Below are 72,089 nucleotides of genomic sequence, written 5' to 3'. Positions count from 1 at the left end.
TATTATAATAACCTAGTATCTCTTATTACATTTTGTAAAATATATTTATCACACCTTATTTTCCGGTTTATGTAGATAGATCTTTAGATCTATTTAGGCTTTAGCCTAAACAAGATCCCACCTATATATTTTTACATATTACCTTTTCATCTCACTCGTTTAGTAGAATTAAACAAACAAAACTTTATTCAATGAAGTGAAGTACACAATGAACTGATAACGTCATTGACAATGAAGCAGAAAGTTGTTTCTGATCACAAAAACTAAACAATTGCGAGGCAGTCTATCTTCTCAGACAGCATGGAGCAAACACGTGACAATGACTCCGGTCATCCAGAGAAATTATTAATTGGACCCTACGAAGACTACAAAGAAGCGGAAATATAAAACTTCTGCGACGCACCCCTGCCGTGAGGTGCTTTACCTGACTCTTGCCCTGCCTTTGTACCTTTATTGAATAGAAACTATTTACTTACGTCCCTGTGGGAATTGCGCAACGATGGCGATTATTTTGCATTTAAGGTCTATCAACCATTAAAATATACTACACCATCTTCGATTAATTTTTCTTACAAAATCACCGTCTCAACTAGAGGTTAAAGTAAACATGTTTTACAGTGAACGAGAATCTCAAAACGGTTAAAACGGATAAGGTAATGGAACCCTATTTTAACTAATAAGATAAGGAAACAAAAGATAATAAAAAGCTGCTTAATAATAATACTAGAAAATTGTTAAAAAGATACTAAGCAAACAATTCATGTCATTAGTGTAACAACAGAATAATTTTAAAATTTCACGATGTTTCTTAAAGCTTAAAATAACGTTACATAAAGAGAACAGTAAAATTCACCTGATCGTAAACAACAAATTTAAAATCACACATTTCTTATAACTATGAATTTATAAACCAAGTGGACATCCGAAATCGTCGAAATGGTCCATTGGCGTCTGACCGCTCTATATCTCACAGATGGGTGTCAAACAAATCCATGGATGTTTCCTAGAAGGGACAGCGCGGCGCTTTAGAGACCCTTACCTTTTTTGTACCTTTAAAGATAATAAATGATGCACTTAAAAAAAAAGAGAATCGACCTGTTCAGTAGATAACGATCGGGGATGATTTTTATGGAAATGCGCGCCGGAATTATAACGATCAGGAATCCTTTGGGATGACATGAAGCGGGCGAGCAGACAATACGTCGGCGAAAATCGAAACTCAAAAAGAGTACCCATCCAATCCCGCACTTATGATGTAAAGGTATCGAAAAAATATTAATCGATAAGAAACATTAGATTTAATTTTTAAGTACAGTTTTCGTTAAGTTATTTTATTTATGATTCGATGATTTATGTGGTTACGATAATCTTGGACTATTATAACTATAAACGATTGCTAAAGATCTGTTTAAAATTTATTATGAGTATTTTTTTCGATTGTTCTGTTTTTGTATTAAATATTATTAATTCGTTCGAATGTCTTTTTGGCTGTCATTGTGACAAGACGCATTGAGTGTATCATATAAATTAAATATCAGTAAACATTTAAAAAATTCTATGCTCCTGCGTACAAGTATGCTTAAAGTACTTACCGGAATTAATTTTCAAATGCGCATTCCAGTCTTGCATTCATCGAATCAGATAATAAAAGTAACGCCGGCGTCTACAGGAACAATGTCCTTCCTAAAGCGCCCTCTCGTCTTAAGGTCCCATTTTGTTTGCAATCCTTTATATTCCAAATTCCAACAAATAATGGATCACATAAAGCACTTGAGACTATTTTTTCTTACCCTTTGTTATCTTCCTTAAAATAGAAATGCTAATATCTTGTTGGGGTATTATTCTCTATAATATCGGTTAAAATGAAGGGATTTGTGGTTTGTCCGTTACTGTGTCTAATCTTTGCGAATTGTTAAAAAGATTTAGCTACTACTAGATAAGCAGCGCATAATAAATAAATCTTACATCAATTCTTAAAATGGAGTACAGATTAAGGACTGGCGTTGTCTTACCAACATTATTTCCTTCCGCAAATTGGTAGTCACTTATTTATCGTATCGAATTTTCTTCATATTATCAAAAATACGGTATTTTTATATATATCAAAGTAAGTGTATTTCCGTTACATAGCAGCTTTTTCTTTATTTAAGAAAAATATTTTTAGATATTAACATGACTTGTATTTATTATGATAAATGCGAGTCGACAAAAATTTTAAATTAATGACAGGTTTTAAATTAATGACAAAAATAAATTGAAATACTAAAAGAAGTCGTTAAATTATAAATATGTTATTATTATTATATGTGTCCTGGGATATAATATACCAAATTATCTGATTATTCAAATAATTTCGTGCTTCAACTTTATGCCGATACCTACCATTAATTTTTAATATAAAGACTAGTGGTGGACCAAAAATAGTCTAACGATACTTTCGTAGCGATACTATGTACCTTTTTTTTGTTCACGAGGGGGAAACCTTCAAAAGGTACCCGATGCTGTGGGAGCGACACAGGGTTATGTGGGACTCTTACCGCACTAAAATCCCCCCGGTGGACGTCCTCGGCGCTGCGTAGAGGACTCCGGGATCTCCAAAGGAACACAACCGGAGTCCTCTTAGGGATACTATGTGCCTACGTATCGTATATTTTAAATATGAACATCATCGATGTAATAATCTAAAAAATATTTACTTTTTTCTAGTACATTCGTGTATAAAGGTATCTTTATTCTATTCCTGTAATACTTCCCAACCCTTATAATTTATTGATCGAGTTTCAAGTCATGTTATTTCTAGTGAAGCTCTACATTTGATCTTTGTCAGTACCTCACACGCGTACCGCTTTCGTTGTCAGAACCTCAAAAAATAATCGCGAGATAATGCGAAAAAGCATTTTCCATTCTTTTGTGTACATTTTTAATTAATTAGGGACATTAAATTGACATTATTGAACACTCGATTTTACAAAGAGTTTAATGTTATGATCTCTACCAATGAAAAAGAAACGAATATATAAATACAGACATGTACAAATATACAACCTCCATACATATACTCGTAAGTTGCAATTTATAATTTAATTTCAAAAATGGTTGATGAATCTCGTATCCCGAATACCACAGAACAGTTACGACTTAAAAGAGACCCAGCCCGTCTGGCGAGAACAAAGCACAATGGCCAACTCGCTCCGAGTTGAATCTGCAAAGGAACCACTGTTTACCACTTCGTTTCCATTCAATCTATTGTTCGGAAGTGAAGAAGTGCTTCATACTGGAAATATAATGTTTCCCTTTGTACCAAGTTAATATTTTAGCCCGAACGAAATTCACTTCTATTGTATCCCGCAAACGTTACCTGCCATTCAAAAGCGTGCGGATTGCACGCATATTATACGAAAAACTTTATAAATAGTTCAGTATCTTTGAACGGATCATAGTATGCTTATGCGAAGTGTGCATTACCGAGTTTATAAGTGGGCTGGCCGTTGTAATTGATCGACGCAAAAAAGGTTTACGTATTCCAAACTTAGTGTAACAAAAGGATGTTCCTAGGAATCGATCCATCACAGTATTCCTTAGAGAAGACCAATACAAAAGCGCATTAGTAAAGATTAATTGAAATTCTTCCGACTTTAGAACATAGTTCGGTAGCCTCATTATAAGTGATATTAGCAAATTAATTATTAGGTTATCAAATCCTAGATGACAAGAAATAGTCATTATTGATTTATTATTAGAGCCATCCTTGGTATTCATATTTTAATAAAAACTGTCATGAATTAATCTTAACTAAACTTGAAATTTTTCACAATCATTACGGATTACTTAATTCAAATTGTTATTTTCGGATAACAGAGATCGATTTAGTCAAATTCATGTGATGAGAGATATGATTATTAAATCTATTAGAGATATGCCTATAATAACATGGTACCTTTGCTTAATTTTATAAAGATCGCTAGATTCATTGAACCATAAAATCTAAAAATAAAGTAGAGTCGCATTTACTCTATTAATACAGATATTTACAATGATCGGTAAAGAGGCGCTCGATGAATATCTATCGACATGTAAAGTGTATAGTGTAGTGGTAGTCAGTAGTGACTGTGTTGTGTACCTATTGGATGGACGGAGCTCGTCGCTCGACCTTGAATGACGCTAAAGCGTTTTCCTACTTAACTTCCTGCTCGATTCCATCTTGGTTTGTGTCGACTTAAGTCCACTGCCGGCTCTTTGGCTTTGTTTCAACTACATGCACCACACATACCTACCGTGTACACATACCGTACCTTATACAGCGCACACACTTCCTATCTCTGTACACACATGTTTAATTTAATCTTTAAATACTTTTGACGATGATACTTAACTGCTTTTGGAGTGACAGAAATGTCGATGCCAATCGATGATCTTATTTCTGCAAAACATATGCAAATATCAGAAAAAAACAACAAAATATTCAGTAATGTGAGCGAGATCCAGTCTAAGATATGGCAGAAATATTAATACCTACGTATTTCTCATAGGTAATTAAACCACATCAATACAGATATTATTATTTATCTATAACTTACATTTTATTTCATGGTGATCTGAAATATAATTGAGAATTACAATGTAGTATCCTTCTTCCCACTCGTCGGCATCGCGATTGTTTAGCCTTTAAAAACAAAAAAAGTTTAAAGACCACTGACACTGCGTATGACAGTGACAGCTCCGGATTCCTCACTTCTTTTTCGCGCTTCCAAGGCATCGTGATACTATTTTTTCAAAGTTTTGTTAAACGTGTATAGTGAAGCAAAGCTAGTGAAAAAATGAAGAAAATGGAAACTAGGAATGAAGAATCACGTCTGCGTAGTTGTAGTCGCAGTAGCAGGAATTTACGAAGCAATTCTTCGGATTGGATCACCGGTTCAGAGGTTATGTACAAATTACTTACCAGGTATGTAAGAAAATAATGCATTATTCACCTTTTACAGTATGTGTGCACGACTATAAAAATGCCTAAATATAAATAACTAACATATTCTCAGAAAGAAACTATATTGTTCGAAAAACTTTCTCGTATCTACAACTTCAAAACTATTCATGCACGCCAATCTCGCTGTTGCACATTACAGACACCAAACGGTGCTCATATTCGCCATTAACCGTAAGATGCTTGCATTTTTATGCATATAATTTAGCAATTAATGGTCCAAATATAAAATGCACCCGAGCCATTGAGTACGAGATACTCGTTGCGTCGCTTTGTCGATACTAAATGTTTCCCATGTTCACCATTAAGCACGAGATGCTGGCCCTAACATTTATATGTGGCAAATATTCGAATATTCAAAGAGTCCCAACCGTCGAGTACGAGATACTCCTAGTGTAACTTTGTTGATACTAAACGGTTCACTCATTCGCCATTGAGTACGAGATACTCGCGCTAACATTTATATGTGGCAAATGTTCAAATATTCAAAGAGTCACAACCGTCGAGTACGAGATACTCCTAGTGTAACTTTGTTGACACTAAACGGTTCACTCATTCGCCATTGAGTACGAGATACTCGCGCTAACATTTCTATGTGGCAAGTGGTCGAATATACAAAGCATCAGAACCGTCGAGTACGAGATACTCCAAGTGTTACTTTGTTGACACTAAACATTTCACTCATTCGCCATTGAGTACGAGATACCTGCGCTAATACTTATATGTGGCAAATGGCTTGAATGCTTCCATCACTAGCTATTGCACTAACAATACACAGTATAAAGCATGAATGATTTATAAGCACCAAGCTAGAGCTGCTACAACACAAGGCTATGCCAACCCTGTTATACCAACTCTGACAAAATAATTATATCAGAACCAGCTATAATTTCAGGAATCATTCATGGAGTTATTGCAAATAGCAAAACATATTTGTAACTTTATGACAAAACAGTGTCCTAACAGAAATGGAAAATATTATGTCAACATACTGGGACAACGAGTGAATACAATAATATCATCAGAGTTCTCTAAATTGGGAGACCTCTGGATTTGGATAATTGGGAGGTATGTGTGAAGCAACTGGATGAATAACATATTCCAATGAGAACTGAGGAAATCAACCTGGTACATTTTGATGCTCTTCTCAGAATAACACTTTAACTAGTGCTACCTATAAAGGTCATAATAGGTAATTTATGCTCCACCACAATACATACGATAAAAATATGTGCAATACATGGTGGAGAATAGAAAATAGGAATCATCACATTGCTGGTGCGCTAACCCATAACAAATATAACCCCGTGCATATAAGAATCTTATCAGGATTCACCGCACAGCATGATGCTTATGAGCTCATGTAACGGAATCATACTGAAGACATTGAAACTCACTTAGCTGCATTACAAATGATAGAAGACTAACTATCTTATCAGGAAACAATGTCTAAAATAGACATTTGTGACATAAATGTTTTATGCAGCACCCCGTTGCCAATTTGAAATTGGTTGAGATTGGTCGTTCCACACAAATCAATTGTGTTATATGATATTAAAATTTAATATATGGCATCAAGATAAAAATCTTACAACATTGATGACAAAATTATCTTTGTATACTAGTTAATCCAATGCTCAATCTCAAATGGTAATAGATGTGCTCCTCACATTATCACATACACACTTGTGTACATACATGACAACTGTTTCATGTTAACCTGAAATAGAACAGAAGGCATGCTCTTTCAAAAGAACCACCTCAGGAGGACAATGATTAAGCAAACAAGACTCCGGCTTGTTGATACTGACACATATCTGTCCAATATATTTTTAGTCACATGAAGAAAGAATACTATAAGTATCTCATATATTGGAACCAGCGTCTGAAGTCCTAGCTTTGATAGTAGCATTCTGTGTTAATACCTCAACACAATTGAGCAGAGTTCATTGATTTGTTATGGATACTCTATAGTTCCTACTCAATTTCAGCTGTTTTATAAGCAAATAACAGGTACCTATACATGGCTCAAAGTAAACTATATTACATGGGTTATATTGTAGTACCTCTTACTCACATATATACAAATTATGTATAATAAAATTTAATCAGTTACCAGCTACATAAAGCTGTTTGATTTGATATCTTGTGGGCTAGGTATATGAATATCCTAACATCCAGATTAGGCGTATTTCAAGATATTGCGGATTTCAGGAAATACTCGTATTATTAAGGTATAACTCTAAGGAGATTTGTATCAAGGAGTACAATCAGAACTATAATGTACCACTTAACTACTGGTACAGAGTACCTACTTAAAGTCATTGAGCTTACATAACATATATAACTCTATTATATATAGATGTAACTTGAATTGAAGTTTTTAAATTATCTATTTAATACACTGGTTTACAGTGATAATCAATCCAGAAGTCTGGAGTTGTCTTTGGACACAAATACCTTTATGATTTATTCTAAGGCCAGGTACTATAACAATACCTGCAATACTATAACAATACAAATGTGCTAAATAATAAATGTCCATACTTGTAAATAATTCAAAAACCTTGTTTAGTATTACTTATTTATATGGCATATGTGACATAAATGCAAATATGTGAATGTCAAGAGTGAACTTTATGTACAAATGTGAGAATTTATACAAAATTAACATTTTGGATTTCGTTACAGTTATGTTTCAGTGACTCAATAGGAATAAATACAGTAATAATTAAAGGTTTGGAAGTTCAGTCCACAAACATATGGGTAATTATTAAATATCTGCACATATTTTTCACTTTTACATGTACAGTAAAACTGCTTAAAATATGAGGCTGATCATCATGAAAAAATTGACTAAAGATTATTGGTGCCTATGTAATGCTCTACAACAGAAGCCTGGTACTCCCAACATTACAAAAAGCAATCAAATATTAATATACTACTTATATTGTTGCTTAAACATTTCCTTTAGCAACACCAGGTTTATATAGAAACATGCATCATACATTTATACACCAGTCATCAGGTCAAAAAATAACACAGCAGTCCATTAATCCTGGAATAAAGACAAGCATAATATGAGAATTGCTATTGCACTTAAGTCTTCATAATGTCTATGTTAGTTACACTAAAACTGAAATTGTTTTCATTTCATAATGAAGCTTAGGCTAAGGGTAAATAATGTCCACCATGGTAATATGTGACACATTAATGATATAAAAGTAATAACAATATTATTATATCATGTGAATGGCCAGCCATTAATATGATATCTTCTTTGGGTCTTTTGTGCCTAGTGTGTATACCTAGATGCTCTTATAAAATGTAAAACAAAGAAAGTAAGCTGCATGTCCAATCAATTTTCAAATGTAAATCTAGCATCCCTAGAATTAATAGGAATTCCTTAGGGGTACGTGTCATGAACGTTACTATATAGGACACACATGGCAGACATCTGGCCTGGAACAAAGAAAACTATATTATATATACAAATTATTATTATAATTATTATATATAGAAGATTTATCTGCTTTCCTTTTCTTAAAGAATTAAGATGGAGAAAAATGTGGGTGATAACTTTATAATTTATCACTGTCAGAGCTGTAACTAGAACCAGTTGTGTTAGTAATCATTACAGGCTAAGTAAGCCAGAACCCCATTGAAGTTATAAAATATTTGACTTATTAAAACTGAATTAATCCTGGGAATGCTCAGCATAAATACTTTTGAGGCAAGATAAGCTTTTCTGGTCTAGTCATGAATGGGGTTTGAAATAATCATATACATATATACTGCTATAAAAACTGATATCAACTTTTACATACACATAACTGATAGTTACACACATTTTTAGGAAGAGATGTTAGATGGAAAGTCAGATTGGATTTCAAAAGGAAACACATCATAAGCTTTCCAACCAACCATATAGATATGTAACTTTACAGAGGGCATGCATAAGCATGGTACAGCAAAAAGTATAAGTAACTTTTGCAAATCTGATATATACCTACAAAAACAGGAAGTCATATAAAACTAAAATGTTTCATTGATCTAAGAATGATCATGTCCCTCCTGAACATGCACACTAATATAAAGAAACAAAGTAGGTATAACACCCAATATTATACCGGGTATACCTACAACATAAAATATAAATTTATCTCACATGGGACATATATCGTCCAAAGATCAAATCAAATACCCAATCATAATTTGTCAATAAATAATGGTATTAATTCCTTAATATTCAACATGGGATGGCTTCCTATTTTAATAATATTGGAATACATACAATGTACCTACTGGTACATTTAAGTATAGTATTATATAAAAGTACATTATTATAATGCACATCACACATGAAACATATTTATACATATATTGCTATATAGCAAAGGAAATAGTATTATTTGTGTCAATAAAATTGACCAAGTAATTCATTCTACACATAATTATGACATACTATGGAAGATAGAAAACATAATTTCGACCCTGTATGTATTTAATTTTTGCAAGGTGCAAAAGCTTGAATTGAATAATTATTAATACTGACTAAATTACAATATTACTATTATTATTATTGGCCAATTTTAGTAATAATATATTTAGAGAAAAATATTGCATTATTATTGCACTGAATATTATTTCATCTAAGTCAGAGGGAATCTCACTTAGTACTATGTGTTTCAGAACATTTCATCCATATTATACAGTAAGAGTAAATATTCAGTTAGCAATCCTAATAATTATGTATATTTTATAATTATACCTAATTAAGAGAAAAATTTCTTATTAATATGATATTTTATTAATATCATATTGTATTTTTATATATATATATATATTATTATTGAGAATAAATCTCACTAAGCACTATCTATGGATTTCACAACATCTCATCCATATGATGCAGAACAAATAAATATTCAGCAATGTAATTAAATCCATATAATAATATATATGTATGGTAATAAATCTTTAATTTAATTACATGTCCCATTGTTGCAGTTGTCTCTAAACATCTACATTGTAATTCTCAATTATATTTCAGATCACCATGAAATAAAATTGAAAATTAGACGAGCTTACCTGTAAGCGAAGTCTGATTATAATTTTATGAATGGTGATCTGAAATATAATTACCCACCCTCCCAAAATCAAAACCCATACTGCAACAATAAGAACAAAAGAGTCTCCTAGATATAGACAGCATGCATATTATCAAGGAGACTAAGTTGGAAATGATAGACTCTAAATTAAGTGAGGAATCCGGAGCTGTCACTGTCATACGCAGTGTCAGTGGTCTTTAAACTTTTTTTGTTTTTAAAGGCTAAACAATCGCGATGCCGACGAGTGGGAAGAAGGATACTACATTGTAATTCTCAATTATATTTCAGATCACCATTCATAAAATTATAATCAGACTTCGCTTACAGGTAAGCTCGTCTAATTTTCAATTTTATGTAAAACAAGTCCAAAGTCATAAATTTGATTAGAAATAATAAACACAAACATCACACGTTTTTTTACACCGTATCACAGTGTTACGTAACGTCAGCCACAAAAACCACGGAACCGACAATTTTGTCACTGTTATTCTGGGTTTCATTCGAAATACTAGACTCGAACACAATTGTCGTAAACTAAACTCGTTCATTGTTTGGATAGTAATTGGAGTTTTATTTTTAAAAATTAATAAATAAGCAGTAGCGAAGCGGAACGATCTATGTGGGAATTTAATTCAAGCTCAGTCAAATTACAAATAGATAGATACTTTATTATTTACTTTGTTATTTTTAAGACGATCTATTTTGGCAGGGTTTCTACTGGTGCCGGCAAAACATCTTACACTTAGTAGAATGTCTTAGTAGTTACCTACACCTTTACAAACTAATTATTTCCTATAGGAAAACATTAATTCCATTTCGAGGTCATCAATTTATTAAAACGTTACGTCTATAACTCTTTACAAAATGTCAGTTAAATAAACATCTTGTACATTGAGCTGGGATTAAAAGCCGTCTCCTCACTTTTGAATGACTAAAATGTGTGGTTACTTTAAATGGCGTGAATTACGAACCGCCATGTGAGACAATCCCAGTAATGGCGTCGCGTGTCACGTCGCGACCGTTGTTTAACCCGAATGTATTTGCTTTGCGGGTCGGAGCTTCTTTTTACTTAGAAAAATATATACTTCCTGAACATAAGCAGTGACATAATGCCTAGTGGCAAGGCAACAGTGCTGGTGGAACAATGCGGCAACACGGCGACGCGGCCATAGACAATGTATCGCCTCGTGTCGCGCCCTCGCAATCTTCCTAATGAGTGAACCCTTTCACACTTCGGACAAAGCTGGGGTTTCACGGGTGATGTGACATGTATTCACAACCTCGCCTTTTGTTAATCCCGGCTAAAATGAGTTTCAACGTTCTGAAAGCGTAGAAAGAGGAGTAACAAATTTCAGGTGATTACCATTACTTAAGTGCATTTAGGTTTCACGTAATGGCAATGTGTCTGTATCTTTTATGATACCATCATCGACTTAGTACTACCCCACTGTTGGGCATGGATCTCTTCATGGAATGAGATTTTTTAATCTCTTAATGACCTGTTTGTATGAACTCACGTGGAGAGCGCACGTTACACAGATTTCCATGAAATTTTATTTTAGTTCATGGCCAAATAAGTTTTAAATTTAACTTCCATAAACATTGTAATGATTAGACAATAACAGGTTAATAATGTATTAATATCAATAGATTATTATAAAGAAAACTTACAGTGTCATGATGAACGAATCGACAAATATTAGGTATCTAACCTAATATCCAACCTCACTTAATAGCGCTATCTGTACGGTAATAATATAATAAATATTTACTGCTATTTCCTTCTACCTGTATATTGGCTTCCTTATGAATTCCAAATACGGACGGTTAAGTAGTTGGCGTATGACGTATGATTAAGCATTTTATAAATGGGTAGGTATAATGCATACCTCTATGGTGGCCTGTTGGTGGAAAATTCACCAAAGGGTCCTAGTGGAGTTTATTTTAACTGTTTGATGGCCATGGCCTTAGTGTTATGGCCAAATTTATTCTACCCATAGTCATCTGTGTTACCTTAACAGCAGCGTTAAGCGCCTCTGTGTTCTGGTTTAAAGGGTGTGGTAAGGGAGACATACTTTTCCGAGGCGTTCCAGGCCACTTTTCATCAGGTCGACTGCGTGCTCGTCTGCAAAAATCAGAAACACCATAGGTAAACCACACCGAAAATGATGATCGTGTTTGATGTGTCAATTTGAAAAAATCGTTTTTATACAATTTATCATTCTTTGACCCCGAACCGATATCAGCTAAAACCAAATAACTTTACATCAGGAGAAAGCAAAAAAAAAGTTCACGACCATAAACAAGTACTAATATCGCAACCGGAAATGCCGTTTAGAGTAATTTATACCTACCATAGCGTCGGCGCAATTGCGGTTATTCACGCTACAATGGCCGCTATTATCGTGCTCGATTTATATTTAATTGGCTTATCAATTAGAACTACTACTCGCGTACTTTTGATGCCAGTATTTCCATATTTTTGTACTCAACTCTTTTCGATTTACTAAAAGCATCACATTCACTTTGACAGATAATAAGTCTATTTTTTTCAGTAGCATAACAAAACATTTTTTATCATGAAAAAAGAAATCTCTTTCATGATCACGAAAGCAAAACACTTAATTGAGTAACTCAATAGCAGAGAGGTAAACAGTTAATTTAGTTTTTCGTTTAATTCCTCAAAATAGACTTCATAAAACATAATTACTACTGATACAATTTATTTTAAAGACGCCGCTTATCGCGTAGCGTAATAAACAAAACATATAAATGTTTCATGAATTCACCGACTGACATAATAGTTGCATCACTAGCCAGCACATTGCTGTAATAATAAGGATGTTAGCAGTGCTGCGTGAGCGCTAGGTGCGGGGGGCGCTCAATAGGAAGCAAATGTACAAATAAAAGAGACAACAATATACAACAAATGTATACGTTAGAACGAGACAACACAAAGTCACGGGGTTAATCGACAAGACGAGTCCAAATAACCGCTTTGTGTAAGTTTACACAATTTACATTGCGCGCGGTGTAAGTGTCGAGCGCTGTGACATGTATTCAGCTGAGACAACTGACGTAACTGGCTACAAATAAAATTTTATAGCTAATTAGACGATTGTACACTACATGCATATTATCAGTAGGTATGATTGTAATTAATACACACACAGATAACACGATATGAGTTAAGACATGAAGATGTAAACGGTAGGTCTGATGTTTTGGAACGAATTTCTTAAACGCAGTGTACGGTACTTGAGCGATAGATATCATCACGTAAAAAAGTGTCACGCCGCTTCTACGCGACTAGATCTCTTGCTGTCTCTTCCGATTTTATTAAAAATATATATTTTTTAAATGTATTGTTCCAATTCCATTATTATTATACGAATCACGCCTAGCAAACCCATCAGGTAGATGAGTTTGGAATTTGAACAGATTTGTGCACCTGTGGGTATAAAGGGTTGAATTAATCTCTTTTCTCACGATCGCTGCTCAATGAACACTCAATTATTATTACGTATTATACTGCACCTGTATTTTAAAAGATATATGATAGATACATAGTATTTATTGTTTTGATTTAATGTAGACGTTACTCAAAATCTGTTAATCTTATCAGACACGTCGAAGGTTTACATTTTACCTATTTAGTTACCTATCGTTACCATAACAATACTTGCATCAATCGACAATAGATCACGTTACATAATTAGGTACATATATTTCAAGATATTATCCGATCTTTTATATACATAAAAGTTAAAATGTATATATATGGGAGTAATCTATACAGATTACTCGCATAAACATAATAGTAAGCTAGTCGCTAACTTCGTCTTGTGTTAGCTCTACGCGCGCAACATTTGATTCATTCGGTAAAAATCACCCATCAGCTTATGATATAAGCTAAGACCCATAAGAAGTATAAAAATTTACTAGTGTCGTCTCGGTAAGTCGAATCAGGTGCACCATCAAACCCCACAAGTGCGTGCCCAATGCACAGAACTGCATCCCCCGACCACACTATACTCGACATGCTCGTAATTGCATTACGCGTGACGTGGGCGCTGCAACTACAATCAGCGGTAATTGCAATGTTCAATGAACAATAGGCGGTGTATTTTATTTTTTTGATTAAAAAAAGCGTTTCCATGCTTTCTTGGCCTAAATGGATTGAAGAAAATTGAGGCTTCATTTAATTATTTACCTATTATTTTATTTGCAGACTAGCTGAGCTGGCAAACTTTGTACCGCCTCAAAATCTATTTATCAAATATGTTTCTTATAAAATATAGCCTATGTTACTCGTGAATAATTTAGCTTTCGAATGGTGAAAGAATTTTTAAAATCGGTCCAGTAGTTTTTGAGCCTATTCATTACAATCAAACAAACAAACAAAGTTTTCCTCTTTATAATAATAGTATAGATGAGATCGTGTTCAAATCTTGTAGTAGATTAAGATAAAATATTGTGACCGACAATATGTAAGAGATCTTATAGTCTAAACACAAGAAGTACCCTATCTACTTCATTTAATTACATAACCAGTGTAGAGAGCAGTGAACAAATAGCATGACGGGTTGCCTGTTTTAAGGTTCCGCTTTAGTTGCAATGCACTCTTAGTTATTTGACAATTAATAGAAACATCGTGGGTCTCATGAGGTGCAGCATGGATACAGTAATACAGTGATGACAACATACACATTATTCATTTTTAATATTAGAGGCTATTGTCCTGTCCAGATTGGATTCCTATTAAAAATTCATTCGATCGATATAGCACGCGACATGTGCATATAGGATTTAAAGTAATCTCTAACCCTTCTCGTGAGTTGAAATCAATTAAACGTTGTATCAAATCCAGTAGTGATAGAGGCGACAGATGTGAACGGGAGGGTCGCTCATAGATCTCCCTCCTAGTGCGAATGGGCCGACCCTTCCGAATTGTGCAAACTGTTGGCATCGGGCCGCATCTGTCCACTTGCGACTTACAAATCCATAAGGAAGGTCTACGAATGATATCGATATCGATGTGTAAAGTTAGGTATAACTTATAATTAGCGAGCTTCTCCGTAAACAAGGATTTTCAACGTCCATTCAGATACTCTGAATATTTCAGACAAAAGAAAAGAAGGCAAGAGTAAAGCGTTCCGTCACAAGTCGATCCGAGGAATCCTGGTGAATCTACGTAGATTACATAATCCAATACATCAATTTCCCAAATATATAGGTCATGAAAGCAAAACAAACCACTCTATTAATATTAAAACTAGTTAAGTCCATCAATTGGTTGTATTAACAACTTCTGGTGACAGGGATCCATATTATGATCCTCTTATCACATTTTTATTAAGGTAAGTAGATGTTTTTTTTGGTACTTGTTGTAAAACTACTATCAATGTCATTCGCTCTTTCATATCCCATACTTCGTGTTGTTTGTTTTAAGAATAAAACAATATGAAATTAGAGTTAACATAAATTTGGTTATTTTTTGTTTCCGGAACTGATAAAATTAAAAAACAGGCCGGAGAAATGCTCCACTGTTTTGTCTTCACATGCGAGAGGAACGGAACAAAATAATTATGTTAGAAATCATGCAGTATTGGCATTGCTGTGATTGGATTAAAGCCTAATTAATAGAGATATTAGAGTAATAAATTCTTGATAATTTAAATAGTTTAATATTTACAAGTATTGATTAATTTCTTAATAACTTCTTTTCTTAAGCGTACCGTTTTCCCTAGCTTTTTCGTACTCAAAAATCTTTAGAAACTATACACTATGAACTCGTAAATGAGTTTTTAGTCTCCAGTATGAGTGAAAATATATCTAAGAAGTAAAAACCATTTAACACGGCTTATCCATCAATCAGTGCGGTCACTTCCTAAAAACCGCAATTTTACAAACAATAGCGGAACTGGTATTGTTTCTTACCGAGAACAGAGCAGCATGTATTTGAGACATTATTGCGAACGTGAAGTTTATGCTTCCTGTTTCCAATGAGAATACAAACAAACTATTTGTTCGCTAAAGCAATCCAAGTGGGCAGTTTATGCATACTGCCATTATTTCCGGTAATCTGACAAATAAATTCGATAACCCGTTACTATGCGTGAATATCAAACTCTTATCAATATAATTATTAGGGAGTATCTATACACAACATCTTCGTTTCCTGCAATGTAATTACGTAGTTATGCATACAAAATATTGATCCAAAATGAGTTAGTTATTTCTATACATCTCATACATATATCGATAAAACATTCAAAGCGTAAGCAGGTTGTCCTCCGACGTAACGTAATCGGACGCTGCACTATGTCCCTCGCTGAGATAAAGTCGCCCTAGCATTCAAACAAGTGGCGCACGCACACTGGCGCACGATCAGGAAGTACAATGGAGATTAAAAAGACTCGACGCACACAAGTCGTTAATGTAATAATATTCGTGTAGAGGTGGACGAATATAAATAATATAGTGTACACACGCACACATGGGGAGAATTTAAATAAAGCATCTCGCGTTGTACCAGGAAGTAGCAGCTCTCTCACACATAGGAAGCGACGATAGTGGGTACGATGCGGCGCTCGCGCACACTTGTGTGTCAACAACGCGTGGGAGCGCGCGCACATGGCCCGATTGGGACATACCAAGCACGCCCCTTGACGATACACTTTTTACGACACGCATATAATATGTCACATATTACTTGGCGACAAGGATTTGAGTTATGTCTCCACAAATAAGATTTTACCATCTACACATGTTCCTAAATAGTTAGTCCTGCGAATTAGTGTTATAATTATCACGTCAACATGGATACAATTATTATTAAATAGTAAAAGTAAATATATTGCGAAATAGGATATACTTCGCCGCTTCCTTTCTTCATAATAAAATTATTTTAAGCCGAAGTTAGCCTTGTAGGTGCTTGTAATTCACGACACACGTCATCAATATTGTAATCAATGAATTAATTTATTATTTATTCGTGACGTATTATTGTTATTTGACCTTAATTTGCCTGTAAACTGTGTATAACATTTGTTCTTTGGAATTATACCAAGATACCACACAGTGCTGTGGATACCGGCTGATGCATCTAGTCCTCAGGAATAGCAAGGAAACTATGATTGGCTTCAAGTAAATCCTCTGTCCGGTACAAATGTTCATGTGACAGTGACCATTTACCAACAGGTGGACTGCATGGTCGTTTGTTGCTTTAAAACTAACCACAAACCTATATAGGTAGATACCGATACGCGTAAGACAGTTACCTAGATTTCAAAAGAAGCCATAGATTTCGTCTCTCGGTTAACATGTGCGCTCAAATACGGGTGCATTCCCGACCCGGTTTTTTGATCATGTTGATCCCAAATCGACGGAGGGATGCTTTGTCATGCGACACTTGAGCGCACTGCACCGCCCAGGGGTTAGTCGTTAGGTTCAAACAGGGTTGCCATTACTTAAATTTCTAAATTCCTCACATTTGGGTTAAATATTTATTTTCCTCGGACACCTTGCAAAATATTTTTACATTATAATTATACGTTTTCTTTCATTTATTCATTTAAACATTGCGTTTGTGATTGATTTGTTAATGTTTGATAAAATTGGCAAAATAATTTAAAACAACTGCGTGTCTAACAAATAAAGTTACACTAATTCATCCATTATAATATTTTAACTTAAATATGTAATAATTAATGGCTAATTTATCAACTAATCGAGACATCACTGTAACAAAAATACGTATATTCCCCTTCCCAGACGACCCCCGGACCTCTCCTAAACTACATAACCGGGGATTCCGCATGGCATGCCGATGGCAGCCCTAGGTTGAAGAGTAATTTTCAATCTATTCAGATACCAACAAGTTAACGAAAAATCGATTCTCTTAAAGGGTAAAATAAGTTGACATTACACCGGAACAACTTGCAGTTAAGTATTGATACTTGATATCTCATTTAATAAGAGGATAGGTTTAATTTATTCTGCTACTACACTAAAGACATTTAATATTTTAATGTCTGTGTCATAGATTAGTAAAGATTACTCACTCCTAACAAGAAAACGTACCCAGTTTTGAGAATTGGAATAGTTGCGTAAAAAAGTTTTGCCACGTCTCCGTGCTAAAATGCCCCTAAAATATTTGAAATAATTATTTATTTATTATGTAAATTACGCAGTATTAGTTATTTATTCGTAAATTTTCTCTAAAAATGTTTTTATTTGTACAAGAATTCAAAAAAAGAACTTACTAATAAGCCATTTGTGGCATCATTCAATTTCAAGGCGGCGAAGTATCTTTACTAATCTATGGTCTGTGTATTCGTTTTGTTAATACGTATGTAATAATAAGTGAAATTGTTACTACCATGAGAATAACATTGTTTTCCTATTATTAGAAATAAGTTATTAATTTTATTTTAAAACATGCGTAATAACTAGTACTATTTATCTTATACTAACTAATGTAGTATTCATCTTAATAAAATATTTCATTATTTGATGTAAACTTTGCCGTAAAAAATGCGGAATATAATAGGCGTGTAAACGTCAAACAGTTACTTATAAAGTGGATGGACTATAATTTCATAATCAATTGAATTTACATGTAACGCCACAACGCCATTGCATCAATAATTACATATGTCCTAATGTATAATGTAATGCATGTAATGTGACGCGCATGCGCTGTATGACATATTATAGTGACATGGGACCAATGACTAAACATCTTTACAATCGTTATATCGTCTATAGTGCTATTCTAACTTGCTGTTAAATTTGAGTTAAGGTCTTCACAATTAGGTAAAATTAAGCTATTGTTAGCGATAATTTCATTTTTGCTGGAATGTCTTAGATATTTGTACATATGTACGTAATAATCACACCTACACACAAATTATAAATTGATGTAATTAAGTCTATCCGTAACCTTTGAGGGGCGGCAAAATTTCAGAAATACGAGTAGGAGAAGAGAGTTTTTCTCCGAATTTAGACTTATTTCGGAGATTGCATTATATTTCTCCTTATAAGAAAACGGTTTTTCACCATCACATTATTTGGAAACCTTCAGTCCGGACAGACCAAAACAAATATCCTGAATTCGCCAGTGCTTTAGTATAACCTTTATTTTGTTCATTTATATGTTATTATGTTTGCGTGATAACAAGTTGAGGCTACGTACCTACCATCGGCCGTCAGTAACCGGAAGAGAACGATTTCTTTGTACTCCATTATAATTACAGTCTTTAGGAACAAAAAGGTCACCTTAGAGTTCACATTGTCATCATCACAGCTCTTCTATACGTACATTTAATTCAGTTTTTATGTCCCACCCGGCACTAAGCAGTGATTGTTGCCCATGGACATCTACAATCACTTTTCTATGCCATTAATAGAATAATGTAGCTAAAACGCTCGATTCACTTCATTTGAACTTGTGAATCAACTTCATATAGACCTTAAATGATTACAGATACGTAGCAATTCTCGAGGATTGAAATGGAATACCCAAAAAGTGAGGCTGCCTTTAAACCAGACCAGAATAACTCTTTCAGTTTGGGTACACAACAGTTACCCTGTTGCCATAAAACAGAAATAAGCCGGTGTGCCACCACCTCCATAAGTCGTTTAACTAAGAAACAAAAACACCACAAAAGTAGCCTATCTCTCCTCGGTACCAGATACATTGCTATCAGTACAAATGATCTAATGTTCGGAACGAGTCATAGATATAGATGTACGTCTGCTTTATAATAACGTAAGTAGGTGGTACTTCCGCGGTGGAAAAATCTAATTAATTATTTAAACAATATGAAGGTCATCCAACTGTGATACTTGATAATATTTGTACTCTGATATTATGAACTTTTCAGACATAGAAACACATGTGTTACACGACTCCTGTATTCTACTTAGAATTAAATAGGGAAGTCTATGGATCATCCTATATTATTTATGATACATGTAGGAGTAGCAAACTAGCAAGCATTCTACTTGATGGTAAGGGACTAGGTACTGACGCTTCTGCTGCTTACAGATATCTGTAATGAACCCCAAATAAAATAGACGTCCACTCTGTAGGTAGGTCACAAGGGCGTTGCTATTCCTGAGGAGTAAGTAGGTATTTGTCGAATAAGTATGTCTCCCACATCCTTCAAACCAGAACACAGCAGCGCTTAACCATGTTAAACCGTTATTAGGCAGAAATACTTAAGAAGTGGTGTCTCCGGAGTCGAAATATAATACATCGGGTTCTACCACCTGCAAGTTAACTAATCATAACATGCACATATCATTGACTACTGCACATATTTGTAAGAAACTGTTTATACATGTCAGGAAGTTACATAAGGTACCATAGTAATTACAAGTGGTAGGTACCTGTTTAAAATTGCTAATAATGCTAATTCGTATTTGATCATTCTGGCGTCGAAACTTTACGCACATGCAATGACATGGAAATAAATGAAAGAAATTCATAGTCGTATTTGCCTACAATTGACGGAAACGAATACAAAATCATACATCTTACGTCATTGGCGAAATGATAAAGTGGTGTTTACAGTAACGTGTAGGTATTTTAAACAGCTGCTTTTTGTCATTTTTTTTTGTTTCCGCATAAGTCAGCGTTGGGCAACAGTTCCTTATGTTGTTTTGGTCTTATCTGGAGGCACGGCAGTGCCTCCGCCAAGTCGAGCCAAAAAAGCGGCACGGCCGTACCATTATTTTCTCGAAGCATTTCGGCCCATTTTTGACCCCCTGTAACTTCGTTGCATAAATATATTCTCTAGATCACAATGACAATAAACTAAATTACCGTTCACTGCTATAATGCGGACATTACAAAGTGTAAGTGAAAAGTGTAAATTAGAAAGTTTTCCTTATTGCCAATTTCGGGCCCTTTTGGAGCTTATTTCACTGTAGGTTTAAATACTTATAAAAAACGGTTGAACCGAATCAATCTGGATTCCCCTAACAGCAGTAGACTTTAGAAGAATCAACGTAGGCAACTTGAGCTCAAATTTTTTTACGGGTCGCCGAGTATAATCTTACAATTAATAGAAACAAACACAAAACTTTCCATAGGAACAGAAGAATAACGATTTCTTAACCGTGGCAACATAATATTGCTTACCGCGCCTCTGGTTCACAAGCGGTTAGTGGCGCAACTTTTCGGTGTGACATCATTGCCTAGTTCTGAGTGGCACAAAGTTATGTAACGCGAAACAACACCGGTGGAATCGGGGTCGTGCTCCACTACCAAACATTCGGAAGTGGCGTACGATTTTTTCGCGATTAAGACTGCGATCTCGTTACAATGTTTAAGATTTATTAATCCGGATAAATACTTGTAATTTAAGTCAGCAGCTACACGTATTACACGCTTTTCAAAGAAATAAGTTGTCTATCTAAGATATAACTACTTGGATAGACGGATTAAGATTTGATTTTCTCTTTTTAATTTTTTATAACATTGACACAGTAACGAAAATGTATTTGATGGACTTATTTAGATTTGATAACTACATAAATTAGTTAGGATGCTTTTGAGTAGACCTGAAATTAATTACTTAGTAGGTCAATTTTAGGAACTTAAATTTATAACATTACTTAGGACAGATGGTCACACGAAGAACAAGTTTATGGAAAAGGAGTTTCCATATTACAGTGATTACCATAGTAGTCCAGGTTATCTGTGTTATCAAAACAACAATGAAGGAAGTAGTATTATTTCCATGGGTTTAAAATTTCAAATGAAGCGTTATACACTTTATCGTGTATATTTCAGTATTCCGGTTAAGTCAATTCATTTTCACTATGATCAATACAGTTCGATTATGCTCGTATTAAGGTACGTTCTTCATGTTGAATATGGAAATTGAATTTTAATTTTTAAATTGTTTTTCAAAGAAATATGAGTAAATCGTAAACCAATGCTTTATATAAAATTGTTAACAGTAATATTAAGTTTCCAAGTGTACATAACTTTATAAAAAATGTTATTGTTATGGAAATGAAGTTTCTAAGTAGAAGCAAAATTAAAACTAGTGACTGACCGAAGCTAAAAGGTTAGTCTAATTCTAATTCACATAATTTATAATTTTTAACTATTCATCGATTCATTAATCATAATCTAATAAATAATGTATTTATAGTAAGTTTAGCTAAGTTCGCACGACTTTTTGAATCTGTACATTTCTGTCTAATAACAACAGTGTTAAGCGCTGCAGTGATCTGGTGTCACGCATTCAGGGAGATACCTACTTTAGTAAAAGCGTTCCAACTTATTCAATATAATTACTCACCAAATTTGAACGAAAAACGTAAGCGTCGAATGAGAAAATATTCCTTGGCTTTTCCAAGTTTCTTAAAAGATACAATATATTTATTGTAAACACCCGGCGTTTCCGCGCGCGGTACCTACCTACTTCCTTTTCCGCGGCGGAGGCGCGGACAACCCAGAAAGTGGAACGAGATCCCCCCCCCCGGCCTTCCCCCCACTTCCGGTGCCCAGACTGCCACTGTCTAATTTCCTCTTCCCCCGCGTATTCATTTCCGGCTTGAGAACTCCGCGTCTTTCATTTCCTATACATTTGGGCCACAAAACTATTTTTACTTATCTATTACATATCTCTTCCACTATGTAACGAAATTCGGTATAAAAATGTTTTACGTGTCAGAATGTTATTGAAATTTTCCAAGTTCCAACAATTTAAAACAAAAGTAAGGTTAAGATTACAGAGGTCATTTTAACATTATTAACTACTAAACACAAACCACATTTGAATTCGAAATAATATTTTAATAAAAGTTTGGTTACAGATCACAAAAAATAAACATACTTCTTTGTAATGTAATTTAACATGTTTCCGGTACTACATACCTACTACCTACTCGTTATGTTTACGATTTGTTTGATGCTTCTTATCATTACTTGCTTTTTCATTAGCCTGGGGATTTACAGCATTCTGAGAAGTCATAAAAGTATCATCAAAATAGCAAAATCTACAAAATGTGATAGCGGTAGGTTAAGGATCATATGAGAATGAGAAGTGTAAACATTAAACAATGAATAATGTGTATATTTTTGAAAAAAATACTGCTAAAATGGTTTCAAATAAATAAAATGAACTTTATATTTTTTTTGATAAAGAACGTAGAACGAAGTACGTAGGAAGTTAGCTGTCGGTTGGCGGTCGGCTGTCGAAATAAATGTGCCCATAATATCTCTCCAGTCGAATCCTTGTAAAATCCCTGCCTTTCCAAACTTTCGGGAAAGTCACGTGAAAATTGACTCTAAATTTAGCACGCACAAACACGCCAAAACGACTTTTAGAACTCTTTTCCTGTCACTGTCACGTGCTGTCACTGTTGACTTTTAGGACTGTGTGTGTCCGCACGCGGGGCCAATCCGCATGAGTATCCGTTACTCCCAATCCTTTAGCACACACATATGAGTCACGAAGTCACCACTAAGAGTTATTACTACGAGTTAATTGATTGATGATGATTTGATCGCGTGGGAGAGTAGACACACTGGACAGGAAAGGCGCCTGAACACATATCTTTATCATGATATCCTGAAATATTTTACCGATATTTACCTGATTATATCCTGAAATATTTTACCGATTGCCTTATTTGTACTAGTTTTCTGATAAAAGGAACTATCGATTGTCTACTAAATAAAACTCAGTGTTAGAATAGACACCACAGAGTACTATAATACTTACTGAAACTAGACACAGGGCAATACACACAAGGCACAGCATTTTGTCTAAGATCTTGAAATTTTGTACCGAACTTTTTATAACGTAGATCGCTCCACGCAGGCAGTCAAGCAGGTTAAACTTGTAATAACATATTTAGGTATCTGACATAATTAACCTATTATAATGTTTCAAAGTGAATAAGTGCCCAAATGTCAGTGTACTTGCATAGTTGCGCTATCCGCTATACCTACCAAGTTCCGTTACGCTATACTTTCGCAAATTTTGCCGGAACTCGTCGTTTCGACCAGCACTTTGCTAATGAGAAAACAATATTCTGTCAAGAGCATTCATTCATTATGTTATAAATTAAAGTGACATAAAAATAGTATTATTATATTTTATTGTTTAATTAAACTATTGTAACATTGCGAAGTGAACGCTTTACTAATTTTGCCGGAACTCGTTGTTTCGACCAGCACTTTGCTAATAAAAAAACAATATTTTGTCAAGAGAATTCATTATGTTGAAAATTACAGTGCCTATATCATAAAAATAGTATTATTATATTTTATTGCTTAATTAACATACCTACTTATTGTAATTTTGTAAAGTGAACGCTTTACTTTCGCAAATTCTGCCGGAACTCGTCGTTTCGACCAGCACTTTGCTTATTAGTAAACTATATGTTGTCAAGAGCATTAATTGTTATAAATTGACAAGAAAATGTATTTTCATATTTTATTGCATAATTAACCTATTGTAATATCGCAAATTTAATGCTTTATTTTCGCAGATTTTGTCGGTTCTCGTCGTTTCAACCAGCACTTTGCTAATAAGAAAACAATATTCTGTCAAGAGCATTCATTATGTTATAAATTAAAGTAACATAAACAGTATTTTTATATTGTTTGCATAATTAACCTATTGTAATGTTGTGAAGAGAACGCTTTACTTTCACAGATTTTGCCGGAACTCGTCGTTTCGACCAGCACTTCGCTTATTAGCAAACAATATTGTGTCAAGAGCATTCATTACGTTGTAAATAAATACCTATGTCATAAAAATACTTCTATTATATTTTATTGCATAATTAACCTATTGTAATGTTTCAAAGTGAATAAGTGCCCAAATGTCAGTGTACTTGCATAGTTGCGCTATACGCTATACCAAGTTCCGTTACGCTTTACTTTCGCAAATTTTGCCGGAACTCGTCGTTTCGACCAGCACTTTGCTAATAAGTAAACAATATTCTGTCAAGAGCATTCATTATATTATAAATTAAAGTGATATATAAATACTATTCTTATTTTTTATTGCATAATTAAGGTATTGTAATGTTGCGAAGTGAACGCTTTACTTTCGCAAAGTTTGCCGGAACTCGTCGTTTCGACCAGCACTTTACTAATCAGAGCACAATATTTTGTCAAGAGCATTCATTGTTATAAATTAAAGTGCCTACGACATAAGAAATAGTATTTTCATATTGTATTGCATAATTAACCTATTGTAATGTTGCGAAGTGAGCAAGTGCCCAAACGTCAGCATACTTCCGTAGTTCCACTATACCTACCTAGTTTCGTTACGCTATACATTCGCAGATTTCGTCGGAACTCGTCGTTTCGACCGTCGTTTGCTTATTAGTTAAACAATATTTTATGAGGAATATTTATTGTGTTATATATTGCTGTATGTCACGATATCTAACATTAAATTCCAGTGGTAATGTTAGTGATTTTTCAAAGTTTCTGAGGTGTCATGTGAAAATTAGTGGAAACAAAATACCTTAAAGGATTGTTTCGGGAGCTACGTATTAAGAGGTTTGTAACGTGATTTCATAATTGTAAGGATGTATTTATAATTTCTGGCACAAATATTTGGAACATCACACATAAACTCATTTTGCGAGTTATTATGACGTGATTATGAATTAAAACATAATGTATCTTTAAGGCGATCATCATTCGAGTTATGTGCACTTTCTAAGCTGGAAACACGCAATGATTAAAAAAAAATCCATGAAAATGGATTGATATTTGATTGATTTCATAAAAAAACATTCGTCTTAACAGATATCCCCCTTCAAAAGACAATTGCTACGATAGTCCCTTCTTTAATGGAGTTGCACCCTTGCAACCGTACGAGTAACTCGATTAATTGTCATAGAAAAGGGGAATAATGGAAACATTAATCATTATTGTTAATTGGATCAGTAACCTTTTGCCAACCACATCATACACATTTAATAATGTTTTGAGGTACCTAATTCTTTCGGTAATATAAATCGAAGGTAAATCTGTGTACAATTTAAGCGTAATTTTTATCAAAGAGTGCGACGCTACCCCCTGGGGGCTCTCAAAGCCCGCAATAAATAAATCGCAAAGCCTCAGTAAAAAATCCACGTTTTTGTTGCTAAGAAAAATTTAAAAATTACTTAAAGAACGTTTATTTTGTAGGCAACTATTGCGGTATCTAATATTTCCAATTGTATGAAACTTAGTGACTTAGTCCAATTAGGTGACCTGTTTTGTTTGTAGTCAATGGCGAATATCCACGAGTTCTGTTGACCAATTCACACGGGATCATCAAAAATATACATTTTAACAAGAATTATGTAAAACATGTCATGGAGTAAGGACGAGTGTTGTACGCAATTGAATTATTTCGGGCACTTCCGCATGTGCTCTGATTCCAGTCCGGGCACTCGTTACATTCCAGCCAGGCCACCTTTGACTGAAAATAACGTTTATCACCTCTACCATTGCACTTTGGAATTAAATCTTATACATGTGTAACGGGCTTATCATGTCCGCTAACCGCCTCTCCTCATAATTGTGATTCAGCTTCATCGATACAAATACTCATAGTACTAAAGTGGAACGCGGCAACACATCTTATCTTAACAATAACTTCTGGATGGTCGAACAGAAATTGGTGTCGCTGCAAGCAAACTACGAAAGGTTCTACCATCAAACCTTATCGGTAATTTGCATGACAATGTCTAGAGACGTACTTACAACTCAAAAAAAGTAAGTAAACAAAATAGACGATCACGTAACATTCAACGTGCGCGTAACAACGTGAAGACTTCAACAAAGAAAGTAGCGGGGAGATCTGCGGTCACGGTCACGCCGAGAGCACGTACGGTCGGACATCAGTATTTTATTCTCCAAATTACTCGACGAAATGAACCTACTCAGTTGTCACTGCACACCCATAGCGCATCTCGCGGGTGCGACAGAGAGGGAGCGAGACGGGAGTGCGCGGCGGGCGAAGGGAGCAACAGGTAAAGATTCCGAGGCCACTTCCGCCTTAGCTGCCGAATATTTCTGTCTTGAACCGGTAGTGGGACGGCAGCCAGAGCACACAACGTCACTCGAGTTAATTTCAACATGAACACACGCATACATCAAATTTTGTTTCTCAATCTTAAACTTATTTTGAACGTTAGACAAGATTAGATGAGTGACATGATGTTTCTGTGTTGTGAACATAGATGCATGAATTATAAGATATTCCAAAAAGTTATATTTTGTTATTCATATTATTATAAAGTAAAATGATCCTTTTACTAATTAAATACTTATTCGAAATATTTACAGACCTTGTAGCTTTCGAATACCAGTCACCGTATTTTTACGTTATACAATGGAATATCTAATCATTATTGTGGAACACAGTACATCAAATCAATCTATGTGGGAGATTCGATATACATAGAGAAACCATAAGCTTTGCTTAAGATCAAATCAAAACACTTGAACATTTTGTAAGTGGGTGCATATAATATGTAGACGAATAAACTGAGCTAAAACCGGTTAGCGCTCATATTGTCTCACTCTGTACCAGGAAACCGCCAGCCGACAGTCAGACGTTTCCTGTGCTCTTAGTATGTAGGCATACGTACCGAAGTAAAATTATATGCCACCTTTTACTTTATGCTAATTAACTGTTTTTGTAAACACAGGTTTACAAACTTATTGCTAGTATTATTCATTAATCTATCTACAAACATGAGTAAGTACTCATACGTTTTAATGTGTTAAGAAGCAGTCTTAAATCTTAAATGTATACAAATAATAAGGAATCATAGAAAAGAACTCAAATATTTCAAGTGACGTCTAGAAACATCTTCAAAAGATACTGTTACAAAGATATCGTCTATCACACGCGATTCCTAGGTACTCTACAAACAAGGAAATATTGAGAGTTATTAAAAACTGGCGCGCTGACGTAACGCTTCTATACGGCTAGCACAACTTCCGCATGCCCTAGCTAGGCAACACATGCATGCCTATAGCTGATTTATTGTTTCAGTCAATATTTAGCGACTCGTCATTTCTGAACAACTCGCCGACGATTTGGCAGACCCGGAACTAACGGGATAACGGTATGCGATTGCGGAAACATTACTCAATACTCGCATGTCTACATAGTTAAAATGGGACTGGGTCTCAGTCTGGCTCCCGAAGTTTTATCTCATTCTCCGCAATATTTATGTGAGGCGGGTCGGCGCGGCGGGGACGGCGGCGCGGGAGGGCGGCGGCTCGCGTCCGTCCGCCCGCGCCGCCACCGCATCATCAGTCCGCGTCGGAGAGTTGCCCGCGACGCTCGTTTGCGAGCTCGATCCCTCAGATACGGTGCTGGTTTACGGCGTGCCGTAACACGACACGTTTGGAGGGACCGCCGCGCAAAGCTACGTGTGTGCCTGGTGCTCTGTGAACTTTGGATATTGTGTATCGAGTGTTGTGACAATGTATATGTGCTGAAATTGTCCATCTTGAAACAAAAACTTCCTAGGATTTTGACGACACAGCGAGTTCCGGATCAGCTCAGCCGGTGAGTAGCGGTGCTTATCTCGGGCCGCGCTATCTCGGACACACGCATTTCCGACCCCGCCCGATAAGAGTTGGCGGTTGGCGTGCTGATACAGATTCCAAATCCGGCAATGAACATGTTATACCCCTCGAAATATAAAACATTGTCGATGTCGATGCTTACAGTTGATGATATCCACTTTCTTTGTCATCAAGTTGGCAAAGTTTTAAAATGGATTTCTACTATGTTTACAAACATAACACTACTATAACTGTCGTGTAACACAAACAACTGAAACGAAACTTGTTACTTGAACCGGATAGCAAGTCTCTTATGGTCACTGCAAAACACTACAACAGGTGGCAATCCTCCTCAACTGTGTTAGCGACGTTAGCGTTCATAATAAAAACTCATTATTCTATTCATTCGTACAATTCTAGCAGTAAATTGTATGTTATTCTAGCAGTATTCTAGCAGTAATTCGATATGTTAATATATGTGTGTACCAATATGTAACTTCGAAAATTAATGTTAAAACACGGATACTACGCTTTATCACACGGTTCTGCAAAAATGCTGATAACGTGCGGTTATCGCAAATTAGATAACTACGTGAAGTCATCGGTGAGTGTTTAATATCAAAAAAGTGGTGGTACTTCACGTCAGTAACAAAATGTATATAAAATATTAGAATAAGAATATGTAGTTTATATATTTAGAAATAAATAATATATAAAGTTATGTACACCAAACAAATAGATATATCGCGCGCACAAATTTATATGTAAATGTTATGTCTAAAATTTTAAACCATTGCATAATTACAAATAAAAACCGTAACAAAATAAATTAATTAAACACACTATACGAAATACTCATAAGTCAAATAAGTATTATATCCTAGACTCCTAGAGGTATCGTATTTCGAATCAACCAAGCCTAAAGTTGCTATTATATGCAATGATGTTTAAATAACAGCTGGGCTACGTTTTTGTTTAAATGTTCCAAGGATGAAGCGTTGAAAAGGATTAACAATTATTTTTAATTAATACTTATGTTACATAAATAAAGTACATAAAGATATAATTAATAGCTATTATGACAATAATAGCTATAGAGTTACGTAAAATAAATTAATCAATACTAAATTATAGTTACTCGAAAACACGTGATAAATTTAAAGAAAACAATGGCGCTGCCCGACGATTTATGCCACCTGTTACTCAATAGCGACATGAAACAAATTCTGTATTTTTACATAAACACACACTCTTAAGAAACAACAATATTTAATATAAAGGAAATATCTTACGTCATAATTTCTTTTTTTACAGATCTTCGTGATGAAAGTGGTTAGTTTGCAACTGCCTTCGGGGCCCAGCATGGAGCGGTTACCGCTGCCATTTAGCCCGACGGAGTTATTATGGCGGTATCCGTTGCCGTGGGCACCGCCACCGCCTTCACCCCTCGGTGACGCAAAGGCGCAACTGCCCGCAGGCCTTCCGCCAGAACCAAGACTATGGACGAGAGAGGACGTCGTAGTCTTTTTGAAATGGTGTGAACGCGAATTTGATTTACCAAATTTCGACATGGATCTCTTCCAAATGAATGGTAAATACTTGTTTTTTCAAGAATAACTCCATATTCTCTCTCTTGTATTTCGGGCAGTTTGTTTATTTTTATTATCTTTTCACAGGTAAGGCTTTGTGCCTACTGACAAAAACTGACTTGGGCGAACGTTGCCCAGGTGCTGGTGACGTTTTACACAACGTATTACAAATGCTAGTTCGTGACGCAGCATTATTGGGCCGAGTACCGTCTTCACCAGTAACACCGACCGCCCGCGCTGCTCCTTACCCACCATCACCTCACTCCCACCCCCCGACTCCCACATGGACCGTTGATGGATTCCATCACTTCCATAGCGCATCAGCAGCAGCTGCCCAACCCAATTCTGTTACGCTAAGTCCGGCACCATCAGTGGATAGCTCGGGTAGCCCACAAAGAGGAGAGGCGATGAACTATGCGCCAGCATATGCACCTCCAGTGCCCGTTTCCGTCCAAGCTGCCAGCTCGGGAAGTAACCACTCGGATTCGGATGAAGAGGCACAGTTCGCATTGACCCCACGCTCCCCTAAAGAAGCGCCCGTATCAAGTCCCGCGCCGCAACCTCATGCAGCGCCCCAACACTCACACTACCGCACTCAACATCGAGAATTCTTTCCAAATGACATGCCAGAATCTAACACAAGTAAGTAAATATAATATTATTATTGTGAAAATAACTTTTTTTTCACTATATAATGCAAAAATTCCATAATGTTACGACATTTTCTAAACATATATTATTATTTCAGATGGAAGACTATTATGGGATTTTCTACAACAGCTGCTTAATGACCCTACTCAGCGATACACCAATTATATAGCGTGGAAAAATAGAGAAACTGGTGTTTTCAAGATTGTTGACCCTGCAGGATTAGCAAAACTCTGGGGTATCCAAAAAAATCATCTGTCTATGAACTACGATAAGATGTCACGTGCCCTAAGATATTATTATAGAGTAAATATTTTACGGAAAGTACAAGGAGAGCGACACTGTTACCAGTAAGTATTATATTACATAAAAATGTTTCATGCTTAGGACATCAAGATATAGGTACAAAATGCAATTGAAACCAATGTTTCTAATCTCGCAAAATTAATTATTTCAGATTTCTGCGGAATCCCACGGAACTGAAAAACATTAAGAATATCTCACTACTACGGCAACAGATGAGCCCAACGCGTGTTGCACCACAACCCGCGGTGAAGACCGAAATGAAGGAGGAGCGATGTGAAGAAGACAACGTCGACGAGGACATGCCAACAGACTTGAGTATGGCAGCATCAGAACCCTGGCGGAAACGAGCACGGCCAGACCCCATTACCGCAGCTCAAGCGCACGACAAGCATCGCATAAGTGCACTTATTGGTGACAGCATGATGATTAAGCGAGAAAATGAATACAATGAACATTATGCTTTAAACTTAAAAAGTGAAAAATGTGAACAGTGATTACAATTACATTCAGAGACGAACACTTAAGTGTGACGTGTATTATGGATGTTTAATGTACGATAGCTCCATCCACTAAAGTTCTAGTCAAATTCCTCTCAGAAAGGATAAGTCTTCCTTTAGAATATTCAACAAATTGTCCGGAAATAGACACTGAGAGTACTTTGACAGATTTAGTATGACTTTTGGAGTTTAACAGGGTATGGACCTTAAAGCGATGCCTTTGTGCCAAGTGATTTTTATCTAATAGTGTCAATTAAGTATGTAGTTAGCAAAAGGGGACAAGAGTATATTTGTGTTAAAGTCATAGAGACTATTTTAATATCTTGTGCAATGGATCATTCACTCTGCCGACTGTAATGTTTCGGTTACAAATGAGATAAAGTTGCCAAAAGTCAATCCATGGGTGAATGCACAAGCATTGTGCATGCTCATTATGCATTTTGTAATTTAATTAGTTTTGTATTACTTGCTATGTTATAATTTCAATTGTAAATTGCTGAAGAGAGTACATAACTGAAAAGTTAAAATATTATCATACATGATATTTCGTCTTCCATTCTTTTTGGCAAAATACTTCAATTGTAGCATGTGAAAAAGAAAAAAGTATGAAAGCTACCACTGAGTACGTATTTTAAGAGAAAAGTTTGTTGCGTGTTACATTTTCAATTGGGTTTAAAAATTTACCAGAGTTTCTAATGTTCAAAAGACAATAAAAATTACTAATAACTATTTACTTAAAAATGCCTTGGAATCAATCTAAAAATCCACTGTGATAAAAATATAATGTGGTAGACACGTAGAATATGCTAGGGCCTTTACTCAATGATTTCCAGCTACAATTTTCTGTGATCTCTTTTTATCAGTGTAAGTGAATAATGTCATAGAGAGTAAAAATATAGTGTTTGTAAATATACATAAGTTTAAAGATATAGTTAGGTTAGGAATACGACAAAAGAGTGTATGTATGATTTGTCAAACAAAATGTGGAGCTTTATCAAAGTACCTAGATATCAGTAAGTACTATTACAACTGAGTTTGTATTTTTACAATTATTTCTATTGGCATATGTATGCCATAACTTCCAACTCATACACAATGTTTAAATTCAAATGTTGTGTAAAATTACTATATCATAAAATAAATGAAAGTAATGTTATCTAAAATTTTGATTTATTTTTCCTATTTCAACGAATCCCTAATAATGACAAAACTTATGCAATATTCTGGAGTCTTAGGAATCTGTCACGACAAAATAATTATATAAATCACAGAAATTAATTTGGAAATAATCCTATACCTTTCTTCAGTTAATCATATTTGCCTGAGTGACGTCACAGTAAACCATTCAATGTAATAACATAGTCTGACATGATTTTTTTTTATATTTGAACCTGATAAAGCAGACGTGCTACCTGATGGATAGTGGTTAACGTCGCCTATGGACATTTGCAACACCAGAGGAGTCGCCAATGCATCGCCGGCTTTAAAGGAGAGCTCTTTTTGCACCTTTTTTGAAGAGCCCCATGTCATAACGCTCCAGGAATACCTCGGGAGGTAGCTTATTCCGCTCAGTCCGTGATATATGATATTAAAATTATCTCACTAAATGGTGATTAACTGAGAAAATCGTCCAATAAAACTGAATAATACCTTAACAACTAATGTACGAAGGACTCAACTTCAGTAGCTCAATCAGCTCAATAACTTAAATTCTATTTCTCATATCATTCATATAAATGCCACTTTTAGCTCTCAGAGCTAGAAGGATTAAAATATTTAAACATAAATTACTCGTGTAATTAATTTGCGCAATTTTCATTGTAGGTCGATATAACGATAAAGATAACATTTTAAAAGGAAAGCTATTAGAAAATGCAGGCATCCATTTTCATAATCCCACTATCCGTGTTTGATAATTTAAAAAAAGAACACACCCATAAATCATTTTGAATCCTATTTGATGTTAAGCAAGGAGGGATTCGTACCGTTGAGTTTATAATGCAAATAAGACATTTGCCAGTTTGGCGATATAATCTTTGCATTGTAGATTTAGCTGGGTTGCAAAACTTGCAAATGATCCTAAGAAGAAAACACCTTTGTATGGCCTTTATACTGCTAGTATACAACAATATGTTTGCAAATTGGCCCCCAATAAAATCGTCGTTTTAACGTAAAATTTATTTCGATCACAACTACCGCCTTTTTACGATAAAAGGATGTATCCAAAAAATTACGTATCATTGTTTAATAGAAAAAAAAATTTAACAAAAAATACAACCGACTTCTATGTCACTACAAAGTAAAAAATAATTCAAATAAATGTTGGTTTAGTACATATTTCTGAAGTCGGCGCTCAATATATTTCGTTGGATAACAATGTAAACAGCGTGTGTAATATGTACATACATAAAAAAATAAAAAAAAAAGATACCGGCCGAATTGATAACCTCCTCCTTTTTGAAGTCGGTTAATAAAAATATTTGGAATGTGCACACAAAAAGAGCTAAGTGATAAATTATGCTATTATCGTCGAAACTTGACTAGTGAGTTATTGAGCTAGAGACTAATGCTTCGGCTTTGTTCCGGCTCATCTTTATCATTCATTCGTGAGCTATCTTACGCCTAAACGTAATTCACTTGAGAATTGAATTTTAAGGATACACTGCACACTAAGCAGTCATTAAAGCTAAAATTTTCAAACCCAACAAACAAAGGTTAAAACACATAAATATGTAATGAAAAATGTTCCTTTTATTGAACCAGATTATAAAGTTAAGAATTTCAAAGATATCAAAAGATATGGAGCTCATATTTTCAAGAAGTAGACATCATATACATTCATTCATGTGAATGAAAGGAACATTAATTGTAACGACGAATACCCATATATCAAAACTTCATTGCTAAAGTTATAAATAAATAAAGTTCTCCTAATCTCCAAAAGATTAATTATCTTCAGACTATGGTTTAAAAAAAAGGTTCATTAAACAGATTTTTTGGAATTGTATTATAGCTTAATTGCGATTTTTTCCTTCCAAAATGCTATCAAAAAATTAAGTCTGGTATTCATGAGGCACATAATTACAGAACTTTTAGATACAGGTCTATGCACATAATCATGGCTTCTCTATTAAAATGAGATAAGCGCCATCTCTTGCAAAATGAGTCAAATAGAACAAATGTCAAATGAATCTTATTCAAGGTTTGTTTAAGTTTCCACAAAAAAAGCATAGATAGCGCCAGCAAGCAATGTTGGTAATGAAACTGCTCGACTGGTTTTTCACAAAACTGGATAGTAGCAATTTGCACAATGTTTAGAAAGAAAAATTAAAAGTTAGGAAGAAATATATTGAGTATATGGTACTGTAATATGTAAACGGAAAATAAGATTGCAAGTTTAATAACTAAACCATATTAAGAACTGAGATTCAACAGAATATACATAGCTCGACTTGGCGGAGGCACTGCACAAGTAGATGCAATGTAAGGAGTTCTAATTTTTACCTTTCAAACCTTGTTCAAACACACAGATAATATCTATTGGGTTTTACTGATGTACTTTTTATTATTTTTAATATGTATCTATGTCCTGTCACAAGATTGAGTTATGTGTAATTTGATAAAGTAAAGGCTTTGTCTATTGTATGTCCATGTCTTTCACAATGCATTATCCTTTCCCATGGCATATAGGCTATGGCTTATGCCTTAGCTATACAGTGAACCCACGGTAATCCGGCCCCAGTCTAATCCGTCACCCCCTGTAATCCGACATGGTCTATAATTTATTACAAATGTATTGAATATTTTTTGAAAGTTCTACAGCATTAATGACGTTAATTTTATAATAAAACGTGTGTTATCTATTGTGTTGTTTAATTTACTAAATTTGACATAAATAATGAAGTATGGTTTGTACTTCAGATTACATACATACATATACAAATGTAAATAAAAAAAAGAATCTTATTATTGGATCTGTAATTTGTCAGATTACATGGTATTCTTTCGTAAAAAAAATGGACTATAGGGGGTCTTAGGCAGTACTCTATAATCCGACAAATTCGATAGTCCGACACTGCCCTGCAAAATGATTGTCAGATAACCACGGGTCTACTGTACTTATCTATAGCTTTGTTAAGAACAGCGTTCAAAACAGTGGCTTAGCATTGGTTCAAATTTAGTTCAAGTTTTTTTATCTCCTGTTAAAAGGGGACCTGGACCCTAAATCGCATTATGTACCATGCACATAAGCATAGTCTTGCACTAAAGCTAAAGCAGGCAAGATTGAAATAAAAGTTCATTTATCCTTAAATACCTATTTTACTGAAATCACATTGGTTTGTAATCTTAAAAACTAAGTAACATGTGTTGTACCTTATACATTTTCAGATGCCTGTCCTTGGAAGAATATAACGTCATCTGCAATTACTGTAGATGCTGTTCTGACTTGCCCGTCATCTAATTTTACCTCCCCATAAGATAATTTTCCAGTTACATATACTCTTTGACCTTTCTTCAGATACTTGTAGATAGTGTCACGCAATCCAGGTCGAAATACACTTATTCTATGCCAATCCGTTCTTTGTAAAATATCCCCAGATTCATACTTGTAACTAAAGTGCGTTGCAAGCGGAAAGTTAACCACTGGATGTTCTTCTGAACCTCTCTTTTGCGGATCAGCACCAACCCTTCCCAGTAAGGTTACCTGGTTGATAGCTGTAACAAATTGCCGCCATAAATATTACGGAAAATATGCCGCTTCTAAGATTTTAGGTTATGATTACGTACTTTTTTCAGTTTTCTGAACATTACTGCATTGTACTGCGACCGTAGTGTGAAGTGTTTTAATTTGTACTTGTCTTGCTATATTCGTTATCTAAAAACCAAAAACATTAATCACTGTTGTAATTTGAATTATGTGGTTAGAGGTTAGCAATAATAGAAACACTTGCAATTTTTTGTAACATAACATATTGTACATGTATCTCTAAATAAACTTACCCTTGAAAAGGACAGCATGTTGTTATATTTTAGAAAAATGGAACCTAATTACAGCGTGTAGGCAAAATTTCTCTTTGAAGTAAATACAAAACAGTGTAAACACAGAATCGGCTTAGTTTAAAAAAAATTCAAACACACAGACTAAAAAGAACAAGAACACATTTCATTTGACAACAATGTCACAGATAGATAAGCTTTGATAAGTAAAATACTCATCTACTTTATACTCATTTACTCATCTGAGCAGATAACATAAAACAAATCTTTTTTTTTAAATTATGTCGTAATATAAATAGGGTACTGTAAAGCATAATTTGGACTCTTCAATAATATAATGTAAAATGGCGAATATTGCCAGCGAAGTTAATAACTGTTCATCCCAAATAAAATTCTATTGGATGAATCAGATAAAATAAAAAACGCTACTTCTTTTTATCTTCGTTTTTCCTTTTAATATAGGCACGCTTCAGTTAATGCTCAGTTGAAGGTACATACGTAATGTAATACATTTAAAGTTTATCTTATTACAGTCATTTTTTCAAGTTAATTTTATTAGATAGTTCATGATTTCTGTGTAAAAACTGCAAGGACATATATACTGCATAGGACGACAAGTATATGAAGTATATGAATCTTTTGCGTTTATTGTAAAAAATATTAGTATCTAAAACTGCTTTTTCCGAATCATTGTTACCGTAAAATGTTAAAAATTGAGCTCAAAGATTCCGTTACATACATACATATATACAACCCAAGCTAATAAAAGCGTGTTAAAAAAAGATAGCAGGAGTGTTGCCGCCATTTATGATTCTATTTTTTTATGACTCGCATAGTACTTCATCTTTTATGTGTTGTCTATGCCATCCATCTTCATTAGCAGGAAAGAATATAATAACCCATATAGGAAATTAGCATATTAAAAATATCATAGTATAATGTAAATATATCATTTAAACGTGAAATTAATATACTTTTACACATATCACTTCGCCCAACCGTTTAATGTGTAGAAAAGACCGAAGTGCTTTGTCATTTCTATCGTTGTAATGTAAATTATAATCCTTATTTATTATTATATTTTCTTCAATGTTCGTATTTTTCCTCTACCTGCACGATCCACTTGGTCGTAAGGTCGTAACTAAAGGTCCGAGACGCTCCAATTATTTTTGTATTATCTATGAATCTATGGTCCCATGTTGAATGTTGACAGTTATTTTGGTGAAATAATCTATGGAATTTATGTATGTGTGTGTCCGAAGATAGCAAATTTTGTCTCTATTCAACTACCACTACCACCATACCAAATCCCTTCAGAAGAAGTTGTTGCCTGTGAAGGATGCCTTCAGCTGCGAATGCAAAGTCTGAAAAACCAGCCTCTTCGGAGGCGGCGGATAATACACCTATCCGACAAGTTATAACGATTCTGGAGCACAAAATTCGCAATTTGGAGAAAAGAAAGGTGAGTCCAGTATTTTTTTACGGCATCAGTAGATTTATACTTGTGCACTATGTGAAGATGTTTTCGTATTTCTATATGTTATTATTATTATGTGGACAAAAATAACAGTACGTTGCACAATATAGAGTTAACTAAAGTGCTTCTTTTGTACAATTTAATGTTGTATGTAAATAAAGTTTCGCTAATACGTTGACGCCATTTTTATACATGTGCTCAGCAATGTTGCTGCTAAGCCGTGACGCCCAAATTTGTCCGCCAATTTTTTCTCGATATACGTATATTTAAGTCTAATTTATGGAAAGATATTACTTTTACGTGTTTGTTTTATGTGTATATATTAATGACGTACTAACATAAATTACATTAAACTTCGCATAATGTAAATTGTAATGTTTGTAGTTTCGTCAGGTAATATATTTGTTTTATGTATTCCTTTAGCCTCGCAATGTGTTGAAATGTTATCAAAAGAATATCTTACTATAAACCTTTCGTCTAGTTGTTTTCCTTAGAATACGTTTTTTTAAATCCATAATAATACATTGCCGAAAAGAGTTATACTTTTTTGTTTTCTATGCTGTAGCAAATTCTTTTGTGATTCATAATCATAAATATATTTGTTTATGCGCAAAGTGTTAGCATGTTCATGTTTATCAACAATACAATTTAATCAGTGCAGTTGTGATAAGATTATATTAAGTATGCATTGAACATAATTGAAACTTATCAAATTCCCTAGGTATAATTATTACCAGAAGTACAGAATGTAATAAAACCATGGTCTTATAAAATATTTTTATCCTAGTGACGCAATTTATTCGATGTTAAATATTATATCCATGTTATTTACAATTATAATTACTAAATATATGAAATTTTAAGTAATAAAATAAACTATTAACTAAAAAAGGACTTATTTACAAAATATACAAGAAAATTTTAAATAAAATAAGCCATCTATATTGAATATCTATATATCTATAGTGACTCATGAAATATTTGATAATTTGTTATGGTGTACAATTGTCATTTACAGTAATACAATAAAAATATACTACAAAGAGCAAATTGTAAGCAATATTTAAATTATAGAGTACTTGGTTTGTAGTCTGGAATATTTTGTGATTAAAAGTTTATTATTATAACAATTTAGCTGCGTTTTAGAAACTTAATGAACCAATCAAAAGCACTCCCATAATGTTAAGCACCAGTCATAGCTACTATAGATGGATTTAAAAATCACACAGTTATACTAGTGGTGGTAAAAATAAACATACTTATACTATGTGAACAATCTGGAATTTATTTACTCTTGTTATCTAATGTTTGTGTCTTATAAATTAGATTAGGGAGGCATATTCCACCTTGATGCAATTTGGTTACATGCCAACGAGTTATTACACTGCCTAATGTCATATAAGGTTCACATGATATACTTACTGCTCATCTAAATTAAAATTAGTATTCACACAATAAATACCCAGCTGTACTTAGAAGTTTCGGGATGTTATCCACCAACTTATTAAATCTATAAGTATTTTTAATATGATTATTATTTATTGTTCCATTGCTGGGCATAGATCATAGAATAAGATCTATACTATTACCACTCTGACCAAGTGCAGATTAGAAACTTTATATTAAATTATTTTTTTCCATTTCAGAGCAAGTTGACATCTTATCGTGACTTGCAAAAGGCCGGCAAGGAACTTAACAGCGATCAGAAAGTAGCTGTTGCCAAGTATGATGAAGTGGCTCAAACTTTGGAGTTTGCGAAGGATATGTCTAAGCAAGTGTCATCCATTGCTCTTGTGGCAGAACGTGAAGCCAAGAAGCAAGCTAAAAAGGTACAGTTAATGTATGTTTTATTAGTAAATTTATATATCCATACCAAAGACCAAAGTTGGAATATGGACAAATAATTGAAAAGATTGATTTTATTAATAATAGTTTAGGGAGTTTACCACCCACCCACCTCTGGTGTCTATCCATAATATTAATAATATCCCTCCCCTTAATATCCCTCCCCTCCACTTTTCACGTCGTAATTCAGAAGTATGGTTTATATAATTTTTTACTTACAGAAAGGAAAAAAAAATATAGGCTCACATTTGTCTTTATTAATATGGTGCTTGCTGCTTGACTCCCAGAATGCCATATGTCATGATATATCTACTACACAATGGAGTCATTATATATTTGATTTATTATTGATACCAAAATAATATTCATCAATATATAGTTGATACAAGATGATACCAGAAGGATCCTTCTTTAATAAATTCCATTTTGCACTCTATGGCCAATTTTTGGGCATGAATTTAGGAATTGGTCTAAATTATAAGCTCAATTAAGACTATCAGAACCATTTGAAACTATGAACCTGAATTATAAAACCCACTTTATGTTGAAAAAAATATACCTTGTTGATAATGCTTGTGAAAAATTTTAACATCATGTAAATATTTTCATATTCAGGATGCATGGGTGCGCTATGCGGCGGAAACTAACAAGATCAGAGAGGTTCTTCTCATTTTGGACTGCCTGATGCAAATGGGCAACAATGAAGCAAGGGAGGACTTTCTTAATGGCACCAATGGTGCTGCTAAATTGACAGAGGAAGACTTAAAAATCCTTGATGACCTGTAAGTACTCTAACCATTATTTAAAAAAAAAGACTTGTGTTTTAATATTTTTCTCGTGACATTTTCTTCATGTATTTAACTTCAGAACAATTTAAAAAGCATTGAATTTTTCAGTAATGTCATCGGAATCTGTGATAATAAATAAAATGTGGTAAAAATAATTCCTAATTTTTATTACAGTTATCCAGAAGTAACTCCGAAACATGAACTGAATGAGGAGGGGCAACCTGGATTTCACATCTTTACAACAAAAGCAGCGGAACATCTGTATGCAATTATTGACGGAAAACCAAAAGAGATTTTGGGCACAACTTATGCACATATTAAGGAAATTATCTGTGCTGTACATGAATGTGGTTATTTTGACAAATCTGCTGAAACTGCTGTACTTGAAAATGAAGAATGTGTTCTTGCCGAAGAGGATTCTCAAGAGGTGACTCCGGAATTAGAAGAAGTGGAAGTTGCACCTGTTTATGTGCCTCCTGTCGCTCTTCCTGCACCTCCTGCACCAGCAGTAGTTCCTGCTCCTGCTTACCCCCTTCTACCACTCTCTCCTATCACACTGCAGGAGGTCGAACATGCATACTTCTCACAGCAGTACCCACAACAAAGACCTATTTCGGAAGTCATTGGTTCACAAAATTTTTTCTTCTTGCAAGAATCTGAAATCGATAGCCCAGTGGGCACACCCCAACCCCCTACAATGTTAAATCAGCCTTCGCCGCCGGGGCCGATTCCTACACAAACATTTACTAATCAGCATTTCGTTCAACTTCCGGGAGGGCGTGTCCCCGAGCCTGGAGCGATTCCCCTGCCCCCTCAGCCACACTTCCCTCCACACCCGGATCATCCCGCGTATGCCGCGGTGCCAATTCCTGCACAGTTGGCGCAACTCCCACAACCGCCTCACCCAAGTGTTCAACCTGGACCACCACCAGCAATGCAACACACTCCCCAACCGACACCACAGCCTGTCATCATGGAACAACAAACAATTACAGGTGAAGAAAATAAAGTAACTGTTGAGGATAAAAATGACGATGAGTGGAAGGAAAGTCGGAGCCCTGAACGCGAAGATGGTGGTGAACGCAGAACTCAAGGCCAAGGAGACGGGCAGAATAGATTCAGACGCTACGGCCGCGGAGGTGGCAGGGGATCGTCCAATGGTTACCGCGGCCGAGGATCCTATCAGAATAGGCAAAACAATGATGGGTATCATAACAGACATGGTGGAGAATATCAAAATAGAGGAAACAAGGACGGCTATCAAAATAGACAGTATAATGATGGCTACCAAAATAAACACAATAAGGATGGTTATCAAAACAGAGGTAACAACGATAGCTATTATGGCAACGGCGATAGTAGCGATAATCATCAACAAAATGAGAATGGAGGTCGCGAAAGGTACAATGATAACAATCAAAGCTACCAAGGTGGATTCAAAAGTCGCGGCAGGGGTGGACCCCGTGGAGGTCCCCGAGGAGCGCGCGTACCTCGACCCCAGCAATACACTCGCAAACAAGAAAATGTCGAATAATTGTATTAATCTTGAAAGTATTATACCAGTGACATTACACTATAAATTTGAAAACAGACTTAAAATCATTCGTGGAAGGCAAATTTCACCGGCAACAACACGCTGTGAAAACAACAAGAGATTATGGTAAAAAAAAATCAAATAAATAAAAAACCTAAAAAAAAAGTAAAATGATAAAACTTGAAACTGAAGAAAAAATAAGTTACTTGAATTTAGATGTATGATATATGCAATTATTATAAGTTACTTTAATATTCTAGATCCTTGTATAGGTTACGTCACCCCAGTGACAAACGTGACGCGGCATTTAGAGAGCCGCCGCCTCGCTCGGCGCGAGCGGGCCTCGTCTTCGTGATAACTAAAGTACAGGAGTTGTGCACACTACCGGGACCTTACCCAAATCTCTGAACTTTGTACTTTTAATACCGTTGGTTTAAAGTGGTAATTATATGTGTTTAAGATATTCTATAAATTTGTTTTCCTTTTAGCCGTAATTTTTAATTTGCTATTAATCACTGGACTGATAATTCAATGGAAATAATGTTTCTTTTTTAATAAACATGCAACCAACAATTTATTTATAATTTTATTATATATGAAAGCAAGTTTTTGAATTTTTTAATTAAATTTCAATTCCTTATAAGTTTTATGGCGGCAACTTTTATTCTATAATATCTTCTGGAAATATTGTTGCTGCCAAATAATTATTGTAATTTGATCAAGCATCCTCTCTATTTTCTTTACATTGTTCGTAATAGAGGCTGTGTGCAAATTAAAGTATTCTCAGATTATTTTGGAGTTTCAATTTTTAAAAACATCAGGCACCTTATACATAACAAGTAATTTGTGAGCTAGTATATTGGTGAGGAAGAAATATACCCTTTTCTGTTAGTTGGGAGACCTGCTAATAATATATTCTTCTTGCATTAGAGCAGGATTATGCAGAACAAAGGACAGAATATCTACAATCATCTCGACTGTTGCATAGATTCCTTTACCTAATAACGACTGTTCGCGCACTGCTGTTCTGATTTGAAGAGTGTGGTTAGGGAAATTAAGTTAATCTATTCGAGGTGTAATCTAACCTAACTGGATCCTCCGGAGTGGAAACGCATATGTGTTCGACCTCTAGTAAGCAGGTCTTAGCCTTGTCTGTCTGGGTTGATTAGGAATGTTCGGCTGTGGCCACTTACCATAAGGTGGGCTGCACGCTCGTTTCTCACATCTACATTATAAAATACTAGCCGACCTGCCAAACTTTGTACCGCCTCAAAATCTATTTATCAAATATATTTCATATAAAATATAGCCTATGTTACTCGTGGATAATGTAGCTTTCGAATGGTGAAAGAATTTTTAAAATCGGTCTAGTAGTTTTTGGGTCTATTCATTAAAATCAAACAAAGTTTTCCTCTTTATAATATTAGTATAGAAAAAGCCGCAAACCTAAATCATTTTTCACATTGATTACTGAACGATTTTGATTAAGGAGGTAGGTTCAATGAAAATCTTGAAATAGTTCACCAAATTATTATTTGTTGTACAAAACTTAATAATGTTTATTAATTTATAGTGAAGAGTTCATAGACATTTTGTTCCAGGATCAAAGTTTATTTCTATTCATTTCCATCACTTAATATTTTTTTATCACAAAAATACTTACTCATCAATTAATAATTTCGAGTCCATTCTGGCTCGCTTAGCTTCGATGTCCTGTTTAAGTGACCTATTTAAGATGTGAAATAAAATTTCCATTTATTATAATGTCGTATAATAAGAAATTATGTTAAAACAAATCTGTGTTGTTCGTTCGAATCGAACAAAATAAATATAGTTCTTAACTTTATCAGACAGAACTATTTTTTTTTACAATGCTACTAGCTACCATTACAAACTAGTAACTTAAATTATCGATGTATTACAGTAACCTATACAACCCAATGCAATTATACAAAATATTTTCTATAATGTACTTATCTTAGCATACAAATATAATATAGTCATATTTTGTTCATTATAAATAGAGGCAATTAGAAACTTAATCTACAGATCACCACGAAATCCATATTTTCAAAGGCCGCTTTAGGAATGTGGATAAGTGTTTAAATCAGTATAGCGAATGTTATTTACTGTTGAAGTAGGAAACAGTTACAAATAATTTATCGGTTAAATAAGCGTTATTTTTATTAAAACAATGTCAAGAAAGCTAAAAAAAATAATGACCTTTTTTAAGTAGGGAGTTTTATTTATTTAGCAAATAAGGCCGTGAAATATTTTTATATGAGATTATTTTGTCATGTGTCATCCAATTTCTTTTAAGAAGAATAAATTAAAAACACTATCGGTCCTATACAAACATATGAAGTACCAGGACCACAATGTAGAACGATCAACCCAAGACAATAGTACAATCTATTGCTTCATCAACATATTGCATTTCTGCATGTGAACGACATGTACTTATTACCAATCTACTTCTTGATGACACTTTCTTATCGATAAGTATGTTTCATTTAGTTAAAGTTAAAGATAACATAACTATCCCTTTAACGAAACTCGCCCTTCCTGATAACTATTGATTCTTCCTGATAGCATAATAATTCCACTATATAATATCGTTTAATAACATAATTAATAACATTGTAATTCTCAAAAGTAAAACTGGAAATGGCCTGCTATGAGAGCAGGTATAACCTGCTCGTCTTTACAAATTGACAGAGGACTTTTTGAGGGCAAAATCAATTGGGTCGATAAATCATGCACAAAGAAAACTTGGACAAAAAATACTGGTGCCATTACGTATGCTACTTTTGTTAACGTCCCATATAAGATCATATGTTAATAAGTTGTAAATTTAATTTTGGCACTAACAAACAACAACAATATTTTTATTTAGGCATTAAATGTTTCGTCTACGTATCATACAGATTTTATGTGTTTAATTATTTCTTTTGAAAATTGTGCTATATTAAAAATGCAATATAAATTACTTTTAATAATTTATGTAAGAGCATGTAACAGCAAAATCTGAGATATTTTTCTTATAATTCAGCCATGGAAAATGTAAACGAATAATGGTCAAAAACTACATAAACTATTCCAACTAACAAATAAAATACGATATAACGGTATTACCTAAATACTGTACTAATTCATGGAAATAAAATTATACATACTACGAATTATGTCATAAATCGCACAAATGATACGGCTTTGCAAGTGTACTTGAATTAAATAAGGCTAGAGAATGTTCTCAAAAAAGTAAGTCTTGTATTTCTGTATTAATACAATTTAATGGTGAAGTTGTATCTATAAACATTGTACGTGTAAGACACGGTCTGTGGCGTAACTAAATAATTTTAATCTATGTGTTACAGTCAAAGTGATCAAATAGCTATTATACATAATTACTGGTTATTATGTATAATAACCAATTTGTCTAGACAATGTGATAAATTAATAACTTTATCCGGCTGTTACGAGGGTGCGTTTTTAAGTCCGCGGAATGGCAGGGTTGGAGGCCCTTAACGAGCCCGCTATCCCCATAGCGGGCTCGTTAAGGGCGGTACGTGTTAAGTGACTCATAAATAGTATAAATATAAAGTTTTATCACAATTGCATCATTAGTTTTAAAACTATCGACAATTAAACAACTCAATCCGGAAGAAAATTGGAAGTATGGAGAAAATCGAGCATCGCGCCGTTATAAAGTTCCTTACCAAGCAAGGAAAGTCTGTGCAAATCATAATGGAAGAGATGTCATCGGTTTACGGGGACTCTTGCCCTGGAAAAACGATGGTTTACAAGTGGAACAACCTTTTTAAGCAAGGCAGGGATTCACTTGAAGACGACCCACGACCAGGACGGTCTGTTGAGGTGACCATTCCGGAAACGATAGCGGAAGTCGAAAAATTAGTACTGGAAGATGCTCGGCTAAAGAAGAAACAGCTTGCAGAAATGGTTGGAGTATCGGATACAACCATTTTTAAAATTCTGCATGACCATCTTGGCATGACTAAGGTCAGCGCGCGGTGGGTGCCGAGAATGCTCACGCCGCCTCAGAAACAACAGCGCGTTGAATGTTCCCGTGCGTTTTTGAACCTCTGTGGAGAAGATAAGGATATTGTACTGAATCGAATTGTTACTGGAGATGAAACTTGGGTTCACCATTATGAACCTGAGTCTAAACAAGACTCCATGCAGTGGCATAAAAAGGGTACAGCACCTCCTAAAAAGTTTAAGGTGTCACAATCGGCCGGCAAACTCATGGCGACAGTCTTTTGGGATGCAGAAGGAATTTTGTTAATAGATTACAAAGATAAAGGTGTCTCTATAACCGGAGAATATTACGCAACAATCTTGGAGCGGTTAAAAGAAGCCATCAAAGAAAAAAGACGAGGAAAATTATCCAGAGGTGTCCTGCTGTTGCACGACAATGCGCCCGTACACAAGAGCCGTATTGCACTGGCTGCCCTGCATAAGGTGGGGTTTGATATTTTAAATCACCCACCCTATAGTCCAGACCTGGCTCCCAGCGATTATTATCTCTTTCCAAAAATGAAAAAAGAGCTTCGTGGAAAGAAATTTTCTACAGACGAAGAAGTAAAGGACGCAATTTCCTCGTATTTTTCCGACAAGGACAAAACATTTTTTTATGAGGGTTTAAATAAGTTAATACAAAGATCTGAAAAATGCATTCGTCTTGCAGGAGAATATGTAGAAAAAGAAAAATAATTTTGACATTTTATTTTCGCTCCTTGTCCCTCATTCCGCGAACTTAAAAACGTACCCTCGTATATATAATAATAGCATGTTAAAGTTAGTCAAAGTAATAAATACGCTATTTTAAAAGCCCGAAGTACGGTTAATCTTAAGATTAACTAAAATTATTAATGATGAATTATGTTGTAACAACGTCACCTTGGTTGTTGTATTATAGTATTACGAATCATATAGTTTAGGTCCGAATTATCGTAAATCGGACTTACCCGCTCGCAGGGCGATGCCGCGCCCTGTTTGCTTTGTTTTATGTTCCAACCTCACCTAACCTAACCAATCCTAAAGTATTTCATACAGGCTTGGTAATGGAGCAGGGCGCGGCAGCGCCCTGCGAGCGGGTAGGTCCAAGTCATATAAAGTCAGTATGTACTTGAAATATAAATAAGGGATCAGAGATAATAATAAGGCATGTATTTTGTTAATCCACCCCATAGCTGATTTACGTATACCGTGTACAGAGACTGGGCACAAAACATCTCAACATGTCTAATATTCGATATATGGATCATTATAAAATTACAAAAAATATAATTTATGCTTAAGGAAAGTTGAAATAAAAAATGTTAATCTTTACCTATACTTGTTTTATTACTTATCCAAGTCATTGAAAATATTATATATAATGGTTGTTTAATGTGATTAATTCCGTGTTATTTATCACTTTGGCTGTAACATATACATTGTGTATGAATGCATATCTTCTATATCTTCGGATGGCGCGGACCGTGCCTATCAAATTTTATTGTATAGAAAAACAATAATATGATTTTGTCTGACAAGATACGTTCTATGCTTGTAGATATAAATGGGGCTAATAGTACAAATTTTGTGAAGGATACTGATAGTTGATTTTAAGATTTTCTTTTAATTATACTTACACGAAAATCTGACAATACTGCATAATTAAGTAGTTATATTAATTTACATAGTGACATTATAATGCTCACAAAAAATTGTATCACTATTTTTGCATATGTCCATTTCGCATTTATAGATTCATAAATATTTTTGTACCAATGTTGAGTATTAAAGTTAATATAGATCATTTATATATTATTTTAAATCAACATACATATTAAAATTTTGTTCTGACTCTAGATCATTGTTATATAAATATACAATATATTTTAGTATGCGAAAAATAAATAAAATCTAGGTTGAGTAAAAGAATGTTATAATCAAATTCACTTATATATTCATATCTTCATCAATTCAAATTATATTTCAATTTATTAATGGCATAACCTATGCTGTGAGATAAAGAAAAAAATCTTATTGACATAAAAATCCTATTCCCGATTGTTCTAAGAATAATAATTTCTTACATTTTCGCGTATTTTCCCTTGCCCAATATTGTTCCCTGATAGCATTGCACAATAACATATAATATAAAATTATTTACAATAAACAAAAATAGAGTATACTGTGGCATGTGATGTTATTTCAACTCTTATACGACATACGTATTTTTCGAAGGCCTTAATTACATTTAACACTGAGAATACACTATAGGCCTAACTTTTTATAGATTTCACAATACATAAATATATACATGTATATATTCACAGTCAGTGTGACCAAATGTTGGTCATTCTCTAATAATAGATTTATTCTATATAGTATGAAGATCGTTAACAGAAATGTGCGTATGCATTACTTACAAAGGTACCAAGTAATAATAAAATGCTATTAAATAGAGGCATGTTCTATAGGACCGGTTTTGCTTGCATAGCTTTTAGTATTTACAAAATTAATTTCATTATAAATTATAAACCTTATGCAAATGTAGTATCTAAATTACTGGTAATAATTATGTTGCCGATCTAATGGTTTTACTCTATTTTTGCATACATGCGACCGAAAGCGAATTAAAAACTTGTCAGAAATCAGAAAAATGAAATCACGCGCACTTTACAAAAATGTGATAAGTTTCGAATATAAAATTATTTGTAACATAGTAAATAGTCAAATGCGAACCTATTGAATAAGGCACGTTTAAACTATAACATTTATTAGGATTTTGTATAAAAATTACTGATGAGATTTATTTTAAGTTATCCTTGTCGAACTTGTAACTTTTTTTTTACCAAGTAATCAAGTAAAAATAGTTGCTAAAACATAAAAGATACACAAAATATGTGTAATGCTTATTGTTCTGAAAACTACACACCGGATATTGTACACCTAAAAATTTTGTTCATATTTGTTTTATAAATTTAAAACGAGTTTTTTTTAAACAGAATTATACATGAAAAAGTTTAGTTATGTCAAAAAAATAAAGTAAAACCAATAGATTGTTCTGCGCTCATTCGCTTACAACAGTTTAAAATAATATAAATTTGTCCGTTTGAACAATGTCGACTTAGGATACTATTAAGATTTTTGCACAAGCAAGCAAAAATGGCACCAAAAGCGTTAATACAAAATAACATACATTAGCAACAACTGATACTAAGTAACAGCCAAGTAAAATTCGATTTGAACGTTGATGAAACTAATAATACGTGATGTGGTTCGCGTAAACCTACACTAGCCCTGCGTTCTACGTGAGCGACTAACGCGACAATGCGACTTTATTTAACGATTAAAGGAAGACTTTTACTTAGATTAAAGAAATACTTTTATGAAACTGACGAAATCAAAATGAAATCGAGGTTGCTAGCTCATTATTTTCTCATTACTAGGCACGGGTCCCCCCTCAGAACGAGAGGTGTTTAAGCCATAGTCCAGCGCGTGCCAAGTGCGAATTGATAAACACGAGTAAATGAATTATTTTTGATTATTTCTTACATGTGCGTATTAGAAATTAATTATCACTTGCATAAACGGTGAAGGAAAACATCGTGAGGAAACCTGCATACCTGAGAGATTTATATATATAAAAAAAAAGAAATCTTAAAGGTATGTGAAGTCTACCAATACGCACTTGGCCAGCGCGGTGGACTATGGCCTAATCCTTCTCATTCTGAGAGGAGACCCGTGCCCAGCAGTGGGACAGTAATGGGTTGATGATGATGATGATGTTGATGATTTCTTACTTACCATTAGAAAATTGTCTTTTTTATCTTTCGCAAAATTTTTAAGTATATTTTCTAAGAATAGTATTATTCTTACTGATATTATCAAATGCAACAAATCGCGACCACTCGCAATAGATCCTTATCCCATCATCGCTAACGTAGACCGAGGGCTAAGATCCCGTCAAACTAAAGTAAATTAAATGCTAGAAACAGTATGATAAACAAACAATTAGATACATAGAGCACACTGGACATAGCGACACGTGATAGTCCTGGGCACTGCGCGGGCGCAACGTTATATCATCTGCCGCGACATCGCGTGCCGCAACTTGCGCTCCCACGCCTCCGCCTCGGCCCACGAGTGTCGCACATCGCGGAACAACTGAAACCACAAACAAATATATAACAATGTGATAGTTATGCTTGTAGAGATAGATGATGATTCCGCTGTTGTCAAACCGCGAATTCGCACGATATTCGCAGTATAGTCCACGCCAAAGTGCTAGTCCGCTCTGAATATGAATACACTGAATACACCTGCTCGCAACAACTTCAGAGCGGATTAGTAGTTTGGCGGGGACTATACGGATCGTGCGAATTCGCGGTTTGACAACAGCAGAATCATCATCTATTTTATTTCTTATTTTGAAAGGTGTGATAGGTTCATAAATATATCTCTCTGAGGCTTTCCAACTTAGTCCTCAGGAGTAGCAACGCATGTGTGGTCGATCCCAGATAGGATTCTAATTTTATCTAGGGTTGATTACACATGTCCATGGCGGGAGCTTTTTACCATCGAGTGGACTGTAAAGTGAATTTTGTTAAGTGAAGTTTATCTTACTTCACCCTTTTTTGTGCGATTCAAATCTTCTTAAAACCACCAAATTTGAAGGGCACAAAAACGCCCAAAAGTTGCTCGCTTTTAAAGCTCTGATGTTGCAAATTATGTCATTAGTAACAGAGCAACTACACCTGCACTTGAGATCGAGCTACTCTTTCTAACCGGGAAGCCATATAAGTTTTTGGTACCTCTATCTCAGATATAGAGGTATTTTCTTACTTACATTTTAATATTTAACAAGATTACCTGTGACAACCACATCTCGTCAGCTAACAGCTCGTTGAGAATGGTGGTTGTGTCATTACTGGGGTTCTGCATACGTTTCTCCGCCACGCGTTTACTGCACTCGGCGAACATTAGGTACTTTTGGTGCGATATTCTCGAGTACAATTGCACTCGACCGCAACACGTTGCACATACAAGGAACTCCTAGAAATAAAATAAATATTACATTTTCTCAAAACAATATATTATAAAAATTATAAAAGTGTATTGAGTCACGGCTGCACTATCGAGCGTCGCCGGGCTATAGGGTCGTACAACAATAACCTCGCAACAGCAGACCTCTTGCTGGCCCAGAAGGTCCCAGAATCGCTAGCCATACTGAAGCTGAACCACGCATATCTCTCACCAAATCCTCAGATAGTTGGAACGAGTCGCCTGCGTCGTCAGTAATGTGCGACGGTTTCAAACGAAATCAGATAATAGAACCTTCTGCTTTTCCGAAGTCGGTAAAGGGGTAACGCGAAAATGTTGCGGTCTATTAGCAACTGTCATGCTCCTTGTCAGCGATCCCCTATAAATTTGTAAGAACGCTACATGTAGCCACATACCTTCTCATAAGCGATACTCGCGTCCGGCTGCACCGGCTTCAACGTCGCAGGAGTATAGGGCTGACCATACAGCAGCAGCCTGACGACGGCGGGCCTCGCGCCGCTGGCCACGTGCCGAGCGCGGCGTCTAACGCTCACGCCCATACTCACCGGGCCCGACATCATTAAGCGCATCGTCTATACAGTCCGCTCCACATTCTCGCGAGAATATGGAACGGGCTTATCAACTAGCCATGCTGAAGCTGGGCCACGAGCCGCGCGCCACGCATCTCTCACCTAATCCATATCACTAGTCGCCCGCGTCAGATAACAAATAGTACTTCCTGCATTTCCGAAGTCGGTAAAGGGTTGACGTGAAAATATTGCGGTTCTTTTGCAATTTTATTGCTTCTGAATCCATGTAAGCAAGCGATCTCCCTTAATTTTATATGACTGTTACATGTAGCTGCATACCTTCTCGTACGCCAGCCTCGCATCCGGCTGCACCGGCTCCAACGTGGCAGGGTTGTAAGGCTGGCCGTACAGCAGTAGTCTCGCGACAGCAGGCCTGGCGCAGGCGCGGCAGGCGCCCGCGCCGCTGGCCACGCTGAGGCCGGGCCACGTGCCGAGCGCGGCGTCGAGCGCGCGCGCGCCGCCCGCCGCGCCCGCGCCCGCGCCCGCCGCGCCCGACACCTTCGCGCGCATCGTCTCCGTCACCTCGTCCACGGTCTTCACGTTCGACAGGAAGTAGTCGTCTGCGGTACACGGCAACGTTTATGGCATCATTTTCATAAATGAAACAGAAATGGAAAATCACATATTTCTGTAAAATATTTAAAAAGGCACCCTATATGTACATGCAGTCGTATAAAGGAGGATATAAATATATTCATACACATATATTTATAGAACTATATTATTTGTTAGGCCTCGACCAGTGTATGACACGTACGAGATATAAACGAGCATAAAATTCTTAAAAAATATTTATTATAACTGTATTAGGAACAGGTCTACTGTAATAAAGAAAAGAATTTAATCCATAGTTCCTTATATTAACTCAATCCGGATTGGTGAAAATTTACCACCTTAAGAACCTTAACTTTAACTTACGATAATGACACGATTTCAACGTATAAAACACGTTAAAACAACTATAAATTATTTTGTATTTATGATTGTTTTAATGTCTTATTAAGTTACGCGAATCAATTCCTTTGTAAATAATTTTGTTTAATATTAATTTGTAATAAAAATTATAGTTAGTGCAACATTTTGCTAAGCAACCCAGCGCAATTGTATTGCGCTTTTAATGATTACTTATCTAAAAGTTGTATTCGCAGAAATGACGGGGTTGGATCTCGTACTGCTATGGCCTATGATTATGAATTTACTATGTAGCAATAAATTATGCACTTCATTTCCTCCACACGACATTAATACACTTTAGAAATCACTTTGTGCAACAACAACCACAAAATCGACGTTCGATGGAATATAATGGGTCTCAATATACACCAATAATATAAATCATAGCATATATTAGTGTTAAAAAGAAGTAGCACTTTCATTATACAGGGTGAATTTTTCAAGTGGGGCTTCAGGGCCAAATCCGAATCTATAAGGATTAGCGAAAAATGCTGAAAGGAATTACGAGGCCGATTTTGACAAAAACTAAAACTATATTAAATGTCTTGATGAATTGATCATAATGGAGCTTTAAATACTAAAACTGGTTCGAAATAATAACAACAAAGAAATTACAACCGTGCATCGTGGTTAGTATTTAATATTAGTTGAAAATCATACTTATCTTTGACTATCAAAAATGTTAACATTCTAGACTAAATCAAGTTTACCAATTAGCGAGCCTGTTTCGATGTCCAAGCGAAATCGCCAGGTGTGCGAATTTCGTCACGTGTGCGCAAGGTGAAATAAGGTGGACATTATAATAGGGCTTCACTTAGCCTACTTTAGTAGTACTCATTATATTAGTCAAAATATTTAAGTACCAAAGTCCGGTGGACTGACGTAGCAAATGTGCTTATTAAGCCAAATATTTTTTATGCATTTGCTATACTTGCAAAAACGATAAAGGTGTAGCCAGTATCAGCAAAAATATTTTTACTTAAATAAACAGGCAATTTCAAAGAATAAGTTTTTGTTTAACAAGTATATATTTTCTTCAATGAATATTGATTTCATATTATCCATTCATGCACTTTTTTATCCGCATGGATGGTGAAGAGCTCTTGAGTGAGAGACAGGTACGAAAACAAATGAAACGGAACTCATTATGTACCAATATACTCTTTTCTACTTTCAATGAAGCCTCACCGTTTTGCATGTCTTTAGGATTGAGGAAGGCAGATCGCATCTCGTTAATACGAGCGAGATCATTGCGTGCACGTTACGAGTCCCCTACGAACTCATTGAGGGAATGGTTCGAACGTTCAATTTAAAGCTTTTAATGGGACCTGTAGCTATTTTATACGTAAGCAGACAAGATGTAAGTTAAGCCAAAGGGTAAGACTCACAGACTATTCTTAAGGTCTTAATTTTACTTCCAAAAACCCTGACTTTAAACGAAGTAAAAATAAATAAGATACGTATTAATGTTCCTTAGTTCCCCCTATTGCCTTAAGAGGTATTCTGCTATTTCCTCTCTACCGTAGTTTCGCCGTGACCACGACCCATGCAACCAGGTCATAAAATTAACATATCGTGACGTACCCACTAATTATTATTTTTTAAATAATCATTACATAATTTATCACTTACACGACGATTACATGAAAAAACTATTGAATTTCATAATCAAATTATGAATAAAACATAGCGTGATATATGCAAAGAACAGACTCGAGAACATATAAAATTTGTTTGACCTCTAAGGTCATAATAGAACTTAATACCTACAATTATGTACATTACTTACATATTACACTCAAAATAACTTTAATTTAAAAATAATGTTACCTTGCTCTTGAAATATCTCCGTAAGAAAGTTGGGATCCAACGCGTGCGATATCAAAGTCTGTATATAAACTTCAAAATTTTCTTGATACATTTGCGTCTCTAACATTCTCTTCTCGATAAAATTACACTCATCCAGCGGCAATTCACTTCGTATTAACTCTACTATTGTTTCCAAGTGCGAGTGGGACCGAACTTTAACCGGTACTTGAGTATACAATTTTCTATTTTCTGGATTCCATGCGGCATACTGAAAAAGCAAAACCAAGAAGATATAAATACAATGAGTAAATATAACTTCAATGTATGTATCAATTAACTTACATAAGACTTTACTTATTCCAAAACTTTACGTTACATATTAGGGTATAAAATAAACAAATAATTACCGTTGAAATGTTCCTGTACAACACTTTTCCGTTTTCGTCAAAAGGTTCATATTTTTGTAGTAAAGCTTTACCGTCGACTCGCCATATCGCTGGCCACATTTCGTTTAACTCTGTTTTTATTGCTACAAACTCCCCAGACTATAAATAAAATTTTATAATGTTTAAATTTAAATAAAAAGTGAATATGCCTTAACTTAAAACTTATAAAAACACGTTAAATTACCTGATAAGGCATTTCTTCGACAGGCCTCGTGTTGTCGATCTGACCTGAACTTGAAATTTGTTGATGTGATTTAATGTGATGCAATTTCCTGTTTGAATTAGCGTCATTGTCGGCCGCTCCATACAGTCCGTACCCCAATGCGCCGTGAGGGGGAACTAGAATATTGCAATGAGGCAATATAATAAGTTTCGAATTCACGAAAAAAAATCTAATATTTGTATAAAATGACCCGGATTACCTTGTATTTCTTGATTCTAGGGGAATTTACTCTATTTTGAGCATTAGTATTCGAAAGCGGTTTAGGATTTAGGGCAGGAAGGTAAGGGAAAGGATCGCCAATAGATGAACATAAAGTTCATCTGCACGATAACATGTACAAATGTATCTTAACTTTTAGTTATCATTGAATTAAATTGCAATAGCAGTAAGTTTAACAAAAATTACAATGTCCATGTTATCCCTATTTTGGCGAAGTGAGGGGTGCTACCAGGAATAATTACAAGCTAAAATTATTTAACACATTATCAGTAATATACTCGCGTTTATTTTATGTTTTTCTATGATACAAAAGTATTTACATAAAATATTGAGAATTGTGCATAAACAAATAACAATTAAATAGAAATACAAAACTTATTTTCAGGACAGGCCTTCTCTAACACAATATCTTGCACTAACTTAGCTGTCAATGTATTATTTATTATGCAATTCATTTCCTCCTTATAACATAAAATCACTTTTAGCTAACAGCAAAGTATATGAATACACTATTGTAAGTACCAACTAAATTCAAATACTGTAAAATACAATACATTATTTATATATACAACAGACACCCACTGGTATTAATTCCATAAAAAAATATACCACAAATTTTGGAATTATTAATGGTAGCACCCCTTCAGTAGCGAGTATGACAAGAGTCACAAATTCTACAATTTACAATAAAATGGCACTAATAATGTGTCATTAACAACAATATCAGTGAAATCTTGTTACAGACTAACCCTAAAAATATCAATCTCTACTAAGATAGGTACATCACATTTTCTTCATAGAAATTATTTACAGTGGATAATTATAGATTTCATCTAATAAAAATTTACATATCACAGTTAAAATGTAACAAGTTTTCACGGTAAGCTGCCTGAGCGGCAGTTAGCTTGCTCCTGTCATACAAGCTTCAGGGCTAGCTCTTCACCATCGCGCTCTACTTCTCAAATGGAAATCTAATAAATTGAACGCACCTTCCTCGGGCTGGTGTTGGTAATAGTACTGTTGCTGCGGCGCTGCCTGCAGCGACGCCACGGGCGGCGGAGCGGGCGCTCGTGGCTTCTTGGGCGCGGCCGGCTGGGGCGCCACCGCGGCCGACGGCGGCTTGCTCATGCCCGGCGTGCGCCCCTTCTTGCCCTTGTCGTTCAGCGGCGTGCTGGGCACGTTTAGCACCGGCTTGTTCAATCTTCTCGCTTCCTCGTCGGCGTCGTAGCTCGACTCCTCGCTACCGTCGTATTTCCTTTTCCTATCCTTATTCAGGTTGTAATATCGAGGGTCGTCCAGCTCGACGCCCTTCGCGGAACTGAGAAGATTGGACGGCGCGCCGTGAAGCTGGTTAGCACCTAACAAGCCTGCCGTGCTCATGCTCGCCGAAGAATTCATCACTGGGTTACCGAGGGCCATACCTGCGTTTATTACGTTCGCCGGAGCCATTGCTCCGTTCGCGCTCTGAGTGGGGTTAGCATCGCACTGACTTTTCGAATGATCGTTCGTGTAAGTCTTATTATTCGTATTGTTATTAGTGTTGGTTCTAGACCAAGTCGACTTTCTGGCGCCTCTGCCGGCCGGCGGGGGAGATGTATCTCTTTCCCCTTGTAAAAATTTCAAGTAAGAAGCCATGAAACCTGATCCGGGGCCCGTGACAGGAACATTGAATTTTTTTTCCATAATTTTTGAAGTAGCGTCTTGTGAAGTGTTGTTTATGTTCTGCTGCTGAGAAGTGGGTGCTACCGTCGATGCAGTATTTGCCCGTTGTTCTGCAAGGAAACCAAGTTCTTCCTCTATATTAGGTACTACCACCTTAGGCTGTTCCTCTTCACGAGTTTCTGGTGTCGAAAATGATGATGAGGAAGCCGAAGGTGGAGTCTCACTAAATGACGAAAGTGGTGTTAACTCCACAGAAGATTGGAAGTCAGGATGAGGTCCTAGATGAAAGGGTGGAAAATAGGTTAGTGCATGCCCATGCTGCATTGCAAGGGCCTGATGTTGGTTAGCAAAGTTGGTTGCATGTAGGGGTGCCTGTGAACCGAAAGCAGAAGTGCCAGGAAACATTTTTGGGGGAGGTGGTGGCAGGTTCCACCTTTCGAAATCAAAATATCCATTCTGTTGTTGGTTACTAGTAGAACTATGAGCTGGGGGAGGTATTCTATTAGCTAAATAGTCTGCCATTACTGCATTTGACAATTCATTCATGTTAGTATGTGTCACTGGTTTTTCTGTACTTTTTCTCCGTGGGATTGCTTTACTTATAGGAGTTGAATTAGATGGTGCACTTTGAGTTTTATTAGATTTCACCTCTTGCACCTGACAACTTTGTTGTAAACTTTGCAAGTTTTTTACTATACTCATGGGGTCACCGCGACAACTAGAAAGATCTTGTAAGGCTACATTATTGCTATCAAAATAATGTTTTTCAGGTAAACTCAAACTTCTTTCACTTGTAGTTTGAGGTTGTGGCTGGGGAGGCGCTGGTTTCTCAGTATGAGTATTGTTATCAGATAAATTACTATTATAATTAGTATTATTGTTACTACTACTATTACTATATTTTCGGGAGGTCTGTCGGTCTGATTCCCAACAACTCTGACCAGAAGTCTGATTTTGACTTCTTTCATATCTATTGTCAGGATAAGTTTTAGTTTGTTCTATACCTAGGGCTCTGGTTATAACAGATGGATAGGCTACTTGACTGTTTTGCGATGGTGGTCGGGAAACAGAAGCATCCAAAGGGGATCTAGGTGCCGCATTATTAACTTTATAATGGTCTCCATGCTGTTGTGGTGAATTTAAGGAATTCATTGGACTGTGGTACAGTGGGTAGGCCGGGCTAGAGCCGTGCCCTAAGGGAGATGTTTGAGGAGCTGCCTGCAATGGACTTTGTCTCCGGGCAACAACCACACCACAATCTGGCCCATTTTGAGAGCTGCTACTTGAATATCCTGTGTCTGTGCTAGAACTACTCTTAGCTCTTACATGGTAATCAGTTTCTACATTATTTCCACTTTGATAATGCCTGAAGCTTGATCCCTGAGAGGCAGAATATTGAGAACTATTAAGTCTATTTGATTTTGAAGAACTTCCACTATTTGCACTGTAACTTAATCGTCCTGGAGCATCCATTATAGAATAACTAATTGGAGATGACTGGGGTTGAAGTTTATCACTGGAATCACAACTCTTTCTTTGTTCATTAGTTATATCTGGATATATTTTACTTTGTGCTTTAGTTTGAACTTGGGGTGCTTTAGATGTAGGAGATACAAAACCGCTGGCACTACTGGTAGAGGAACGTGTGGACTTTTCACTACTTGAATTCTTGGGAGACTGGGAATTATACACGGTTGAGGAAGGCCTTGGAGTACTACTACTAGAAGTATGGTATTCTTTACTAGACGGAGTAGAGGAGGAGGAAGTCACCGATGGAGTTGACACTATGCACGATTGCTGGGAATGAGCAGTGGAACTTGCAGAACTTGAATAAGACTTACTTCCAGCATAATCCTGTTGAGATGAAAGCTGACCACTTTTTGCACTGCTTGCACTATATGAATTATCAGTCTGATTTCCAAAAGATGTTGGAGATTGAAAAAATGTTGATGATGTTGATGACGCTGGCTGCTTAGATGCCGTCGCTGGTGATCCTGACCTAGTTGTTTGTTTACCAGTGTTCGAAATTTGAGAATTGAGGTGATTATTAAGTGTTTGCGCAGCAGCAAAATGTGCATTAAAATTATCATATGTAGCCGAGGACTTTGTTGTAGCTGGACTCGGTGATGATGGCACAACACTTTCATGTGGCAATATACCAAACGGACTTGGAAGTTGATTGTTTCCTTGCCAACTTAATCCTGCTGTGCTCCCAGGGGTTGAAGATTGATCAAAAAACGATGTGCCCTGTGCAGCTAGTGTTTGATGCGAATAGTTTTCTCGTAAAGAAGATAGTTCAGATTCCACTGAAGACTGTTTTGAAGCAACCGCTGCTTGGGCTTGTGCAATCACTTGACGATGTTGCGCCTGAAGAGACGAACTATAATGCGCCGGTTTTGGGTTCGCATGATGGAACAGCGGCGAGAACACAGCGTCATACCCGACTGCGGGTGGCGACAGAAAACCAGGGTTGAAGGGCGATGCCGTCGACGAACCAAGTTGCCCGGCTAACGATGCGGTCGTGTGAGCTGCTTGAAGAAGCAATTGGCTGGTAGTGGAAGGCACTGACTGGCTTCCGAGTCCGGATCCACCACTGGCAAGGTGGTGATGAAAATCCCCACTTGCAGCACCAGCCTGGACCCCTGCTAGCCGATTGTAAGAAGCATATGCTGACCATGGTCCTACTGGATCCATTACCACCTCCGTGTTCTTTGAGTAGTATCAATGTAGGTATATATCAACAGAAGTCCACACTTTTATCCATAGTTTGTATTACACTTCAGTTGTATAATTACTTATTATCACTTGTTAGAGCACTGGATATCATCATGTGTAACTATTCCTTCGAACAGAAAACCCCCTGAAAAGAGAAGACGAGATCGTTAACATTACGACTTGTCATTATAACACTTACCTCTTTTATGGGCATGAAGTTACATTTTATAACCTTTTTCACATATTACTTATGTATTTTTCAAGTTCACGATGCATGAAAATAACAGTTTTACATAAAGTACAAACAAGATTTTAGAACAAAAATAATCTGCCGCTCCGACATGGAAGCGTTAATGTGTTTCAACAATACATGAAACTTATTCAGCATAAATGTTAAGTTTTAGTAGTGTATTTGTAGAAAGAAACATACCATTGCCTTTTGTTTGAATGAGAATTTATCAATGTGGTCTCAAAGGACGCTCACAAGACAGATAACATCATAAAATAATATGGCCTCGACTCGACTGTTCGAGTGCTCGTTGCGACGGGTTTTGTCTATTGTGAAATGAAAAGCCACTTATAATTTGTCACGTAAAGTATCAAACAGTTCACTATACATTAAACACTTTTAAACCGATCCTCCCTTCTTATTATTATAGTAGTTTTGTTTCAAAGAAGCTATTACTTTATTTACAACTAGAAATACGACAACGTTTCGCCTTTCACATTAATCGCCGCCATCTTACTTGTGTCGAATGTCGAAGAACGACCGCACAACAACACAAAGCAACGCCATCTATAATACTGGAATGCCCTCTGCAATAGCTAAAATTAAAATTTATTATGAAAACCATATAAATGTTTAATGAATAAAACCTAGGCATATGTTATTCAACTCATATGAGTTGTATTTACGATATTTATAGTGGAATTGAATTTTATTTCCATCGTCAAACTCGGGTTCAATTTAAATTGCCGCTACTTCCGCTTTACGGGTTTCTACAACTTTATGGTATTGCCTACTTTCTTATACTACATAAATGAAAAAAAAAATCGTTGGGAACATACAAACAATAATTTAATTATATTCTGTAATAATGTTGTGTAAAATACAACATTAGGAACAGTTGTATAGGTAGTAATAATATTTCAGAAGATAAGTATTTTCATTACCATTTAAGTGCTAAGTTTGTTTCATGTTTGATTGCACATAGTATGTATCGAAGTTTGTTTTATTATTTTAGCGATAATATTGTGACATAATCGGAAATTATTTTTTTAAGTATATAAATTGTTATTTTTTCTTATGGTATCACTTATAACAATATAATGTTTTCGGGCAAAACTTATTCATCTACGACTATGTTCCATTGTCTGTGGTCATTTGTAGACCGCTTTATGATGTTCATGAACATATTTTCAATTTCCTAATAAAACAAAGGTTTAAGTTTTTACGTTAATTTAATAAAATGACGACTTTCTAAAACTAAAACTTAGGCTGTTTTTCATCAAATGAATATTTTTGAACATTATTATTACCGCAAAACACTGTAACTTTGCCATCTTAGCGCAATTTTGCCTATTTCATTTCGAATAAGATATCTCGCGTTGGTTTATTTCTATCTTATTTTCTACTATTTGGTAATAATTTTACACTATCGTGGCAACATATTTTTATTTTTTTTAAATGGCAACACCACTCGTTTTTTGACAGTTGATCAAACAAATTCGATGGGTGCGCATGCAAATTTCGGGTGTCCGATATAATTTTAAGTTTCTGCCAAACAAAACGTGTTTCGGTGTCGTGAATTTGTTCCAGGGTAAGTAAATACTGTGTTTTACCGCAATACTTCGTATTATTCTGATAATCACAAGATTTCAATTTAATAATCTAGAAGGTAAAGTTGTAAAGGGTTCCAAAAATTTTAGTGACACATCTTTGCCTATGTCTAGGGTTGGCACTAGATAGAAGTTATTAAATTAATATTTAATGAAGGCTTTACAATTTATTTAAATTCATCTGCAAGATATATGTAAATCTTACCAAATTACTGAAAATGAGTACTTCAAAGTACCGCACTGTAATTACCTCCTAACAAACTCAGCCGAACTTTTATGCAAAATTTTGGTGTTTATTGTCTTTCTAATTGTCATTACTAATTGCGCGCATATCAAATAGCCACATTCAGATATATTCTTTAAGCAGGTTTTAGTTGCAGAAAATGGTTGATTTTATTTAGTTTTTCAAAAATTAAATAGACTTTTTTGTTGTATAATGTTACGTATTAATACAATGTGAAACAATTATTAGAAAAGGATAATTTATGTTATTTTTATTGCAGTTATGGGAAAATGGGAAGAAGTAAAAATGAAACTAGAAGAAAACCAGGCGCACGTAACTACGCAGATTACTCCGCAGAAATGTTACACATGGCTGCAGATCTCGTGCGAAACAAAGTTATATCCTCTTATCAAGCGCAAAAGCAGTTTGGGATACCGCGTCGGACAATTCTCAATAAATCCAAAAACATTCATAATAAACCATTTGGTCGACCAACAGAGTTGTCAACTGAGGAGGAAGCTCACATTGCAAACGCAGTGAATGTTTCAGCTGAATTTGGCTGTCCTCTTACACTACTGGATTTGCGTATAGTAGTTCACAATTACCTTATAAAATGTGATAAGTCTAATCTTTTTAATGGAAAAATGCCTGGAGAACGTTGGGCGCGTGATTTTCTAAAACGACACAATTTTTCGCAAAGGGCAACGCAAAATATTAAAAAAAGTCGTGCTGCGAAAACCGTCGAGGAGATGAACGAATATTATAAAAATCTAGAAACTTCGCTAAAAGATGTTCCCGCCGGCAATATACTCAACTTCGATGAGACTAATTTAAGCGACGACCCCGGATCTAAAAGATGTGTTTTTAAAAGAGGGACAAAACATCCTGAAAGAGTCCTTAATGTGTCCAAAAGTGCAGTATCAATAATGTTTAGCGGTACTGCTGATGGAAATTGCTTACCACCTTATGTTGTTTACAAATCAGAACACTTGTGGTCTAGATGGTGTGAAAACGGTCCAAAAAATGCTCGGTATAACCGTACTAAATCTGGCTGGTTTGACATGACGTGTTTTGATGATTGGTTTAAAACGATTGTTTTGCCTTGGGCAAATTCTCGACATGGCGTTAAATTGGTCATCGGCGACAATTTGGCATCGCATTTAAGTGTCGAGATAATTCAATTATGTCAAAATCAAAACATTCGATTTGTTTTTCTTCCAAAAAATGCTACCCATCTAACTCAACCGCTAGATGTTGCATTTTTTGGACCAATGAAGCGAATATGGCGTGAAATTTTGACAAATTACAAATCTACATACAGCACCACAAGCACCATAAACAAATGTCACTTTCCACAGTTACTAAAAGAACTTATGAGTAAAATAAAAATAGAAACAAATATATGTAAAGGATTTGAGGGGTCTGGTATATATCCCTTTAACCCGTCAAGAGTGTTAGTAAAAATACCTGCAATAAAAGAAGAAAATGCTCGTCAATTTGATGCCAGCCTTCTAGAGTACTTACAACGGAACAGACGATCTGAACCAATAAAAACGGGTCAAAACAACAAGCTTGCAGTTGTACCTGGTAGGTCAATATCGACCGAAGAAGCAGAAGAGTTAGCCAAGTCTAAAAAAGTAAAAGGAGGTCGAAAAATAACAGAAGCAAATGAGAAAGTAAGCAGAAATGTACCTGGACCTTCGAAAATAATTATTAAGAAAAAAGTAAAACAAGCAGAAACTAAAAGTCCCGTAATAGACAAAACAAGTTCACCTTACACCGATATAGATATTCCAGATATAGACCCGTCCTTAGAAAATTATATTGCACAATTACAAGGTCCCGACAGCCTATGTAGACTTTGTATTAATGCTATAAACATTTATTTTCCCATTTTAACGGCAGATTCGAATAAATTTGTGCATTCGTTGCAAAACCTTCCAAAAGATTCCAAAATGAATACCCCATTTTGCGGAGATATACCAGAATGCCTACAGTTAAAATCATATAAAAACTCACCAATTAAGAAAAAAATTATTATTACGTCTAATATACTTATAAAAGAAGCGTCTACTGTAAATAGGGCAATTTTAAAAGATATAAATACACCAATAAGTAAAAATAAAAAGAGATGTGCCAGTACCAAAAAAGAGCCGACTAAAATAAAAAGAAGAAAGAAACAACGTGTGTGTGTATACAATAGCGACTCGAGCCTTACATCGGACATTTCTTTTAATGCTGCTGATACCGACGACTCCGATTTCGATAATCTGGATGATTATAACACATCAACCTTTTTTGACGAAGAACGAGAAAACGTCACACCTTTTGGGTTGAGTGACCTCAAATTTGATACGGAAAATTCTATAACATTTCAAGAAGGCAGTTGGATTATAGTCAAATTCGCTTCAAAAAAAAGTATAAAACACTTTTTAGGACAAGTACTATCAATAAGTGACAACATTCCTACAGTTAAATTCGCGCGGAAAGTAAAAAATTCAAAGTGTGTTAAGTTCACCTACCCAAATGTTGAAGACACGTGTCCCATACAAAATTTAAATGATGTTGTCGCATTATTGCCTAATCCTGAAATTTCGCGTCGAGGACATTTCACCTTTAACTTGAAACTTGATAAGTTTAACATACAATAAATAAGAATAAAATCAAATAAGATCAGAGAAGGCCGTCGGCTTTAAAATTTAAAACATTTAGTGAATTGAAAAGTTATAATTAATAATAAAATATACAATTAAGTATTAGGGTTGCAATAGTCAGAGGACGTAATATTATAGTTTAAATGTCTTGGGGGGTTATTATAAAACTAAAACCTAATTTTTGGGGTTGCAATATTTGTCCCTCGGCCGCTATCTTGAAAAATTGATGTAAATAGTTTTCGAGCTCTATCAGGCAAACTATTCGTGAAAACGATTTGCTCCCCTTTTTCATGATGGCAGCTGAGGACAAGCGTTGCGACTCTACAAACTTGGTTTTAGCTTCACCCCCTCCTTCACATACAAATAATAAAATTACGTGACTCTTAATTTTACACACTGTAACATTTCAATATTGAGTTATTGAAATGTTAGATTGTTTTATTTTTGACAGATTTTATTTTTATAATCTGATTGTGTAGGTACATTTTTTGTTTTTATAATTACTGGGTGCTAATTAAGCGCAGGTGCGCTTTCTACGGTATTTTTTGGTATATTTTGTTGTTCCGTAAAATATAATATAATACCAACTGTATTATTTTTTTTAGTATATTTTCTAGTTTTGGAGAGCATTATTTTATGAATGGTGCTTTTATAAAACAGAGGGCACAATAAACAACTATTTACTTGTTATTTGTCTTTTTATTAAAATATTTGATATAGACGTTTGTTTAAAATCAGAGTTTGAACCAAAAATACAAACTACACTTATTATAAGTTACGGTTAGCATAGCTGATATGCTATTTTTGTTTAGCATTTTAAGAGATTATTTTAGTTTTAATTATGTGATAATATTTTTAAAATAATTAAAATATTTAAATAAGTCAGTTTTTTTTTAGACAACCCTGCATCCAACTACATTTTTGTATGAAAAGTTTGTGGTACCTGTCTCAACTTTGCCTATTAGCTGTGAAAAAAAAACTATCACCTGAGTGGCAACAGTTTTACTTCCAGAAACATCTATGGTAAGCCCTTCATACGGGAAAAAAATAGTACAAAAAATGAGCAGTTTAATATATGCAATAAGCTCCAAGGCAAAGTTGCGTTTTTAACCTACAATTTTGCCTATGACTTTGAACAATTGTAATTCTAAAATGTCACATGTTAAAACAAGGTTTAGGTTGTATTCGGTACGGCATAAAGTCTTTATTTCATTAATAACTCATTGAGATCCATAAAAATGCATATCTTCAGAGATATTCAAAAAAAACCTCAAAATCCGTGCAAAGTTGCAGCAGTTTACGGTACTATATTTTCGTATTAATATGTTAAATATTGATATTATTTATCAATAATCTTTAAAAGTTCGTACTTCTAAGTTATTTACATATTTTTAAAAACTTAGCAAATTTATGATCGCCTGTGGTCCCCACATAATACTTTAAATAAAGGCGCTCCACCTATATGCACAGGAAAGTTGTGTGGCATTAAAATCGACAACAAAGTTTGTTGTGTTATCAGCGCACTCTGTTAGCTGAACTTCGTACTTTTATGACCGCCAGCAAGCTGTGGTCGCCGGTACTCACGATACTCGTTCGATCAAGGTACAACTACGCACAGTTACTTTGTTTTCTTGGTTATTCTAAATTAGTTTGTATTTAATTCACTAGATGGTGTTAACTGTGATGATGTACACTATGACGATTGGATGGAAGTATAATTAATAACTTTATGAGTACTCATTTATTATGGTATATATTATTAATTAAATTTGGTAAGTATTAAATAAAATAACATCAGCACGTAACAGTACAGTGCTGTAAGTTATTTAAGCGGACACAAACTTGAGCTTAAATAACAAGAACTTTAAACATGTTTTTTACGAATAGAAGTTTAAATTTAGCGCAAAAGATTTTGCTTATTTATATTCTGCGTTGCACTTAGACTTACGATTACAACTCGGTCCGGAATATTTGAAGTGTATTGTTCAACGCTGCAATTAATTCGACCATAAAACAATAATAAAGGAACGCCTGATATAAGACAAATTTTATTTTACATAATCAAATATCTTATTTGCTATTAAATTTGGGCAGGCACATGGTAATATTAATTAGAAAAATTATAACATAAGAAAAAAATGGCATGATTATAATACATAGTAGTATACTCAGCGCCAAACTGCTAGTCCGCCATGAAGTCGTTGCGAGCAGGTGTAGTCATACAACGGACTAGCAGTTTTGCGCGGATTACACCGTAGTATATTTGATATTAGAAAGGCCATTCATTTTATAGCGTTCATATATTTATGATAGGGTAAACTGCTTGAACCAAAATTAATTTTTAATAACGATTAGCAATCCGTTACTATATCATGTCTGGGAACCAAGTTTAGAGAGTAAACCTTTAGCAAAACTTTGAACTTTCGACAGTATTTTCCTTCAAAGTTAACTACAAGAAAGATAGTTAAATCGTACAATATAGTGTCTAATTTATATTTTGTGTAAAGGTTAATAGACAACTTTATAACGAGTACATATTCGAAATAATTTATTGCTTAATAGATTAATTTACTGGATCTCACAGATTGAAATTAGAATTGGCAAAGATTGGTCTGAAACGTACTCGTATATCCACCTATAAAAGTTCATTTTCATTTGGTTTTTGCTGTCGAACACTGTAACATAGGTTCTTAAGTATTTACAATTATTATATCCTTCATACATACTAAAGGTGAAAGATTCATTTCGTCTACCATTATATAAAGTAGGTAACGCAAAGAAACGTAAAATTAAGTCCTGATTGCAATAATACAATTGACTGAAATTGGCTTATAAAGCTATAATGGAAATAAGTGTGTTAAGGAGGCGTAAAGCCAGTATCGGGTTAATTAGCGGAAATATTCGCGAACACGTCACCGTGTTTTGGTTGTGATCAGGACTTGAGGTCTCGGAGTACCGTTAGCTTTAAGTGGGACACGGCCGGCCACCGAGACTGAGTTACGTGGACATTACCTTTTCTTTGAAGGAATCATTAGACACACATTACAATAAAGGAGCGTCAACATGCATTTGTATTCGAGAACGTGGGAAATTGGGAATGCAACGTATCTTTATGAAACACACACTTAACATAATATTACATTTATTAACCTGAAGCGAATTTCGATTGATCTTTAAACGAGCGACGTTGCGTTTAACAAGCATTTTAATTATTTTCTTTCATCCTGTGATTCATTCTGTCCGTGAGAATTAAATTGTGTTTCAATTTTTACAAACCCAAATTAATCGATATTGGAATTAATAATTATTATTACTGCAGTCATAAAATTTGATATTAAATAGTAGTATTAAATTATTTCATTATTTACGTCTTAAATAAATAAATAAAAATGTACTTAACATATTTTATAATAAATAAGTAACATGCTTGAGAAAACAATGGATCATTAAGACAGTGGCCTAAATGTCGACTTTGTTTTGAGTACGATGATTAACCGGCTAAGTTGCAGTGCAAAAGGATGATGAATAAAATTAACATTATTTGTTTTAAATGTTCTAATTCATATAGTCTCATCAATCAAATCTAAGTTTTCCAGTGAGATTATTAAAGATAAATTGGTATATTGTCTATGACATTTTTTTTAAAAAGCAAAAAAATATTTTTAATCACAGAAATACAGTATAATTGAATAAAAATTGATTGTCTTTTAATTTTATTGTTTAATAGTTTAAATGTCGCCATTGTTGATATGACGTCACTTTGATAGTGTGCAAACAGTTTTGGTTACTTTTTCTATGCGTTATAGTGTTAGTGTTATTACAATGTTTACTATCCAATGACATCACGAGCCAAACAGTATCGCGAATAGATTTTCCGAGCGACAAATAAAAATGATAAATTACACGCCATTTTTAAGACACTTTTTTAATTTATGTTATAAAAATTAAAATTGAAGTACCTAGATAGTTCATGAACACTTTAAGGAACATTTTAGAAAATACTGTAATGTAATACTTCACTGACCTATTTTATTAATACCTACCTTAAAACAAAAGTCAGTCAATTCGTAAGTATAACGGCAGGGGCCGTTGCAATTGATTGGTGCACAATGATCACCTTTGAAGTCTATGTTATAATTCCCTTTAGGTGGAAATCGAAACGAATTTAGATGTCTGCTACGAATTTGAGGGATTAACTAACTACTTAGGTACGTTTTGGTAAATGATTATGACATTTATAACACCGGGAATCAGAGTGGCGTTGCTAGTGTAGAAAAAATGATATAACGATACAACATAGTTTTCTTTATAATATAAATATATAGTACATAAGTAATGTAATATCATAAAGAAAGCGATGTTTATCGATAGCTCATTAGTCTTTTTGTTGGGCACGGTTCTCCTCTCAGGCTGAGAGGGATTTAATTTATAATTCATCGCGCCAAGCTCAAACAACAAATCTTTGAAAATATTTTAAGAACTTTCAGGCGTATAGTTAATTTATAATAGGTACCCACTGAATTTTTTAAGCTTTGTATTTCGATATAATACACAAAACATTTTTTTTTCTTACCTAATTCTAATATGCAGTTAAGTTGGTATCAATCACATCTCGTGTAAAGGCACGAGATTTCTCACTAGTATAAAGATACTAGTAAGAAAACACGGAAAATAAGGGTAAATTGAACGGGATAAAAAAAAATTCTTCATGTTTTAGGGTCGATTAATAAACTTTCTATCTGCGTGGGTTTTCCTGTTGAACATTTTTACTATCGTTCAATATAAACGTTAAAAAATGATCCTCGAGTTTCTTCAAGATGATGAATCATATGAACATTTGAAAATTCAGCATAACCTTGCAAACGTCTTATTAAAAAAAGATATTCTATTCACAGCTGATCTTCCTTTATCATCATAAAACTAAATGATAAAATGCATTATAAAATGATAAAGTCTTTGTATGGAGAGCTATTCTAAATATAGGTTCACCTTGCGTCAGGTGTTACGGTCAGCTATTTACTCGAGTAGGTTGCGTGTTCTGCATCAGCAAAAGTTAGTAACCCATTTCACGGTGGGCGTTGAACCGTCTCCTCGGAAGCTTGTAAGAAACAAACGGATCAACAGTTAGCTTATAGCGAAGCAAGGTGCGCCACGGGGACTATCCCATGACTCATTGTTGCATGATCGCAGCGCATGACGACGCCTGTTTAACGGGGGTTTTCCATCTCAGCAGTCCGGCAGGATAACGGGAATACTCCCTTCGATTTCAGTTTCGTACACCTTTCGATTTCGAGTCTTCTGTCACCGTTAGCCGACCTCCAGCCCGCCTTGCGTCACCTCTGTGTAATCGGGTTTTAGAAAATGAAATTCAGCACGCTCGTGTCCTTCTTTATATGGCAAAGTTATGCTCTTTTGAGTCTTCGTCCCGCTTGTGGTTACCGTTGTGTTGTGTCATGGCACGGATCGGCATCCTTTGTCGACACATTCGCTTTTTGTTATGTAATTATTGTCAAAATATGGTGGATTCGTTGTATTGATCCAACCATCAAGGGAATACAATCAGTAAGTGGTAACTGCAGACACTGAGTACTGAAAACAATCTCTGGTATGGAAGGCAACCAAAGAGGTATGGTGCCATCCTTTAGGATTATTTTCGTAGAAAACGACAGAGTTCCAGCGAAGTTATTCATCTACTGCGGCCATCAATATGTACACTTGTACAGCCAAGCGCAGTGACTCCCCTTTCGAGCGGAGGTACCAAAGGACTTATATGGCCTATTGTATTGATGGATATACATAATATTATTATGTCTTGCTTACTCTACATTTACATCTCACTCTTAGAATTTCACCTTAGCTGTTCAACACCGAGAAGAGAAGATGAAGTTCCTTCCTACGAGATACATTCCTCCTTAGTTTTAGGGAAAAAGCAGAGGAAAGGAAAGTACCTATTATAGAAGTTGTCACTTGTTGTTTTTATTTATTAGGTTTAAGAAAATGATTTATACTAAATATACTGGTTTTGTTGAAACACATACGAACACACACAGCTCAGACGAAGTTATCTTGTAAAGTCCCAACCGCATTCGTAGTTGTCTAACCACAAGCTAACATTGGCCAAGTTATAACCATCTAAAATATTTCCGCTCTTAACGTAATTTACGTGAATATGATGTGAATAGATGTTATCTGATCTACTTAATCATTAGATATTATGATATTTATGGAATAATCTTTGTAAACACTGGTGAATTAAATATAAGAAGTAAATAGGTATATCCATGAGCATCTGTAACAAAATTCTGGGAGGAGTCCTTCCTGAAGCTTAGCTTAGTACGTATTACTGAAGTAAGTTAAAAGATTTAAAGACTAAGTTACAACGCCAATTCTAAGTGTGGCTACCTTAATATTTACATTCTACAATCCAAAACACAGGCTCTTAGTTGCTGCTATGAGGCAGGCGTGGCGATGGCTCCGCCGCGGACAACCCATGGAGTGTAAGTACACATAGGTACCTTTGCGGGTAACTAGTCGGTAGACATTTATAAGTAAAATAGCCAAAGTAATGTAGGTAAGTACATTCAAACAAACAGGTCTAATGACAACAGCAAATTCGCATAGTCCCATTGTCATACAAGTCGTGAAATGCCTGCTTGCGTCTACGCCATCTTCCGAATATGCTTGCGAAAATATTCCGGGAGGGACTGAAACAGAGCATAGCAGTTAGCAAGGTGCGAGCGAGAGGTGGAGCGCTACGCTAGGCTGCGGCGGAGGTCAGGGAACCACAAGTGGGTCGGCTTCATCCTTCGTCCATGTCTAGTGCGCGGCTGTGGCTGTTGAACTTGGACGCGATCGTTGGCAAAACACGGTTTCGAATATATGTGGAACGTATTTTCAACTCTTCATGTCTAATAATACACGCAAATAATGTATTTATGCGGAAAATAAAGAGTTTGGCGTAGCTTTGTTGTATGCAACCCGTCGATCTATTTTGAGTTCTTCTACGCAACAACACTACATTTTCAGGGCAGGACAGAACCTATGTAGTATCAGTCGTTTATATTTTCTTTAAAACCGGTTCAGACGTTTTCAAGATTAACCCGAACAGAAATACACAGATTGGAATAAGGATGGTTTTATTTTTGACATCATAAAATCTTATGACCTTAAAAGAGGGCAGTTATTTTGCAATCACGGATCTTAAACTTTATTTAAATAATGTACACTTTAATCGCATACTATGTACATACATGACTGTAGATATAAATTGATCATAAGTAGCAGTTTTGTGTAGATTTGTTTCTCAGATTTTTTAAGGTATATTGACACTAATGTTTCTGTATTGACGAAATTGCGTTA

The 72,089-nt window shown here is 35.1% G+C and overlaps 5 protein-coding genes across 6 annotated transcripts; 3 read left to right on the top strand and 2 right to left on the bottom strand.

Moving 5' to 3' along the window:
• The first annotated feature begins 28,478 nt into the window (after nt 1-28,478).
• On the top strand, nt 28,479-32,860 carry aop (ETS variant transcription factor anterior open). Its single transcript, XM_073085354.1, has 5 exons — nt 28,479-28,658; nt 29,972-30,248; nt 30,334-30,888; nt 30,995-31,244; nt 31,352-32,860. Exons 2-5 carry the CDS (start codon nt 29,981-29,983, stop codon nt 31,692-31,694), a joined length of 1,416 nt encoding a protein of 471 aa, XP_072941455.1. The 5' UTR covers nt 28,479-28,658; nt 29,972-29,980; the 3' UTR covers nt 31,695-32,860.
• Nucleotides 32,861-35,997: 3,137 nt separating this feature from the next.
• On the bottom strand, nt 35,998-36,855 carry mtSSB (mitochondrial single stranded DNA-binding protein). Its single transcript, XM_073085825.1, has 3 exons — nt 36,699-36,855; nt 36,486-36,573; nt 35,998-36,413 (listed from the first exon to the last, which is right to left on the bottom strand). The coding sequence occupies exons 1-3, from the start codon at nt 36,714-36,716 to the stop codon at nt 36,073-36,075; spliced, it is 447 nt and encodes a 148-aa protein (XP_072941926.1). The 5' UTR covers nt 36,717-36,855; the 3' UTR covers nt 35,998-36,072.
• Nucleotides 36,856-37,955: 1,100 nt separating this feature from the next.
• Nucleotides 37,956-43,130, top strand: Capr (caprin family member). The gene is made up of 4 exons (XM_073086038.1): nt 37,956-38,157; nt 39,819-40,001; nt 40,633-40,799; nt 40,980-43,130. Exons 1-4 carry the CDS (start codon nt 38,035-38,037, stop codon nt 42,337-42,339), a joined length of 1,833 nt encoding a protein of 610 aa, XP_072942139.1. The 5' UTR covers nt 37,956-38,034; the 3' UTR covers nt 42,340-43,130.
• A 7,107-nt stretch (nt 43,131-50,237) lies between these two features.
• Nucleotides 50,238-60,959, bottom strand: LOC140751843 (uncharacterized). 2 transcript variants are annotated; one of them, XM_073085920.1, is made up of 9 exons: nt 60,445-60,959; nt 59,141-60,159; nt 56,627-57,409; nt 55,380-55,534; nt 55,157-55,294; nt 54,771-55,017; nt 52,266-52,546; nt 51,226-51,408; nt 50,238-50,520 (listed from the first exon to the last, which is right to left on the bottom strand). In XM_073085920.1, exons 2-9 carry the CDS (start codon nt 59,991-59,993, stop codon nt 50,434-50,436), a joined length of 2,727 nt encoding a protein of 908 aa, XP_072942021.1. In that variant the 5' UTR covers nt 59,994-60,159; nt 60,445-60,959; the 3' UTR covers nt 50,238-50,433. The 2 variants fall into 2 exon arrangements, with proteins under 2 accessions (XP_072942021.1, XP_072942020.1); XM_073085919.1 differs by having other exon boundaries at nt 56,627-60,159.
• Nucleotides 60,960-61,558: 599 nt separating this feature from the next.
• LOC140751914 (uncharacterized) lies at nt 61,559-65,307 on the top strand. Its single transcript, XM_073086026.1, has 2 exons — nt 61,559-61,834; nt 62,357-65,307. Exon 2 carries the CDS (start codon nt 62,367-62,369, stop codon nt 64,725-64,727), a length of 2,361 nt encoding a protein of 786 aa, XP_072942127.1. The 5' UTR covers nt 61,559-61,834; nt 62,357-62,366; the 3' UTR covers nt 64,728-65,307.
• Nucleotides 65,308-72,089: the final 6,782 nt, after the last annotated feature.

This window comes from Epargyreus clarus, unplaced genomic scaffold (genome assembly GCF_041222505.1).
Source record: "Epargyreus clarus isolate Ecla_fem2 unplaced genomic scaffold, WU_Ecla_fem_2.2 ptg000023l, whole genome shotgun sequence".
NCBI lineage: Eukaryota > Metazoa > Arthropoda > Insecta > Lepidoptera > Hesperiidae > Epargyreus > Epargyreus clarus.
Note: the sequence above shows the minus strand (reverse complement) of the source record. Positions and strands in the feature narration are given on the sequence as shown.

Coding starts and splice junctions, on each gene's coding strand:
- LOC140751843 (XM_073085919.1), bottom strand. CDS start 59,993: ATGGATCCAGTAGGACCATGGTCAGCATATGCTTCTTACAATCGGCTA. Junction 55,535..56,626: donor CCAACACCAGCCCGAGGAAG/GTGCGTTCAATT, acceptor GCAATATTCTAG/TTCCCCCTCACGGCGCATTG. Junction 55,295..55,379: donor TCGAAGAAATGCCTTATCAG/GTAATTTAACGT, acceptor TTTTATTTATAG/TCTGGGGAGTTTGTAGCAAT.
- LOC140751914 (XM_073086026.1), top strand. CDS start 62,367: ATGGGAAGAAGTAAAAATGAAACTAGAAGAAAACCAGGCGCACGTAAC.
- mtSSB (XM_073085825.1), bottom strand. Junction 36,414..36,485: donor TGTTCAGAAAACTGAAAAAA/GTACGTAATCAT, acceptor AATTTGTTACAG/CTATCAACCAGGTAACCTTA.
- aop (XM_073085354.1), top strand. CDS start 29,981: ATGAAAGTGGTTAGTTTGCAACTGCCTTCGGGGCCCAGCATGGAGCGG. Junction 30,249..30,333: donor GGATCTCTTCCAAATGAATG/GTAAATACTTGT, acceptor ATCTTTTCACAG/GTAAGGCTTTGTGCCTACTG. Junction 31,245..31,351: donor GGAGAGCGACACTGTTACCA/GTAAGTATTATA, acceptor TAATTATTTCAG/ATTTCTGCGGAATCCCACGG.
- Capr (XM_073086038.1), top strand. CDS start 38,035: ATGCCTTCAGCTGCGAATGCAAAGTCTGAAAAACCAGCCTCTTCGGAG. Junction 40,002..40,632: donor CCAAGAAGCAAGCTAAAAAG/GTACAGTTAATG, acceptor TTTCATATTCAG/GATGCATGGGTGCGCTATGC. Junction 40,800..40,979: donor TTAAAAATCCTTGATGACCT/GTAAGTACTCTA, acceptor TTTTTATTACAG/TTATCCAGAAGTAACTCCGA.